Source organism: Gossypium arboreum, chromosome 9 (genome assembly GCF_025698485.1).
Source record: "Gossypium arboreum isolate Shixiya-1 chromosome 9, ASM2569848v2, whole genome shotgun sequence".
Taxonomy (NCBI): domain Eukaryota; kingdom Viridiplantae; phylum Streptophyta; class Magnoliopsida; order Malvales; family Malvaceae; genus Gossypium; species Gossypium arboreum.
Window position 1 is genome coordinate 51,728,881 of NC_069078.1, and position 60,948 is coordinate 51,789,828.

Genomic DNA, 60,948 nt, shown 5'->3' on the forward strand with positions numbered 1-60,948 from the left:
ATAAAATTAAATAAGTAAAAGGTATCATCTTCTTCAATATGTTTCTTCTTCAACTGATTCTTCATAGCTAGGGTTCAGTCAAGCCATTTTTTCTTGCACGGTATGTATTTTGATTTCGTTTTTAATGATTTTTATGTTTTCGGAATCATTTTAGCTTAATATAGCTAGCCCAAAGGCTAATTTGAAAAAATGTTAAAGGTTTAGGGTTTTTCTATGAATTTTCTTGCATGAATTTTTAAGTTTAATGGAAGAATATGAATCTTTGTTGTTAAATAAACAAATTTTGTAAAGAGATTTTTTTTTATGAAATTGTCATTTAGGGACTTACTTGTAAAAGTAGTAAAATACCATGGTAAATTTGTGAAATGCTTTGTATGATTTAGTAGAGGTCCCTAGCGTACTCGGCTAGCATGAAATGTAGATGAAATTGCTTAAATTTCAACTTACGAGCTTAAAGACTAAATTATAAATAAGTTAAAATATTAGGGTCAAATTTGTAATTTTGCAAAAATACAAATTATAGACTGAATTGAATAATAGAATTATTAAATAAATTGAACTTATCTATTTAGATCAAGATAGACCTTGAACAGATTTAGATCAAGGAAAAGCAAAAGCCTCGATTTGATCTTGTTTCTCCGTCTTTGTTATCGAGGTAAGTTTGTATGTTTAAATAATGATTTAATGTTATTTTGATCCATATGTCATTGTGCTATATATCATGTAAATAAATGGTGGAAATCCAACGAAGTTACGATAATTATCGAGCCCCATTTGAACCTTAAGAATATATAGGATACAAATGACATGTTATTAGGGTTACCATGTTTCGAGTGCTGGTTTTGAATGTCTTATCGATGGCTGAGATCCTGCATTTGTTGCGGATACTCTACAACTTGTGTGAACAATATCGTGTAGCTTACATTCCAATTGTCAGCTTGTGTGAGCAGGCCCATTTCACAGCTGGAGTGAGAAACAATGTAAAGGAAAAGGAAAAGGAAAAAGAAAGGTTACAACTATATGTTTAGCACACTTCGAATAAGCTTTGCCGCGTATCCGATGTTATTCTGAATGGTTCAATGGGCATGAAAATGAAATGAGCAATAAGTATTTAAATGACTTATGTCATGAATCTATGGAAAGGAATGAAAAAGAAATTTTCAATGAAAGCATGTTTATGTACATGAAATTGATGATTTCAAGCAATGTTGTTCATGTATAATTACCTATCTTATGTTAATTCAAGTGAATTATGAGTTGATGCACTAACATGTGTTGTTGATGATACTTAGGATTGTGCTAAGCTTATGGTTGGATTGTATCAAGTTTATGCATTGAAATGGTAAGTTATGTTCATGTTTTATGAACTTACTAAGCATTATATGCTTACGTAGTTTTCTTTCCCATGTTTTATAAATAATTGGAAGCTCGATCAATTTGGAAGCTCGTCGGAGATCTATCACACTATCCAGCGATTATAATGGTAGTTTTTGATGTTTTGGCCAAGGTTATAATGGCATGTATAGATGGGCTTATGCTTAATGTTTAGTTGAATGCTTAGATGTTGATTTTGGTATGTATATATGTTGTTGTTTGGTACCATTTCAGTAATGGTTGATTTGTGTCAATTATGTGCTTTTGATGCATGAGTGAAATGGTACAAATGGTAAGTTTATATTGTCATGAAATAGGTCAAGTTATAGTATAATTTGAGATGGTTGAAATGTAACACCCCTAACCCATATCCGTCGTCGGATTAGGGTTAAAGGCATTACCAGACAAATCAGAACATTTTACGAACAATGCATATACTTCATCCAAAATCATAATTATACATCACAAAAGAGTCTCTTATATAGGTCATTGAGACCTTAAACATGCATTAGAAAGGGGTCGGGACTAAACTAAACTTATACAAAATTTTTTGAAACTTAAATAAATTTCCTAAGTTACAGAGGTCACACGCCCGAGTGAATAGGCCGTGTGCCTAACACGACATTAGACACACCCGTGTGTCTAGACCGTGTCAAATTAGGGCATACATACTGACTTGTCCACATGGCCACAAGACACGCATGTGTGCCAGGCCGTGTAAAAATTAGGGAGGCTACTGACTTGGGTCACACGGCCAGTCACACGCCCGTGTGTCTAACCCATGCTCGAAATTGACTTGGCCACACAGCCTAGCACACGCCCGTGTGTGCGACCGTGTGGTCTACTCAAGCTCATTTCGAAATGGCCCTTGAGCAACAAAGTTGAGACACACGCCCGTATCCCTACCTGTGTGGGCAAAAATAGGCCATTTTCAAGGCCAAAATGCCACCCATTAAGGGTCCTCCCTACAAGCAACAAATAAACATCAATTGCATACCAAATGTTCAACCATTTCACAACTAATACATACACCAATTAAGCCATAACATTATCAACCAATTTCATGCTTAATAACCATACCAAATTATGCCAAAACATAAGACAAAATCATATCTAAACATTTGTTTCATAATCTCATTTTACTTCATTCAATCTCATGCCAAAACTTACCAAAAATCCAAAATAAACACTTACCAAAAACTTACCCAAAATGACCTATACTCTTGGCCATTCAAGAACATATCATAATAGCATAATTACACCACATAATTCATACCAAAACTCATTCATATTCATTACGATAACCAAGCCAAATCACATGGCTAGATATACACATTACAAAACATATCCAAATACTTTTAGCCTATACATGCCATAGTTTTATATTCACAATGTCAAAAGGTACCAAAATAAGATTCGATAGTGTGGTGACGATCCTCAATAAATTCCCGAGCTCCCAATAGCTACGATATCTATAAAACAATGCAAACACACACAAAGTAAGCTTTCAAAAGCTTAGTAAGCCATATACAAATAAACTTATCAAATAAAGCATATAAGCATCATCTAATTACATATACTCCATTGTAAAATACTATCACAAACCACATAATTCATATACATTTCTCATATACTCAATTCATTTGCACATATAGCATACTTTTTCATTCTTATATCACATATTATCACTTATACATATAATTACCTTTTATTCTCAAACATAGTATACATTTCAAATGTACCTGAATCGGATACACACCTCATATAATCATTCATTTCTCAGAATGCCTGTTGAACCGTTTAGAATCATAAGGATACACGGATAGCTCAAAAAGCTCGTACAATGCCAACGTCCCAGATGTGGTCTTACATGTAATCAAATATCGATGCCAGTGTCCCAGACAGGGTCTTACATGAAATCAAATATGATACCAACATCCCAAGCGTGGTCTTACACGTAAATCAACCAACGTCCCATACGTGGTCTTACACGAAAACACATATCGAATCCTATGTCATGACATATGTATCCTAACTATTCCTAAGGTTCGTAGGGGCTTTTCGAACGTCGAAACTTTGTCGATACTTTCTCAGATATCTCATATTCAATTCAATAAGACATTCATCATTTTTCAATAGCATTTAAACATAAGTAAACCATTACAAACACATTTATTTGTATATAGACTTACCCGTACGAATTCGGATAGACATTGACTACTCAACGACTTTCGACTTTCCCCGATCTAATTCCACTTTCATTAATTCTTGATCTATATAAATTCAAATTTAACTCTTTTATTTACCAAATCATTCAAATCAATCCAAAAACACATATTCAGGGCATTTTACAAATTAGTCATCATATTTTCATATTTTGATAATTTAGTCCCTAATCATAAAAATCACAAAATACACAAAATTTGCATATAGTTATGCTTAGCCGAATATTCATAGCACTCATACAAGTCCACATATTTCATTTATTTCAAATTTTATTCCCTCAATTTACAAATTTCACAATTTAGCCGAAATTACTCAAATTCATCAAAAACTCAAAGATAAAATTTAGTAATCTAACACATATCTTTAATTTACTAACATCAAACTTCATAAAACTCATGATTTCATCATGGAATAACTCAAAATCATCAAAAAAATAAAAAAAATTTGAGACATGGGCTTCATAGTATACTAAGCAACGATCACAAAAACGTAGAAATTATCAAAAACCGAACAAAATCCATACCTTAATCACCAAATCAAACTACCGAACCCTAGAACTCATTTTTTTTCTTTTTCTTTTGATACATTCAGCCAAAAAAGATGATAATGGCCTTAATTTTATGTTTGTTTTATTTTTATTAGCATTAATAAACATTTTACCATTCTACCCTTCATTAATAACATATAAAATTTCATTAACCATAGGCATTTATGTCTATCCATTATTCAAATGGTCTATTCACAACATAAGGACCTCTCATTTACAAAGACATAGCAAATAAGCACTTTAACAATTAGAAGGCCACTTTTACATTTTACGCGATTAGGTCCTTTTATCAAATTGGACACACAAACGATTAAATTTTCATACGAAACTTTCACACATATCAATTCGCATATTATAAGCACAGAAAATAATATTAAAATATTTTTTTGACTCGAATTTGTGGTCCCAACACCAATATTTTGACTAGGGTCTAAATCAGACTATTACAACTCTTCCCCCTTAATGATTTTTGTCCTTGAAAATCTTACCGTTAAATAGATTCGGATATTGTTGTCTCATAGCATCTTCAGCCTCCCACATGGCCTCTTCAATACCGTGTCGATGCCATATCACTTTTACTGATGAAATTTTCTTATTTCGTAGTTCTTTAACCTCATGAGCCAAAATACGGATCAGTTCTTCATCATAGGTCAAATCAGACTGAATCTCTATCTCAGATGAAGGAATCACATGCGAAGGATCAGATCTGTATCGTTGAAACATCGATACGTGCAACACATCATGAATCTTTTCTAGTTCTGGTGGCAACAACAATCTATAAGCAACCGGCTCGATACGCTCGATAATCTCATACGGCCCGATGAACCTTAGATTCAATTTACCTTTTCTGCCAAATCGAAGTACTTTCTTCCACGGGTATACTTTGAAAACACTTTGTCGCCAATCGTAAATTCAACATCTTTTCATTTCAAATCTACATATGATTTCTGAGAATCGGGAGCTGCTTTCAGACTATCTCAGACCACTTTTACTTTCTGTTCAGTCTTTTTTATCAAGTCAATCCCGTGAATCTTATTCTTGCTGAGCTCAGTCCAATACAAAGGTGTACGACATTTGCGACCATATAAGGCTTCGTATGGTGCCATTTTGATGCTCGATTGAAAACTGTTATTATAAGCGAATTAAATCAAAGTTAAATATTTTTCCCACGTACCTTCAAACTCAAGAATGCAACATCTTAACATATCCTCGAGTATCTAAATAATCCGCTCAGATTGACCATCCGTCTGTGGGTAAAAAGAAGTACTGAAGTGCAATTTCGTACCCAAAGCATCTTGCAATTTCTTCCAAAACCGTGAAGTGAATCTCAGATCTCTGTCTGATACAATAGATATTGGCACACCATGCGATCCCACAATATCAGAAATGTATGACTCAGCTAACTTATCAAGCGAGTAATCAGATTGTACCAAAATAAAATGAGCTGATTTCGTCAATCGATTAACTACAACCCAGATTTCATCTTTCTTTCTCAAAGATAGGGGCAAATCTGAAACAAAGTCCATTGTCACTCTATCCCATTTCCATTCCGGAACCATAATCGGCTGTAACAAACTAGAGGGCACTTGATATTCAGCTTTAACTTGCTGACAGATTAAACATTTAGAAACAAAGTCAGAGATATCTTTTTTCATTCCAGACCACCACTAATACTGTTTTTTATCATTATACATTTTTGTACTACCCAGATGAATAGATAAACGACTGTTGTGAACTTCATTCAAAATCATCTGAATCAATTCTGGATTTCTCGAAACACAAATTCGATCTTGGAATCTTAGACAATTATTTTTATCAACTTTGAATTCTGAATCAGAATCTAAATTACACGGAGCTCGTTTTGCTAAAATCTCATTATCAACCTTTTGAGCATCAATCTATTGTGGTCTTGCCTTCAATTCAGCTAATACCGAACCATCATCAGACAGAACCAATTGAGCATTCATCGCATGCAATGCAAATAGTGATTTTCAACTCAAAGCATCAGCAACAACATTTGCTTTTCCCGGATGATAGTTAATAACAAGCTCGTAGTCTTTTAACAGTTCTAGCAATCTTCTTCATCGTAGATTCAAATCTTTCTAAGTCACCAGATATTTCAAACTCTTATGATCAGAATATACTTGACATTTCTCACCAAACAGATAGTAGCGCCAAATCTTCTAAGCAAACACAATCGCAACTAACTCAAGGTCGTGCATCAGATAGTTCTTTTCGTGCGGCTTTAACTATCTCGAAGCATAAGCAATGACTTTGTCGTCCTGCATCAAAACACACCCCAGAACTTCAACGAAGCATCACTATAGATCACAAATTCTTTACCCAATTCGGGTTGTACTAACACTGGAGCTTCAGTCAATAGGGCTTTCAATTGATCAAAGCTTTTTTGATACTTTTCAAACCATTCAAACTTCACATCTTTCTACAGCAGTTTCGTTAATGGAGTTGCAATCATCGAAAAGCCTTTTACGAACTGTCTATAATAACCAGCAAGTCATAAAAAATTGCAAACTTCGGAGACATTTCTCGGAGGCATCCAATCCAGAATAGCTGAAATTTTGCTCGGATCGACTCGGATACTGATGTTGATACAATATGGCCCAGAAAACTAATTTCTCATAACCAGAATTCACATTTGCTAAACTTCGCATATAATTGTTTATCACACAAAGTCTGTAATACTATTCTCAAATGTTCAGCATGCTCGGATTCATCACGCGAATAAATCAATATGTCATCAATAAATACAACAACAAATCGATCTAAATAGGGTCTAAAAATTTTGTTCATCAAATCCATAAAGATAGCAGGTGCATTAGTTAATCCAAAAGGTATAACTAAGAACTCATAGTGGTCATACCTCATTCTGAATGCAGTTTGCGGAATGTCTGAGTCTTTTACTCGCAACTGGTAATAGTCTGATCTCAAATCTATCTTCGAAAACACAGCAGCTCATTTCAATTGATCAAACAAATCATCAATTCGAGGCAGATGGTATTTATTATTGATAGTCACTTTATTCAGCTGACGATAATCAATGCACATTCTCATTGTACCATTTTTCTTTTTCACAAACAGCACCGGTGCACCCCAAGGTGAGAAACTTGGTCTAGCAAACCTCCTATCGGTCAATTCTTGCAACTAAGACTTTAATTCTTTTAATTCGGTCGGACAGAGATATCAAAATCAGAATAGTTCCCTATATTAGCTCAATGCGAAATTCAACTTCTCGTATCGGAGGTAATCCTGCAAGTTCCTTACGAAACACATCAGAAAATTCACAGACAATAGGCACTGATTCAACTTTCTTTTCTGACATTTTCGAACCAATCACATAGAAAAAATAGGCTTTACAACCTTTTCTCACAATACTCAGAGCTTTCATTGACGAAATCACAGCTGGTAACCCATTTAAATCACTAGATTCAATTCGAACTATTTCATCATTCTTACATCTCAAATCAATAGTTTTCTGTTTGCAATTCACAACAGCATCATGCAACATTAACCAGTCCATAACCAGAATTATATCAAACTCATCAAAAGGTAATAACATCATATCGACAGGAAAACAAATGTCTCAAAACATTAATGGCCATTTCTTGCAAAATTTATCAACCAAAACACATCTGCCTAGGGGGTTCAATACTCTAATCACAAATTCAGTAGACTCTACAGGCAAAGTCTTACTGGATACTAAATTCATGCATATATACGAATGTGTGGATCCAGGATCTATCAAAGCAATCACAGAAGTATCATAAAGTGTGAAAGTACCAGTTATAACATCTATAGACGAAGCTTCTTCACGAGCTCGAATGGCATAAGCTCTGGCAGGTGCTCTAGCCTCGGATCGAATAGCAGTGTCTTTAGTCCCTCTTTGACTACCACTCACAATTCTCGTATTTTTGGGAGGTCTACCATGAGACGCATTGCCTCTTGACCTTGAATTTTGCACAATTTCTTGCTCAACAGATTCGGGGCAATCACAGATAAAATGGTCTAATGATCCACATTTGAAACAAGCCCAATCATACAATCTACAATTGCCGGGATGTCTTTTACCACAGTGTTTGCACTCAGAGCGATCAGATCAAACATTTCCAACACTGGCAGTAGATGTAGCTGGAACTCTGAAACTCAAATGCGATCTTGTACGATCTCTACTCGCATGTCCCACATTAGCCTTTGAACGGCTATAATCATCTCGAAACTTCTTTGATGTAGATTGAAATGACTTGCTCGATGATCTCTTTTGCACTTCTCTAGCTTCTAAATTAGCATTTCTTTTCTCTTTCCTGAGCTCTTCAACTTTACATGCTCGTTCAACAAGCACTACAAATTCTTTGATCTCAAGAATCCCAACTAACAAACGAATATCTTCATTCAGACCATCTTCAAATCTTTTGCACATTATTGCCTCAGTAGATACACATTCTCGAGCATACTGACTTAGTCTTACAAATTCTCACTCGTATTCTATAACAGAGATACGGCCTTGTTTAAGCTCAAGAAACTCTTTAAATTTCTGGTCGATAAATCTCTAACTGGTATACTTCTTTCGGAATTCAACTTAAAAAAAATCCCAGGTGACTCACTCTCTTGAAACCACCGATATCAAAGTCTTCCACCAGTGATACGCCATATCTCTCAAAAGTAAAATGGCACATTTTAAACATTTGCCCGTAGTCAATGATAATTCTTTGAACACTCGAATCGTATTCTCTAACCAGAATTTAGCTCTCTCGGTATCATCACTAGTAGTAGCACAAAATTATTCAGCCCCATATTTCTAATGTTATCAACTAGAGGCTTATTTAACTGAGTCAGATTAGCTTGTGGCATAACAAGGACTTGTGGAAGATTAGCCGGGGTTGGGGGTTGTTGAACAGCCAAATTAGTTCTGATGTACTGACTAAACTAATCATTCATCATATGATAGAAGGCTTGTCTAGCCTCTCCATCATGGCTACTTGTAGCCAGCCTAGAATCAGATGGCGCTGTCACTTGCGCGGAAGCAGGAGCATTACTTTTTACATCATTAGCTACGGCTCGTTTGGGATCCATTTGCTATATAAAAACACATTTTCATTGTCAGGATTCATCACACTATCGCATTTCATAAATATGGCATGTATAGCTAGACTCACATGCACTACGTTAGTCCTAGAATCGACTAAACCATAGCTCTGATACCAACTAAATGTAACACCCCTAACCCATATCCGTTACCAGAGTAGGGTTAAAGGCGTTACCAGACAAATCAGAACATTTTATGAACAATTCATATACTTCATCCAAAATCATAATTATACATCACAAAAGAGTCTCTTATATAGGTCATCGAGACCTTAAACATGCATTAAAAAGGGGTCGGGACTAAACTAAACTTATACAAAATTTTTTGAAACTTAAATAAATTTCCTAAGTTACAGAGGCCACACTCCCGTGTGAACAGGCTGTGTGCCTGACACGACATTAGACACACCCGTGTGTCTAGACCGTGTCAAATTAGGGCATACATACTGACTTGTCCACATGGCCACAAGACACGCATGTGTGCCAAGCCATGTAAAAATTAGGGAGGCTACTGACTTGGGTCACACGGCCAGTCACACGCCCGTATGTCTAACCCGTGCTCGAAACTGACTTGGCCACACAGCCTAGCACACGCCCGTGTGTGGGACCGTGTGGTCTACTCAGGCTCATTTTGAAATAGCCCTTGAGCAACACAGTTGAGACACACGCCCGTATCCCTACCCGTGTGGGCAAAAATAGGCCATTTTCAAGACCAAAATGCCACCCATTAAGGGTCCTCCCTACAAGCAACAAATAACCATCAATTGCATACCAAATGTTCAACCATTTCTCAACTAATGCATACACCAATTAAGCCATAACATTATCAACCAATTTCATGCTTAATAACCATACCAAATTATGCCAAAACATAAGACAAAATCATATCTAAACATTTGTTTCATAATCTCATTTTACTTCATTCAATCTCATGCCAAAACTTACCAAAAATCCAAAATAAACACTTCCCAAAAACTTACCCAAAATGACCTATTCTCTTGGCCATTCAAGAACATATCATAATTACACCACATAATTCATACCAAAACTCACTCATATTCACTACCAAAACCAAGCCAAAACACATGGCTAGATATACACATTACAAAACATATCCAAATACTTCTAGCCTATATATGCCATACTTTTATATCCACAATGTCAACATGTACCAAAATAAGATTCGATAGTATGGTGACGATCCTCGACGATTCCTGAGCTCCCGATAGCTACAATATCTATAAAGCAATGCAAACACACATAAAGTGAGCTTCCAAAAGCTTAGTAAGCCATATACAAATAAACTTATCAAATAAAGCATATAAGCATCATCTAATTACATATACTCCATTGTCAAATACTACCACAAACCACATAATTCATATACATTTCTCATATACTCAATTCATTTGCACATATTGCATACGTTCTCATTCTTATATCATATATTATCACTTATACATATACTTACCTTTTATTCTCAAACATAGTATACATTTCAAACGTACCTGAAACGGATACACATATCATATAATCATTCGTTTCTCAGAATGCCCGTTAAACCGTTCGGAATCATAAGGACACGCAGATAACTCGAAAAGCTCGTACAATGCCAACGTCCCAGACGTGGTCTTACATGTAATCAAATATCAATGCCACTGTCCCAGATGGGGTCTTACATGAAATCAAATATGATGCCAACGTCCCAAACATGGTCTTACACGTAAATCATAAGTCGATGCAAACGTCCCTAACGTGGTCTTACACGAAAACACATATCGGATCCTATGTCATGACATATGTATCCTAACTATTCCTAAGGTTTGTACGGGGCTTTTCGGACATTGGAACTTTGTCGATATTTTCTCGGATATCTCATATTCAATTCAATAAGCCATTCATCATTGTTCAATAGCAGTTAAACATAAGTAAACCATTACAAACACATTTATTTGTATACAGACTTACCCCGTACGAATTCGGATAGACGGAATCGGCTACTCAACGACTTTTGACTTTCCCCTATCTAATTTCGTTTTCTTTAATTCTTATTTACCAAATTATTCAAATCAATCCAAAAACACATATTTATGGAATTTTACAAATTAGCCCTCATGTTTTCATATTTTGACAATTTAGTCCCTAATTACAAAAATCACAAAATACAAAAAATTTGCATATACTTATGCTTAGTCGAATATTCATAGCACTCATACAAGTCCACATATTTTATTTATTTCAAATTTTAGTCCCTTAATTTACAAATTTCACAATTTAACCCAAATTACTCAAATTCATCAAAAATTCAAAGACAAAATTTAGTAATCTAACACTTATATTTAATTTACTAACATCAAACTTCATAAAGCTCATGATTTCATCAATGGCATAACTCAAAATCATCAAGAAAATCAAAATTGAGACATGGGCTTGATAGTATACTAAGAAACGATCACAAAAAACGTAGAAATTATCAAAAACAGAACAAAATCCATACCTTATGTAACAACCCGATTTTGGGCCTAGTCGGAACAGTGGTTTTGGGACCACAATTTTGACATAAGAAAATTTATTTTTATTATATTTTTATGGTTTACGATTTCACAAAATGATTTTATGAAAATTTTGTTTGAAAATTTTAACGTTTGGCAACTCAATTTAGTCAAAAGGACTAAATTGTAAAAAGTGCAAAAGTTGAGTTCTACATTCTAGAGGTGTCCAATTGTTACGAAATTTTAAATTGGAGGTCCTTAAATGGTAATTATACCATTAGATAATTTTTTGGACAAAAATGGACATGAAATAGGTGAAATAGAATATTTTTAAGATAGGGGTATTTTGGTCATTTAGTAATTAAAAGAGTTCAAAAGCCAAAATCAAAGCAAAATTGTGTCCATCTTCAAGCTATGGCCGAATTTCACAAGGGGAAACCATGGCTAGGGTTTTTCAAGCTTCTAAGCTCAATTGTAAGTCCATTCTAGCCCCGTTTTTAATGTTCTTTACATTTTTGAGATCCTCGTAACTCGGTTTAGCTATTTCCACCATTATTTTGAGCTAGGGTTTGTGTTTAAAAATTTACCCATGGATGACATGCATGTTTTTTTATTTTCAATGGTAGAATATGAATTCTCGGTGTGTAATAAACTACTTTTACTAAGTTATTTTCGGTGAAATTGTCAAAAAGGACTAGTTTGTAAAAAGTTGTAAAATGTGTTTAAGTGTGTGAATAAATTGAAATTGTGGACTTCTATAGTTATGAAAATGGTCGGCTAGGCTTAAAATACAAGGAAATTGAATAAAAATCATTTTACAAGCTTAAGGGCAAAAGTGTAAATATGACAAAGTGTAGGGGCAAAAATATAAATTTTTCCACAATGTGAATTTAGGCTAATTTGAGTAGCAGGATGAATAAATGAGTTAATTTTTTTGTTATAGATCAAGGAAAACGAGATTCAAATTTAGAACAGGAAGAAAACAAAGAATATAGCGAATAAGTCATTTTCACTGATTGTGCTACCGAGGTAAGTTTGTATGTAAATAGTATATCATTTTTACTTATGTTATAATATTTTGTTATTATATGAGAGGTGGTTGCATATTGAATGATCACTTGTTTTAAATTATGAATTGAAATTTGATTATGGATGAATTGGTAAAATGTTGAAAAGTGAGGAATTTCCCGGTTGGACCTTCAGAATAGAAAAGATATGAATGATCTGTTGTGAGAACACATGTATAGTACTATGTGCAGGATACTATGTGTTTAAAATGGCTTTAGGTCACGTGTGTAGTACTAAGTGCAGGCTACTACGTGTACCAGATGGTTAGGTCGCATGTGTAGTACTAAGTGCAAGCTATTATGCGTACCCGATAGCTTCAATCACATGTGTGGTACTAAGTGCATGCCAATATGTGTAAAAGATAGCTTTATTCACAAGTGTGGTACTATGTGAAGGTCACTTTGTGAAGAAGGTAGGTTTGACTACAAGGGTGGTACTATGTGCAGGCCACCAAGCATCCGTTATTATTCTGATGTGTTTAACGGGAAATGACTAGGTGTAATTGAATATGACTATGTGGTGAATAAGTGCAAGTTTGTGTATGTAAACTTATGAGCAACGTGCTTGATATGTGATCGAACTTTGGTAAGATTGATATGGAGTAGGTGTTACAATGAAAGTTACTATAAAGAAAACATGAAAGAGTGAAATTTAATAATTAAATAGTTTTGGACAGCAGCAGTTGTGTGACTTTGAAAAATCACAAAAAATGGTGGAAATCAAATAAGAAGTTGAATAAGATATGAAATAAAATCTTATTGAGTCTAGTTTCATATAAAGGAAACTTTGTGAGGAAAAGAATTTCATATTATGAGATATTTTAATTTTTGTGAGATAGAGCCAGAATGATTTTGAAATCCCTGTTTTGATTTTGGAAAATCATTAAAATTGTAAAAAATAATTATGGGTTATAATTTATATTCTTAAAATACTTAATGAGTCTATTTTTTAAAAAAAATAAATAGAAACATTATTGAAATTTTATACGAAGAGATAATTAATTTTTAGTGCAGAGGGGTCAGAACTATTAGATAGCCAAACATGGGTGACTTTAAAGAATAAAATGTACTTATTGGCTAAACCAAAAATTCTGGAAATTTTATGGTAAGAATATATGTGAGCCTAGTTTTAGATAAAATTAGCGGATCTTGATTTGGAGATTCGTAGATCAAGATATAAATAATTTAGTGACTGTGACTTGAGGAGATATCTTGAGATGAACATGAATTTGTATTATCTTGAGAACATATTGTGAAGATTTATAAAAGCATGTTAATAGATTACTTATCATTTACATATCTACTTACTAAGCAATGATGCTTACCCCCTTCCTTTCCTTTTTCTTATAGTGTCACAGATGCTAGCTCGAGTTGGAGGTCGTTGAAGATTCTATCACACTAACAAGTTATTGATTGGTATAGTATTCACGATCTTCAAGTATTTTTAAGTCTATGGCATGTATAGGACTTGATTAAGTGTATATGTTATTATGAGTTGGCCTAAAATGTCGGCCTATAATATTTGATAGTTCATTTTGTATAAGGCCATTGAGGATGACTAATATTAGTTAAGTTATATGTTTATGATGTTGTATTTTGTGGATGTGCAAGCTTGCATGACTTGGTTGAATGAGTGTGTGATAATTAGTTATGGAAAGTGAAGCATGTGAATGGTTGTGTGAAGAACATGGCCTTGGACATGGGTGTATACCCCTATTTTCAAGAAATTTTCTAATGTTTTCCAAAGTTCACGATTTAGTCTCGGACCACTTCCAAAGTATGTATTGGGCCTCGTAGGCCCGTATAAGGGATGATATGCATGTGTATGAATGATTTTAAATTGAATGAAATTTTATGACTCAATTTAATATGTTTACAAGCGTATGTGTTTCGGTAATGTCTCGTACCCAATTCTGGCATCGAATACGGGTAAGGGGTGTTACATCTTAATCACCAAATCAAAGTGCCGAACCCTAGAACTCTTTTTCTTTCTTTTTCTTTTGATACATTCGGCCAACAAAAATGATAATGACCTTAATTTTATGTTTGTTTTATTTTTATTAACATTAATAAACATTTTACCATTTTACCTTTCATTAATAACATATAAAATTTCATTAACCATAGGCATTTATGTCCATCCATTATTCAAATGGTCTATTCACAACATAAAAAACTCTCATTTACAGAGACATAACAAATAAGCACTTTAACAATTAGAAGGCCACTTTTACATTTTACACGATTAAGTCCTTTTATCAAATTGAGCACACAAATGATTAAATTTTCATACAAAACTTTTACACATGTCAATTCACATATTATAAGCACAGAAAATAATATTAAAATATTTTTCATACTCAAATTTGTGGTCCCGAAACCACTATTCTGACTAGGGTCTAAACTGGACTGTTACATGAAATATGGCCAAATATGCATATGTTTAGGTATGTTTGATTGTTTGTGATTGAGGTGCCTTGTATGGCATATTGGTTATATGATAATGGTTTATTGAATTGGTTGTTTTATGCATGTTTTAGTATGTTTATGATACCTTGGTCATGTGTGCAAATTGTTTTTAGGTACAAGCTTGAAATGGGTGATGGAAATGGCTTGATTTTGCCAATTTCATGTCCACATGACCTAAGACACGGGCATGTGTCTCAGCCATGTGTGGCATACAGCTATGTGTCCCCTGTAGGTTTTAAAGGCATACAACTCAGATAGTTACACAGCCTGGCACACAGGCGTGTGAGGCCATTTCAAGAGCTGCACGACCTGGCACACGGGCGTATGGCTTGGCCACATGACCCAACTTCGAAAGTTACACGGGCACGAGCATGGACTGGGACACGGCTATGTGACCCCTACTGTTCAAATTTTCCATAATGTTTCCAATTTAGTCTCGAACCGTTTCTAAAGTGTTTCTAAGGCCTCAAAGGCTCGATTAAAGGATGGTATGCATGTATATCAATGATTTACATCATGTTTATGTTGAAAATCTAAAATGTATGTTTTAAAGTTACGTTTTTACGATAACGCTCCGTAACCCTATTTCGACATCGGACACGAGTTAGGGGTGTTATATAACATGCAAAAAAAAACAAATTAAATCAAAGTAAGGAGTAGGGAAATGTAACACCCCTCACCCATATTCAATACCAGAATAGGGTTACAGAGCATTACCGAACATATTATTCAATTAAACATACATTTCACATACATTTTCTAATTTCATGTAATCATCATTCAACATCATTCACATTGTCCCTAATACGAACCTACGAGGCCCAAAACATGCGTTAGGAGTGGTTCGAGACTAAACCGATAACTCAGAAAATTTTTGGAACACTTAAAAAATTTTGCAAAATACAGGGGACACACGTCCGTGTGGCCCAACCATGTGTCTCACATGGCCAAAGGCACACCCGTGTCACAGGCCGTGTTGACATTCGAAATGGGATCACATGGCCGTGTCCCAGCCCGTGTCTGACCCCGTGTAACTTTCTGACTTAGGTCACACAACCAACCACAGGCGCATGTGACCAGCTCGTGTGCGCTTCGAAATGGCCACACATGCCCGTGTGCCAGGCCGTGTGCTAGGCTGTGCTAAACCTGTAAGGTATACTGACTTACGCCACATGGCCAAGTCACACGCCTGTGTGTTGGGCCATGTAGAGAATACTGACTTGGTTTTTAATTAAACACTAGGGGACATACGACCGTGTCACTTGACAGTGTCTCACACATGGCTGAGACACACTCTCGTGTCTCTGCCTGTGCAAACAAAAATAGGCTATTTACCAAGCCATTTTGCTCACCCAATTGTCATGCACCCACACCAAACCAATTAACACAACACAAAGCATAAATAGGAATTTAAACCAAGCATAACCAAACCTAATTCATGCTAATTCCATACCATTAAGCATAAGACACTCATGTGTCAAAATAAGTTAAACACTTTCATATCAAATTCACCTTCATAAATCACCTTAATGGTCATTTGCAATTAAGAATCATTGTACTTAAAACTACAAGCATACCAATCTCAATTTATCAAACATATGGTACACAAATTACCAATTCAAAAACTATCATTCACCATAAGCATTTATATTGCAATTACCATATGCATAATAAAGGCCATTTACACATATATAAATGTACAACCAAATCAACCAAAATAAGCCAAATCACTTACCTATATAGATATCAAACCACTCATCCATTACAAGCCAACTCAAATAGCTAAAATCATTACTAACATATACCAAAATGACCATAACTCCTATACATGTCATATAACTAAAAAGTACCAAAGTGATAGCTTGATAATGTGATGAGATCTTTGACAATTCCCAAATCTGAGCTAGCTTTGATTTACTATAAAACATAGAAAAATAAACAATGTAAGCTATAAAGCTTAGTAAGCTCGTATGAAATAATAAGCAAAGCTCACCATTCAATTACCAATCAAGATTATGAACATAACATACTACAAAAAATTTAATCACAATGTTAACATATATTCAATTACACAATTAACCATGAATTCACAACTTCCATGGATTCAATGCTTATATAGTTCTCGTACATACCTGTACTGATACATATATATTTCTCACCATTTCATATCTTCGATATACCTGTTGAACTATTCAGAATACTATTGGATACTCAGGAATCTCGCACCCTAAGTGCCAAATACATAGCCGAATTTATCTCAATCTCATATCACATATAATGCTCACTCTCAAGCTATCAACAGGTCTACACACACAAGCTGACGGTCATGACGAAGCTACACGATGCTACTCACACAAACTGACCAGAATCCGCAACACATGCTGGATAACTCAGCCACCGGTAGGACGTACAGACCAGCACCTAAATCACATAAACCCTAATGACATGTCATTCATATCCCAATCTATTCCTAAGGTTCAATCGAGATTTCACACTTGCCGAATCATCATTGAACACATCCACAAAGTCGTTTTCACAATTTATTCAAGAATAAATCATTTAAAACACAAATATATTAACGCTTATTAATATATGAACTTACCTCAAATGCAAAAACGACGAAACGAGTCGATTAGTCCAAAACCTTGTTTTTCCCTCGATCTAAATATGAATTTTGCTTTTCTTGATCTATGTAATCAAAATTAATTCGCTTTTCTTGATATATGTAATCAAAATTAAATTATTTAATTATCACTCTATTTAATTGAGTCCAAAATACATATTAAGACAACTTTACACTTTTGCCCCCAATATTTTAACATTTTTACAATTTAGTCCTTAGCTCATAAAAGAACACAAATTCATGAAATTCAACTTATACCCATGCTATCCAAATTTCAATTAAGTCCTTAGTAGCCAAAAATTTTCATTATTTCACACATTTCACCATGAATTTTACACATTTCTCATTTAAATCCCTAATTGACAATTTTATCAAAAATCTCTTAACAAATGTTGTTTATCTAACAACAACCATTTATTTTCTATCATCAAACATCAAAATACACATAGATTCATCAATGCAAAAAACCTAAACCTTTAACATTTTTGTAAATTAGTCCCTGAGCTAACTAGATTAAGCTGCAATGATCTCAAAAGCATAGAAATCATTAAAAACCGAGTCAAAATCAGTTACATGCTAGCTAGAGAAGTGACCGAAACCTTCAAGCTATAAACATGGCTTCTTCCTTGCTAAATTTGGTGGTGCTGAAGAGAAAATGATGATATTTTTATGTTATTCCTTATTTTAATTAAGTTATTTATTAATTTACTATATTAACCTTTGTTATAATTCATTAAAATTCATTTAACCATGTCCATCTTTGTCCACTCACAATAGAACTCCACTTTTACACTTTACGCGATTTAGTCCTTTTTATCGAATCGAACACTCAAACGATAAAATTTCTTAACGAAATTTTCACACAATCATATTATCGTGCTGTAATTAAAACATAAGGATCTCTAATTTAAGATTCCATAGCTATTAGATACCTTTAGCTAATAGAACTCCACTTTTACACTTTACGTGATTCAGTCCTTTTTATCGAATCCAACACTCAAACGATAAAATTTCTTAACGAAATTTTCACACAATCATATTATCATGCTGTAGACATTAAAATAATAATAAAATAATTATTTTGACCTCAGATTTGTGGTCCCAAAACCAATGTTACAGGAAAGAAATTCGTTTTTGATATCGATCGAAGCTCAAAAGAAAAAACTCATTTAACAGTTGTGAAGATATCCTTGATTGTAACTGGAATCAACAAAAAAATAATGAAAATATAATATATTAAAGCCTTGGATAAAAATTGAATCCAAGTTAAAACAATAACAAAAGTATAAAAAGGAATAAACTGAAAAGAAAAGAAAACTAAACTAAACTAAAAACCTAAAAATATTAAAATGGCTCACTTGGCCAAGCCTCCTCAAATGAGACTTAGGCCTAGTTTAGGAATGCTTTTCAAAAGTGATTTTTGGAAAAAAAAAAAAGCATATTTAGGGAGATGCTAAAATTTTCAGCTTCTGAAAAAAGTGCTTTTGGGCCAATTTTTGGCTTGGGAGAAGCACTTTTTCTCTAAAAAAGTAGTTTGTTTAGGAATGTTTTTGTCCCAAAAGTGCTTCTTAGAAGCAATACTAAACAGACCCTTAACATGCCTATTTATAGATTTTATGCTCATACCTAATTAGGGTTGCTAAACAGCCTAAAATCTTATTAAAGTTCATTATGTGGACTAATACCCCTAATTAATTTTTCCTATTCATCACTCGATGTCACAACAATAAGGGACCGATGTCATGAAACTGCCTTCAAAATTTGGGTATTTTGACTTCAAAGTTTGATGTTGCGACACAACTTCCTAGTGTCGCGACACTGTAGTCATCCTTGCCTTCTAGGCTCGAAAATAGTGTCCTACACACTAGATAGAGTCGTTCGATCATCCCTAGGCCCATAATGGCCCATTATGTCATAACTCAAAATTATGTTTGAGTAAATAGAGTTATAAGTAGAATGTTGGTTTGAATATATAAATATATGTTTGTGTTTGAAGCTGTAATTTGGCATATTGTTTTGAACCAATGCTTGTTAGGTGTATGTAAACTTAAGCTTGATGTTTTAGGTAGTTATAAGCTAAGCTAAATTGAGTGATTTTGGCATGTTTTAAACTTTGATTTGAATGATGCATTGTTGATATGTTTTAACGATATAAATATGGTATCAATGAGGGTACATTAGTTAGGCACCTAAAATGATTGTTTTGGTATGTTTGGAGTATGTTTGATCGTATTTTGGATAGGTTAAATGATTGGTTTTTGAGTTGCTTAATGCCCAAGCAAGTAGGAAATGGTAAACTTGTTGTTTATGGTACATTTTAGGTCTACACGACTGGGTGACATAGCCGTGTGTCGTCTATTGAGTGCTTAGGGAGCAATCCAGCTAGCACAGGCCTGACACACGAGCGTATGGCTTGGTTGTGTGGCCCAAGTCAGAGAGTTACACGGGCACAAGCACAGACACAGGCTGAGGCACGGCCGTGTGTCCCTATTTTGAGAGTTACACGGCCTAGGACACGGGCGTGCATCTTAACCGTGTGACTCACACGGCTGTGTGACCCCTACAGTTGAACTTTTTTCTAACTTTTTCCTCAATTTTTCAAATGTTCCCGATTTAGTCCTGAATCGTTTCTAAAGTGATTCTCAGGCCTTGAGGGCTTGAATAAGGGACAATATGCATGTTTAAAGATGGATTATATTATGATTATTGAAATGTTTTGAAATGAATGATTTAGGTTACATTTATTTGGTAATGCTTTGAAACCCTATTTCAGTGAGTGATACGAGTTAGGGGTGTTACATTGGTTGTGCATTTTGTTGCTAGGGTCGATTGCCTAAGGTTTTGGGTTTAATGCTCGGTTTGAGTAAGGGTCAGATTTTAGTTTGAATCGAATGTTTTAGTGCTGATTAGTTTGTCTGGTGTCGTTATAGGTTATGGACTCTTTTTTTTTGTCAACTTTGCAAATCGTTAGGTGTGTAGCTCAATCTCAAAAAACCAATGAACAACAAGAAGCCAAAAAACTCATTACCGACACCACACAATCGCATGCTAGGCCATGTGAGCCACACGGACTAGGCCAGGTAGGTCGTGTGGGCTACACGGACTGGGCCAAGTATGTCATATGGGCCACAAGAGTGTGTGGGCCTATTTTTAGTAAAATTTTGTTAGGGCCATAAAAAAGTGCATTTCAATATTAGCTACTTCATAGGGTCTGTTATACGATATGTAGGACTCTAATATATGAAATATATAATGCTAATATCGTATGTGTAACATTTGGAAGCATGTTTGCAATATAATTTCTACATCTGATCTATAAATGTGAGAAATTTGTTTAAGCATGATTCATCAGTGTGCATTTGAGTATGTTTTATACTCTAGCGTGTGCATTGGGGCGGGATAATTATGTGACGAAGGAAGTGTTGGCAATTTCATGATCTTTCGTATCTAGTGGTTTAACCACATAGTTGTTCTGGTGGCTTGACCACACTTATCTGATTCTAGCGAATTACCACATTAATTCTAGCAGCTTGACTGCACTATTCTAAAAAGTGACATATGCTCACTACTTTTGGTGTTGGATTGGATGGGCATTTATTACCCTATTATATGCGTAAGGGTTGAGTTACATAGGGAGCTTTGTTACATCACCCTATATTTTTATCTTCTCAAGTAATTAGCAAACTTAATATGGGACGGTGTGTAGGAGCTCAGGTTGGATCCTTAGTAATAAAATGGTTTTTAAGAGACTTATTTTTTAATATGGACTTTTTAGACTGTTGGTGCTCTTGGAAATATTTTTCTATTTTTGGCTTTTTCATTAGAATTTTTTATATAATTAGCATCGTTAAATTGTAAAATTGTACATTTTCACAAATTAGAACCACGATTTTCAAAATTAACAACTTAGAAATTTCTGCTACAAAATAACGCAACCACTCAAGAGTTTTTTTGTAAAATAAATAACTTCAACAAGAATTTTTCTAAAATTTGTAAGAGCTTTTCCAAATTAATATTGTCAAAACACACGACGTTTTTTCTTTTTTTAGTTAAAAACATAGGTTTAAAATGAGTTTAAGTAATTCCTCAATATTCGGCCATAACGTTTAGGCCAAGTGTGGGGTGTTACACATTATATGCTTATCTATCATTATTTTCTTATGTGTAGATCCCTAGCCTGTGGTATTCACAAAGTTGGATTAGTGCTAATATCACACTATCATCAAGACGGTAGAAGCATGTTTAGTTTGGTACCTAATATTGTGTCATTTATGGTGACCTTCACAGTCAACGTTTGGGTTAGAAATACTGTAACAAAAAGATATATCATAAAGTCGCGGTCCGTAAGTATACAGGTCAAATTGTAATATAGTATTGTACAACATGGTAAAAGAAGTAATCCGAGGATCATGCCCAAGAGAAGATGGGTTAAACTTAGTATTATCTTCTACAATAATAAGTCTAAACAATAATCAATGAAAATCATATTATGATCATTAATATTAAAAATTAAGGTCAAAAAATAAAATTACTAAAAAGAAATCTCAATTAACAAATAGAAGATTAACTCGCTTCAGTTATTGTAATCAATTTTAAAACTCAAGTTTTAATGAATTAGCTAACAACTAACCAATTATTACCACTCAACCTCTAACTAATTAATTAATCAATAAAAACCATTTATCTCTAGACCTCATAGTTTACACTTGGATAAATTATGAGGTGCTCAGTAAACTTATCCTTTCGGCCTATCTACCTAGTTTACTTCCTAGTGTTTAAGCATGCATAATTTCAACCAACTAATTCTAAGGTAAACCCTTGTTTTCCCATTAATTACTCCCACATCCACTCACTAATCCTCCTAAAAGAATTAGCTATTCATGAATGTAGATGTCATTTTCCTTGTAATTAATTTAATCATGCAAAACACACAAATTAATATAAAACGATAGGAAGATAGAAATTTATATGTATGATAAGTTGGATGTGCTCAGTTCCACAAATTCTTTTAACAGTTAGCGAGATATCGACATTGACAAGCGAGAACTGAAATAAAAATACTAAAATACTTAATAATGAAGACTTGGACTCAAACTGAATCCAAGTTAAAAACAAGAAATAAAGTTGTTTAGAAAATTAAATAAAATCTAATTAAAAAGCCTAATTAAAACTAAATCTACTAACTAAAACCCTAATAATGACCTTATAAACTGCCTCCCATAGCTTAGCCTAAGCTTTGCTATTTATAGGCAAAGTTAGAAATCTAATTAGGTCAATTACAAGCCTTAAATATGATAAATATTGATTGTGCAAATGAAAACACCCTTAATTAATTTTTGGCCCCCGCCAGTGCTGTGTCATGACACAGGCTATGCATGTGATAAACCATAAAAGTAACATATTGTAATCCCATGCTTGGCATGTTTTTGGATTATTTATTATTTGAATTAGTGAATTTGATGCTCTTAATCCTTTAAATTTATGTTTCTATACTTAGGTGAGCATAAGGAAGTGAAAGGAGTGAAAAAGGGGTCAAAATCAGACAAAAAGAGCTATTTTCAGGAACCACACAGCTTGGGCATTTTCACACAGGCTGGGCACAAGCCCGTGTGAGCCATACAGGCTAGCCACACGCTCATGTGCCAGCCAGTGTCGATTTCAAATCTGCTTCTCTTTTACGCAGAAAAACCTAATTTTTAGGTTTTTGAGCATTCTAAAGTTTATAAATACATATTAGAAGAGGACTAAAGGGAGCACTTAGAGTAGAACGAAGAAACTACTCGAAGAACGCCTTCAAAATCAACTCAGAAGTAGATCTCTTATAACAGCCCATTTTTAGTCAAATCAAAATAATGGTTTTGAAACAAAAAATATGAGGTAAAAATAATTATTTTATTATTATTTTAATTTTTACAACATGAATATATGATGGTGTAAAATTTTCGTTAAGAAATTTTATCATTTGGTTGGTCAATTCGATAAAAAGGACTAAATCGCGTAAAATGTAAAAGTGTTGTTCTATTAGCTAAAGGTATTAAATAGCTATAGAACCTTAAATTTAAGTTCCTTAAGTGTTAATTATACCATTTTTTTGTAAGTGTACAATATTGGACACTAAATGGATGATTTAAATGATTTATATTAAAGGTTAATTTAGTAATTTGGTTAATTAAATAAGTAAAATAACAAAACCACAAAGTGGTCATCTTTTTTCTATTCATTCATCCACTGAAAATTAAAAGAAGAAGAAGCAATCGAAGCATTATAGGGTTCAGTAACTTTAAAAGCTAAATTGGTGAGTGAATTTGACTCGATTTTTATTGATTTCTATGTTTTTATGATCGTTGCATCTAGTACTAACTAGCCCAAGGACTATTTTGCAAAAATTTTAAAGATTTTGAATGATTATATTGATGAATACATGTGTGTTTTGATATTTGATGATAAATTATGAATATTTGTTATCAATTATACAAGTTTAGTTAAGTGTTTTTTAGTGAAAATACAAAATAGGGATTAAATTGAGAAATGTTGAAATTTCGTGGTTGAAATATGAAATAAATGAAAAAAATATGGGCCGTTAGCGGTATTATAGTAATTCGGCTAGCATGAGAATATTTGGAATTTCATTAATTTGTGATTTTATGAAATAATAATAAAATTGTGAATAATGTGAAATATTAGGGGTAAAAGTGTAAATGTGTTTTAAAGTGTATTTTGGACTAAATTGAATGAATATATGATTAACTAAGTTAATTTTAAATATATTTAGATCAAAAAAAGTAGAATTCAAATCTAGATAGGGGGAAAACTAAAGTTATCGATTAATTGACTTAGTTCGTTGTTTCCACATCCGAGGTAAGTTTGTATGCGATAAATTTCAATACAAATGTATTTAATATGCTTTGATATTGCATAAATTGCGAATACGAGACTGTGGATATGAATGATAGTGATTCGACAACGATTCAACATCCAAAATCCCGGTTGAACTTTAAGAATAGTTTAGGATGCTAGTAACATGTCATAGGGGATATATTGAGTTGGCTTCAGGCCATGATATAGCACTTCCGGTGCGAGATAAACCAATTTGGCTACGGGCCATGCATATCGGCTGATTTGGCTTTGGGCCATGATATCATTATTTCAAATAAGTTACCTTGATTTGGCTACGGGCCATGGTATAGTTACTTATCGTGTGAGATCCTTGAGTATCTGGCTTCTATTTCGAATGGTTCAGCGGGTAAATGTAAGACGAGAATGTGTATGAGATTTGTACGGGATGGTACAGTTATGTGTATAAACTATTTTAGCATTGAATCGAAGAAATGAGGATGAAATAATATAGTTTGTGAATGAGTATATGAAAGGTTTGTTAGTTAGTAAGCTTTATGTTGTTTTATTCAATTTGTTGAATTATATTTGTGAGATTTCATTGAGTTTATTTCATACGAGCTTACTAAGCTTTATAGCTTACTTTTTTTATTTTTCCCGTGTTTTATAGTGTTATCGAGCTAGCTTGGATTCAGGGATCGTCAGAGATCGCATCACACTATCTAGCTATCACTTGGTACCTTTGAACTTTGGTATATTAAGTACATGGCACGTATAGGGATTTTGAGTCATTTTGGCTATGTTTTGGTAGTGATATTGGCCATTTGAATTGGCCATTTGAATTGGCTTGTAAATGCTTATGTTTTGGTTTGTAAATATAGCCATGAGAGTTGGCTTAATTTGGTGAATTTGGTTATGTGCATATCTTTGCATATATGTTGATGTTTGAGTTCATGGATGGATGTGGGAATGGTTTATATTATGAGGCTTGTGGTTATTGATATTATATATGTTAAATGGTTGATATTGGATATGAATTATATTTTTGAATTGGTGCAAAATGTGTATGTTTGGCAAAGGTTAAGTTAGTTGGTTTGTATATGTGTTTTGGTTTGTTTTAATTGAGTAAGATTTGGGGTTATAAGCATGTTGGTTGATAGAATTGGAAATGGTATGAATTAGATTTGGTTGTGGCTAAATTGGATATTCATTTATGCTATGATTTGGTGTCATTTTGGTTGTGTAGGTATAGCATATTTGGATGGCAAAATGGCTTGGTAAATAGTCTATTTTTGTCCACATGGGCAGAGAAACGTGCATGTGTGTAACATCTCGATTTTGGGCCTAGTCGAAATAGTGGTTTCGGGACCAAAAATATGAGGTTGTAAAATTATTTTAATATTATTTTTAGTGTTTATAGCATGTGAATATGTATATGTAAAAATCTCGTGAGCTAATTTTAGCGTTTAATAGCTCAATTTGAGAAAAATGACTTAATTGCGTAAACTGCGAAAGTTGTATTCTATTAGATAAAGGTGTTGAATAGCTATATAAATTAAAATTTGAGGTCCTTAATGAGTAATTAGGCCATTATATATGTGTATGGTTGTACATGAAGGGTAATAAATGAAAAAAAAATCAAAAAGTCAAAAAAATTGGGTAGGGTTTGTATTTGATGACATTAGCTAAATGATTAAAAAAAAAATCAAAGGGTCATCTTTCTTGTCCATCTCTTCCACCAAAAATTGAAGTGAAAACCCCCATGGGAGCTTGAAAATTTTCAGCACAATAAATCCCTACATGTAAGTCATTTTGATGGTTATTTTTGTTAATTTTTGTGTTTTTGGAACCCTTATAGCTTAATCTAGCTAATGAGGGGACTATTTTGCACTATGGTTGAAAGTATCGGGTTTTTCCATGAGGGCATTAATGTTTGTCAAATAAACAACTTTTGTTAAGTGATTTTCAAGAAAACACCTAAAGAGGACCTTTTTGTAACAGTTGTAAAATAGGTAATAAATGTGTAGAATAACTGAAATTGTGAGCTGTTATAAGTTCAATAAAGGTTCGGCTAGGCTTGAGTAGTGAGGAAATTTGATGAAAATCATTTTACGAGCCTAAGGGCTAAATATTAATTATGTGAAAGTTTAGGGATAAAATTATAATTTTCCAAAAATATGATTTATGGGCTGTTTTGAATAATGTGATAATTAAATAAGTGGGATTTTCTATTATAGATCAAGAAAAATAGAGCTCGGGCCTAGACTGGGGAAAGAGCAAGATCTTGGACTAAATCGAATTAGTTGTCCATATTTTGTACCGAGGTAAGTTTGTGTGTGATTGATACAACTTTTTATTATGCATTTAGCATTTAATGTTATATGAATTGTATAATTGTCTTCGTGAATATTATTGATGTTGTTCGATAAAGATTCGAGGTGATAAAAGCCGCTTGAACCTTAGGAATACTTAGGGTCCAAGTAGTATGATATTTGGGTTGATGAGATCCCCTATAAGACCATATTTGGGATATGACATCGGCATCAGTATGAGTTATCATGTAAGACCATATCCAGGATATGGCGTTGATACGAGATTTCGTGTAAGACTACGTCTGGGACATAGCGTCGAAATGAGAATTAGTATGAGACCATATCTTGGATATGGCATCGATGTGAGATCCCATGTAAGACCATGTCTGGGACATGGCATTGGCATCTTATTGTGTATGGTAATTCCGAGTATCCTTAGTATTCCAAGTGGTTCAACGAGTAACCCGAGGATGTGTCAAAGAAATGACGATGTATAATCATGTTGAAAGGGTACAGGTATGTACGCCAAGCTTGCAGTTATTGAGATTGTAAAATGATAAGGCTTCGGCAAGATGAGAATGAAGGCATTACGATCTTGATGTTCTATTGAACCTTATGTAACTTGAATGAGATAGGATATGGCTACCATGATTGTTAAAAATGAGATGATTTAAGTTATGTTATGTATGTGTATGAAAATACATATTTTTATTGTTTCTTAATTACATGCCAGCTTACTAAGCTTTATGCTTACCCCCTTGCTCTTCTATTTCCTTATAGTATCGCCAAGCTAGCTATGGGATCAAGGGATGTCGGAGACTCGTCCACACTATCAACTGGATCTTTTGGGTATAGTTAGTCTCAACATTTTGAGTATGGCATGTATAGGGACTTGGTCTTTTTTTTATGTGTCATATTGGTCTAGCCAAATGTATTGGCTTATGATGATAGTTGATTTATTTTTATATAGCCATGAGATATGGTTCATAGTGATTATTGGGTTGTAACCCTATTCATTTATGTATGTATGTGCCTATTTCCATTATGATATGGCCTATGGTTGTTATTAATTAACTATTGTGTGGGTGCATAAGTTGGTATGAAAAATGCATACATGTAAGACTAAGAAATATTGCTTATTGTGTATGAGATGGTAAGATATGGTTGTCATAATAAGGTGTCTTAAACAAGTATAATGTGACGAGAAGCTGTCATGCATGAGCTAGATTTATAAGTGTTTAAGTACCATTGAAGTCATATATGTGTTTGTAAAATTAAGGGTGCCAATTGGCTTGGAAAATAGCCTTAAATTTGTCCACATGGGTGGCCACTTAGGCGTGTGTCTAGGCCGTGTGTCACACACGGCTTGCCCCATGGGCGTGTAGTCTGGCCGTGTGTCCCCTGCACCCTAATTAATGCCAAACAGAATGCCCAGCAGTAAACACACGGGTAGAGACCAGGCCATGTGTCTCGGCCATGTGAGAGACATGGCCTTAGCACATGGGCTTGTGCCTAGGCCATGTGAAGTCTGCACCTGATTTTGGAATTTAATTTTCCACACGGCCTAAGGAAACGGGTGTGTGCCTTAGCCGTGTGACCTTATTTGGTTGATGACATCATAGTCAAAGAGTTACACGAGCTGAGGACACCAGTGTGTCCCAAGCCACACGGGCGTGTGTGACCACACGGCTTACCCATACGGGCTTGTGACTCTCCAACACATGAAAATTTTCTAAGTGTTATAAAAGTTCTGAAAGTTTTCGGTTTAGTCCTAAATCCTTTCCGATGCATGTCTTGGACCTTGTAGGCCCTTATAAGGGATGTTATGTATATGTTTGAATGACCTTAATTGGAGCAAAATTTTATGGTCCGGTTTTATGTGTTTGATTGCATTTACGTCTGGTAATGCCTTGTACCCTATTTTGACTTTGAATACGAGTAAGGGGTGTTACAGTGTGTCTCAGCTGTGTGTGACACATAGTTATGTTACATGGTCATGTGTCCCCTGGTGTGGTTTTACAAATCAAGTCCGTATGCTCCACACGGCCTCACACATGGGTGTGTGACTTGGTTGTGTGGCATAAGTATACTACAGGTTTGGCACGGCCTAGTACATGACCTGATACACGGGCGTGTATGGCCATTTTTAGGGCACACGGGTTAGCCACATAGGCGTGTGTGTTGGCCGTGCGACCCAAGTCAGAGAGTTACGAGGTCGAACACAGACTAGGACACGACCATGTACTCCCATTTCGAATATCCACACGGCCTGTGACACGGGAGTGTCTGGTGGCCGTGTGTCGTGTGTCCTCTGTTTTGAGTAAAATTTTCTAAGTTTCGTGGAAGTTTCTTGAGATATCAGTTTAGTCCTAAACTACTCACAAAGCATATTTAGGGCCTCGTAGGCTCGTATAAAGGAAAAATTGATTAAGATTGAATGATAATTGTTTGTAATGATTGAATGTATGTGAAAAGTATGATTGTAACCCTATTCTGGTGTTGAATACGGGTGAGGGGTATTACATCTCCTTCAAGATTGAAAATCTCTAGTCAAATTTCCTTCGAAGTTTTATTGGGTTTCTTATATCTTGTTGTTATTCTAATTTTGAGATGTTTTCCTCCCAGATTATGACTCAATTCCCTAGATACCTAGGAAAGATGAAACTTATGATGGATCTTATTATTTGATTTTTTGAATTATATGATAAATACTTTATTCTTGTTCTCAATTATGTATGCTTATTTATTGCTTTAATATTTTAAGGATATTAATTCAAGTGTGATATGCTTATTTCAGTGGAGCTAATGTCCCTGTTTAAGAGTAGATCTAGCATAATTGAGTGGAGTTGTATGCAATCCTAGAAATAGGACGACATAAATCTACCATATTAGAGTCAAATCTAATAGGGGAATCCATAGATCGAGTTAATGAGACAATAAGGGTTTTAATTAGAAAAAGATTTCAATTAATCAACCCAGAGTCAGTCGTTCTTACTCTCGAAAGAGATATTAACATAATTTAGGGATTCTACGGATCAAGGTACAAGTGAATAACTTGTCTAATTCAAATTCAGAATAATAAGTGAAGTCTAGGTGGATTCTTTTCTAGGTATTGTCTTTCTCCTTGGTTATATTCAAGTATTTTCTCATTCTATTCTCTGTCGCGTTCTTAATAATTAGTTTAGTTAAATTCAGATTAAAAATATCCCCTTTAATTTATAGGCTAGATAATAAAAAAGAAGTAATTACTAATACTTTTAGTCCTCGTGGATACGATATTCCCGACTCACCACACTTATACTACTATTTGATAGGTGCGCTTGCCTTTGTCGTGATTTTAGTTAGTTTAGTGACTCATCAAGTTTTTGGCGTCGTTGTCAGGGACTAAGATATTAGGAACACTACATTTTTATTAATTTATCCATTTTTAACACTACATTTTTATTAATTTATCCATTTTTACTTTTATTGCATTTTTTTAGTTTAATTTTGTTTTCTAATTTTTCTTTTGTTTGCTTCTGGTAGATTCCTTTAGTATATGACTAGAAGAAACCCATCAAGACCTTTAGTATTCGATAGTGAAATTGAAAGCATAGCTCGCCGAAACCGTAGAGAAGTAAGGAAAAATCGGCAGAATATAGTGGAAAAGCAAGAGGACATCTTTAATATTCCTGAGGAGATGGCTAAAAATCAAAATAATCAGCTACCTCCTATGGTTGCCACAATTCTTGTAAATCAAAATCCTGCTCCCTGTACTATGTACGATTATGCCAAGCCCAATTTAATTAGGACTGAATTGAGTATTGTGAGACCTGCTATTGCTGTGAATAACTTTGAACTGAACCCGAACACCATTCAGATGATCCAACAATTTGTTTAGTTTGACAGTTTGCAAGATGAAGATCTAAAACTCATTTGGCTAACTCTTTGGAATTCTGCTACACTTTTAATATAAATGACGTTTCTGACGATGCCATTCGACTATGGTTGTTTCCCTTCTCATTGAGAAATAAGGTTAAACAGTGGTTGAACTCCCTACCACGAGGTTCTATCACTACATAGGAGCAAATGACTGAAGAGTACTTATTGAAGTATTTCTAGCCAGCTAAGACAGCTAAGTTGAGGAATGATATCTCATTCTTCGTACAAATGGATTTAAAGACTCTATATGATGCATGAGAGAGGTATAAGGATTTATTGAGAAGGTGCCCTCACCATGGGTTACCTCTATGGCTATAGGTTCAAACCTTCTGTAACGGTTTGAACACCTCGACTAGGCAATTGATCGATGCAGCCACCGGTGGGACTCTGAATAATAAAACACCTAAAATGGCTTATGAGTTTATAAAGGAAATGTCACTAAATAATTATCAATGGCAAGTCATGAGGATGAAACTGATGAAAGCAGCCAGTGTTTTCAATCTAGATGTAGTCACCATGTTATCAAAGTAGGTAGAACTTTTAAATAAGAAAATTGATGGTTTATATGGTTCTACATAGGTACATCCGGTGATGCAGTGCGATACAAATGGAGGAGGGATGAACAATCCAAAATGTCTACCTACAGCATTAGCACAGAGAACGAATAAGTTAACCTCTAATTTTTCAATTTTAAAACAAGTCAGAGAGTTACACGGGCAAGGCTCATGGCCATATGGAAGGTCACACAGGCGTGGTAGAAGCGAAGGAGAATAAACACAGTCGCGCGACACGGCCATGTGGATGGCCGTGACACACGGGCGTATCCAAGGCCGTGTGAAGACTGGGTTAAAAATTTGTAAATGCACACAGGCTGAAAACACACCACACGGGCGTGTGACACGGCCATGTGGCCCAACACGGGCCTTGCATGACCGTGTCCCCCTTAAAATCCCTACCCCAATTTTTATTTTATTTCTTTGTCTTCTTCTCAAACTCACCAAACCCTAGCCACCGCGCTTATTTCTTTTCCTCATTTCAGCCACCATCACCCCATTTCATTGCCCTTTGGTCCACCATCAACCTTCCCTCTCTTCTCCCCTCTCCATCGTCAATCCATTCCTCGACCAGACCCCTTTCCCTTCCTTTCTCAAACCGCAACCCCCACTGCCCCAAGCCTTTCTCTTCCTTTTCTTTTCCCTTCCCTTCTTAGTTCCTACCCACCCGCACCCCCCTCTAACTTCTCTCCTCTCCCTCATCCTTCTCCTCAAACTGTCAGCCACCTTCGCATGTTGACTGTCGCACCTTTCCCGAACACCCACCTCCCTCAACCTCCCTGTTCTTTCCCCTGCGCACAAACCTATTCAACCCCTTTCCACGACCTCTTCCTTTCCCTCATCTGACCTGACCCCCACCTTTCCTAGTCGACCACCACGCTTCCACACTGCCCTACCACCATCAATTATCCCTTTTCCCCTTTTCCCTTTCCCTTTTTTTTATTTCTTTATTTATTTCTTATCTTTTATTATTATTATTAGATAGATTATTTTATTTCTTTATTGTTTATTATTAGTAGTAGTATTATTATTAGCCATTTTCTTTTCTAATTCTATATGTTTGCTTTAAAATTAATATGATCATATTGTTATTCCTTAGTTAAATTCATTGTTCTTTGTTGCTATTACTATTTGTTCTTAACATTAGATTCATTTATTTATGTATTTTTTTCTTATCGCTTGTCTTTCTTATATGATTAGTTTATTTAGGTTACTTGTTATTATTCTTCTTATTTCTTGTTATTCTTTTTATTTTCAGTATGTCATGATTTGTTCTTTATTATTTTCTCAAGTTGCTTCATGCTAGTGTTACTATACGAATTTTTCATGCTTGAGTATTCGTACATTTTGTTGGCTATTTGGCCTACTTGGATTCTACTATCTTAAGACTTAGTTTGCAAATTTGGTAATGCTTCAGCTATTAATAAATTCTTTTTCGTCCTCAGACATACCATGACGAACACTCGCAGCAAGTCTAAAACCGCCATCTCTGCTTAGAAAAAGCGGAAGACCCTTGGTGCGACTGCCTCCTCTAGTGCCTCCGCTGAGGTCTGCCACCCTTACCTTTGATTTTCTGCGGGCCCCCAGGAGGATCTATTTCAGTTACTTCGACAGCGACCACTCGGTCTAGGCTGTTGTATCGATTGGGCTACGTTGGAGCAAGTCCACCTAGCTGACGATGTTTGCGCTTTCATTACCACAACTCCATGAGACAATTTTTTCTCCTTCATCGAGCCCACCTACATGGAGTTTACTTTGGAGTTCTGCGCAATGTTTCTTGTATAGCAGGTCATGACGTCTCATGATGAGCCAAGCACCATCACTTTCTGACTTGGTGGTTTGGTGTGCCATATGAGCATCCCTGAGTTCGGTGCTGCTATGGGACTTTACACAAAGGAGTTTATGAGCGCCAAGGACTTCTTTAGACTTCATCGGCACATCCATCACTCGCCATCACGTTGTTGGACCGATCTTACAATGAGCCAGGCCCTTTTTGATGGGAGTCACTTGAAGGCAACTTCTCTCTCTCCAGCTCTACAGTACCTTCACAGACTTTTAGCTCACACTTTAATAGGTAGGAGAGAGAGCACTGGAGTCATTAGCACTCACGATGCTTACTTTTTATGGAGCATGGCCCATGGCCATATCATTGACTTGGTGTACTTTATCACTTTAGCCTTCCACCATCAGATTGGCAGCCATAGGAGGGGCCCCATCTGTTCAGGCTCTTATGTGACTCACTTCGCTTTACACTTCAGTCTCCTAGACACACCGGAGCAATCCTCTACACTTACACTTGTTGGCTAGATGTCCCCACGAGGAATCTCAAGCATGATACACATGAGGATGATCGAGCGGTGTCGTGGAGTGGATACCCCTCAATATCGATTATTTCATTCTGACGCTCAGAACGAACCCGAGGACTTCACTAATGATGTTCCTCCCTATCACAAGGATCCACCACAGCCTCCACCTTCGAGTCACCGCCCTACTCCTTCTAGTGCCACTTTAGCGGACCTCCCTAAACAGTTGGCTCAATTCTAGCAATATTGCATTCAGAGGTTCGACAGTCTTGCGGTAGCATTGCAACAGATATGTCAGCATCTCCATATATCCTCTTCAGCGCCAACGACTCATGACACTGATGCGTTTGATGATGAGGACCATTGAGTCCATTTATTTTATTTTATTTTTAGATTTATTTCTATTTTTATGTTTTTTTTGTTTTTTTTAGACTTCTTTTACTTTTATATTTTGAACTATATTTTTATTTATTATGGTTGTTTCTAATCGAGTATAATTCATTAATCTTCTTCACTACTAGTATCTATTTTCTTAATAGCTTACTCAGAATCATACACTACATTTAAGATTTGTCTACAATTTCGCTTTTCACCATTCTGGGGATTTCATCCAATATTCAGGGTAGTTTCAATTATCTCCCTCTCTTATGATATTTTGTTTCTTCTGTGTTTATTTTTGTTTGAACATTGAGGACAATTTAAATCTTAAGTGTGGGGAGGTTATTTATATGATTATTAGAAAATCCTTAAATTATGTCTCGTGTTCAAGTAATTTTCTCATATTACTTTTAAAATGAATTCTTATCGATTTATGATTATCATTGATATGTTTTTAATTAAATTCATAGATATTTGTGCATTGGTTGTTTAAACTTTAAGGCATGAGAGAACCAAGCATGATAAGTCTAATTTCAGAATTAAAAATCTTTAAGTTGTTTCCCTGAATTGAGGTATTATCTTGAAGTTTGAGATTTACAAGATTCATATCAAAAACCATAATTTTTGTGAGATTTTGATCCTTTAGAGCATACACTTTTCTTTCTCATTTTATTGTTGGTTATCTGTGTGTCAATATTAAATTGTTATTCTAGAACTTGCTTCAATTATGCAAGTCAAGACCACACCTTTGATTTGATATACTAAGATGATAAAGGCACTTAAGTTTTAACCCACTTATCCCATAAAAAGCCTACCTTCATAATTAACCCTTAGTGAACCCCTTTCAGCTCTTGCTTTACCTATTAATGATAACTCATAACTCATTTTTTGTTCATTGAGAATTTTCCCCGTTTTATTGACTCTATTTTTATCGAGATTTGATTTGGTTAATTGCCTGATTAAGCCTTTTGATTAAGTTGCTGAATTATTTCTTCTTATTTACATATTATTCAAAAAAACATCAAAAAAAGATTAAAAAAAATAAATACAGATATATATTGATTATTATTTAGCTCTATAATTGTTGAGCTTGAACAGTTAAATTTATATTTTGAGAAGAAGCTCGTTTTATTCTTGAATAGTTTCAATTGATGTAATTATTTTGTAATTCAACATTTGTTATTTTTCTAGTTTGGTAATTTATCAATTCAATCTCAATTCTAATCATCTTTTTCAGTCTTTCCCACACCTTTAACCTAAACCCCATTACAACATTTTAAAGACCTTTTAATTTGTGTATCATCTCATTTTACAGTGGTGGAGATTTGATTTTCATGCAAGCCTATGGTAATGACTTTTCATATTTGACTTTTAAGTGTTTAATTTTTTAACCTTAAACACTTTGAGTGATTTGAGTAAATCTCTAGTGAGGATATTGATTCTTGTCAATTTTGAATTAAAGTTAATCATTTAGATGAGGGGAAATACTTATGTTTTCATGCTTTAAAATGTTTGATTTGAATTGTTTGAATCTTTAATGCTCTTTTTAGTTGAAGTATCAATGTATAATTATTCGTGAATTATGAAAAAACATTATTGATGAGAATCATGAGCTGAGAAAGTTTAATTTTAATTATAAGCTGAGGATTTTGCTTGAAGAAAAGAAAACATTTAAGTGTGGGGATATTTGATAAACCATAAAAGTAACACATTTTAATCCCACGCTTGGTATGTTTTTGGATGATTTATTATGTGAATTAGTGAATTTGATGCTCTTAATCCTTTAAATTTATGTTTCTATACTTAGGTGAGCATAGGGAAGTGAAAGGAGCAAAAAGGGGGCCAAAATCAGACAAAAAGAGTTGTTTTTAGGAACCACACAGGCTAGGCACACACCTGTGTGAGCCACAGGGGCTGTCCACACGTGTCGATTTTGAACCCTGCTTCTCTTTTACACATAAAAACCTAATTTTTAGGGTTTATAAGCATTCTAAAGTTTATAAATACATATTAGAAGAGGACTAAAAGGAGCACGCAAAGTAAAACGAAGAAATTACTCGAAGAATGCTGTCGGAATCAACTCAGAAGCAAATCTCCTTCAAGATTGAATATCTCTAGTCAAATTTCTTTTGAAGTTTTATTGGGTTTCTTATGTCTTGTTGTTATTCTAATTATGAGATGTTTTCTTCCCAGATTATGTACTAAATTCCCTAGATACCTAAGGAAGATTTAACCTATGATGAATCTTATTATTTGATTTTCTGAATTATATGATAAATACTTGATTCTTATTCTCAATTATGTATGATTATTTCTTGCTTTAATATTTTAAGGATATTAATTCAAGTGTGATATGCTTATTTCAGTGGAGCAAAAGTCTTTGTTTAAGAGTAGATCTGGCATAATTGAGTGGAGTTGCATGCAATCCTAGAAATAGGATGACATAAATCTTCCGGATTAGAGTCAAATCTAATAGGGGAATCCATAAATCGAGTTAATGAGACAATAGGGGTTTTAATTAGAAAGAGATTTCAATTAATCAACCTAGAGTCAGTTGTTCTTACTCTCGAAAGAGATATTAACATAATTTAGGGATTCTATGGATCAAGGTACAAGTGAATAAATCGTCTAATTCAAATTCAGAATAATAAGTGAAGTTTAGGTGGATTCTTTCCTGGGTATAGTCTCTCTCTTTAGTTATATTTAAGTATTTTCTCATTCTATTCTCTGTCGCATTCTTAATAATTAGTTTAGTTAAATTTAGATTAAAAACATCCCCTTTAATTTATAGGCTAGATAATAAAAAGATAGTAATTACTAGTACTTTTAGTCCTTGTGGATACGATATTCCCAACTCACCATACCTATACTACTATTCGATAAGTGCGCTTGCCTTTGTCGTGATTTTAGTTAGTTTAGTGACTCATCAGCATGTCACGACACACAACTTAGAACTTCAAGTCTGGAGCTCATTCAACTATGTTGAGACCTCGGAAGCTTGTGCTGCGACCCAATTTTCATTCTTGATGCTTTTAGGCCAAAAAATAAGTATCCTACACGCACTCAATTTAGTTCGTTAAAACTAACTATGGCCTGTATTGGTCAATAGGTCAACTAACATAAAATTATTGCGTAAAAAGCTTATTTTGTAAGAAATTAAATCTAAGATAATAAAACTAAAAATGTTTAAAAATAAGCTTATTAAGTGCTGGAAAGTACCTAATTTGCCACTACAAATTGTGGTAGGTCAAATTCCCCCACACTAAATTTGTTACTTATCCTCAAGCAAACAAGACAAAAGTAAATGAAATAGAAAAAGAAAACACACGAAACAACAATGTACTTGAGCATGCGTCACATACGAGATTGGTTTCAAAACATCTGAGAAAGCGAAATATGCTAAACAAATAAATCTAGCTAGATGTCTAAACGATTCGATTCATGATTTTCACTTCAAACATGCTAGTTCAATAAGTTACAAAGTAAATAGGTTAAAGAAAGCTAAACATATAATACCATCAAAATACATACACAAGTATAACATCTATAGTTGAAGAATATAGGCGATTCGTTTTCTATTCACTCAGTTTTTTTTATCCATGCTTTAAACTATAATATAGTATTTACAAGTATAAGCAATTCACGAGTGTTGGTGTCACAACCCAAAAATTGAGTTAGTGGAATGGATATCTAATCCGAATAGCAGAATTAGGTTAGAAGTGTTTAATAATAAAATAGGACAAAATAAAATATTATAATAATAATCAAGATTAAAATCTTAAGTTAAGAAATTAAAATTAGGTGTTTGGGAATTTATTTTCATTTTAAAAACAAAACCAGATTTGAAAGTAATTGAGGAATTGTGTTTTAATTAAACAAAATGACTAATTTGGAAAAGGGAAGAAACTCAAGGTGGCCAAAAGGGAAAATTCCCAATTTTAAAATTTTGGTTAGCTATTTAAACCTCCCATCGTCCCTTCCCTCTCTTTTCATAACCCATTCAAATTTCTTCCAAAATCCAAATTAGATATTTTCTCTCCAATTGATTACCCAAATCTGATTTTCTAACCTTCCAAACACCAATTCTTCCATCAATTTCAAAGAAAATTCAAGCTTTCTTCATCAATCCTTCATTGTTCCTCACATTTCTCGAATTTGATCTGCAACTTGTCAATTTATTTAAATTAAGGTAAAATTCTGATTCCTATTGATAATTCTAAGCTCATTGCGTTTATAATTTGGGATTTGATCAACTAATATGGGATTTTAATATATCTAAAGTTTTAACACCGAAATTTGGTTCAAAAATGGTGAAATCTGAATTATTGAGTTAACTTGCTATTTTAAATTGATTTTCAATTCATTTTAAACTAATTAGAAGGTTTTTTAACTAAATTTAACAAATCATTAGAAGGTTTTTTAACTCAATTGAACTAATTAGAAGGTTTTTTTAAGCTCATTAATGATTTCTCGAAAAAGTTAGATTTGATTAATTAGATGAAATTGATGGCTTAGATTTGTAATAATATGATATTTAGGATTTTTAGAAACATCTTTAGGGGTTATGAACGATAATTGAGCAAGGAAATCTTTTATTTCAGAAAAACTAGTTAGATTTCAATGTTGAGGAAGAAAAGCTTAGATATGCAATTTTACTGTGAATCGGTTGTGTTTTTAGTTGTTCATAATGTGCTTGTAATGTGTTTATCATGTATAGAAAGTGTCAGATCAATCGGGATCCTCTAATTTGCAAGAAAAAAGGCAAACAAAAACTTGTTTGAGCTTTTGGCATTGAAGCAAAAGCCAAAACAGTGAGTGGTTTGGTGTGCTACATTTATGCACCATTCAGTGTGTTAAAGGCAAGCTTAGGTAGCCTAATCACCTATCTTGAGTTCCAAATGTAAGTGATTCTACTCAAACTATGATATTTTGTAATAAGTGCTTAATATTGTTCTTGATGAATGTGATAAGAGATCATGATATATGTGATGTGCATATGATAGAAAGTGACAAGTGATTTTCTAGATTTATGCACACACAAGTGATAAAATTGAATGTGGCTCTCTGAGAAATTGTTATTGTTACAGCTCATTTTCAGTGAAATCAGAATAGTGGTTTTTGACCACAAATCCGATGTGAAAATATTTATTTTCTTAATATTTTAATGTCTAATTATGTTAGCAAAGTCGTATAAAAATTGCATTAAGAAATTTTGAAGTTTTCATGCTTAATTTAGTAAAAAGGACTAAATCGCGTAAAGTGCAAAAGTTGTGTTCCAATAGCTAAAGGTGTCTAAAAGCTATAGAAATTTAAATTGAATGTATTTATATGGTAATTAGCCCATAAATGAGTTAGTGGAAGAATTTGGCTTGGTATAAGTGAAATTTTTAATGTATTAAAAGGTTATAAAGGTAAATTAGTAAATAATGTTAAAAATTAACTAAAACAAAGGTATCATCTTCTTCATTTCATCTAAGTTCAACCGAAAATCACCATTGGAGGAGATTTTAGGTTCGGTCAAGTTATTCCCTTGCTTGTAAGTGCAATTCTGCTCGGTTTTTAATGATTTCTATATTTTTGGAGTCGTTGTAACTTAATCTAACATGCCTAGGGACTAATTTTCAATACAGTTAAAATTCTAAAGTTTTGCTATGAATGTGTGTTGGTTGTTTTTGATATTTTATAGATGAAAATGAAAGTTTAATGATAGTTAAAAAAAAAATTTGTAAAGTGATTTTGGTTGAAAATGTCAAATAGGGATTAAATTGATAAAAGTGAAAATTATGTGGTAAAATCTATGAATAAATGAAATATAGGGTTTTCTAGGGACTATATGATATTCGACTATAATGGGCTAAAATTGAATTGCATGAATTTGCATTGTTATGAGAGTAGGACTAAATTGTAAAGAAGTTAAAAGTATAGGGGCAAAATAGTAATTTTTCCATAACATGAAATTTGGATTGAATTGAGTAAAATATGAATTAAAATAGTTAAATTTGATTATATAGATCAATAAAAACAACGTACGGAATTAGATTGTAGAAAAGATAAAGTTTTGTACTAAACATTGATTTTCCTTCATATGAGTTCGAGGTAAGTTCGTATGTTAATAAGCATTAAATAATTTTGCATTAAATGCTTTAATATTGCATTCTTGATGAATACGATTTCATGGAAATAGTCGACAAAGATTTGGAAACGTATGAGATCCCAATTGAACCTTAGGAATAGATAGGATACGAATGACATTTCATTAAGGGTTACTGTATTTCGGGTGCTGGTCCCGTACGTTCTACCGGTGGCTGAGTTTTTTAGCATGTGTTCTGGTTACTTGTCAGCTTGTTTGAGTAGCACCGTGTAGCTACGTCTTGACCGTCAGCTTGTGTGAGTAGACCCAGTGATGGCTCGAGAGTGAGCATCTATACGAGATATGAGATAGAGATGGTTTCGACCATGTATTGACACTTAGTGTGCAAGATACCCGAGTATCCAATATTATTCCAAATGGTTCAATGTGGTTATGTTACGAGAGTGTATGAGTTCAATATGAACTAGTACAGGTATGTACTGAATCATGTGAGAATTGAATCTATGAGATTTTTTATTTCATGTCTAACTTTGTTAATGAATATGTGTTAAACTTATGGATTAAATTGAGTTGCATTAAGCTATGTTTATTTACTTAAAATGTGATTAAATGGTAAGCTAAGTTTTAGGTTATATGAACTTACTAAGCTTAATTGCTTACTCTATTTATTTTTCTGTGTTTTATAGTAATTCAGAAGCTCGCTCGGATTGGAAGTTGTCAGAGATCTCATCACACTATTCAGCAGCTATTTTAGTACTTTTGGACCTAATGTATTTTCGTTATATGGCATGTATAGGTCATTTGGCTAATGAAAGCCTATATGTTCTGGTTATGTATTTAGTCATTTAATATGGCTTGATTTTGCATATATTGGTATGTATATATATGTGTTTGTCTCATTATGTATGTGTTTGGGTTGCCATGGAAATGCCTTGATTGTGATTTGGAAATTTTGATTATCATATAGTTGAGATTAAGAAATGGCATATTGGGTGTGTGTTAGGCACAAATGTGTATATATGCATTTGGCCATTTAGGTAACTTTTGGAAGTGATATTGGTGAGATTTTGAATGGCTAGTTGTGATACTTAAGAGCTTATGGTTGTTGGTAATGAAATTGCATGGCTTAGACTTGATTTTTGGGCTGGTTTAAATGCCTATTGATAATATGGTCATATGTTTTTTGGTATGTGTATGTTGTTGAAAAATATTGGGTGAGGAATGCGGCTTGGAATATAGCCTATTTTGTCCACTCAGGCAGAGACACGGGCGTGTGTCTCAGCCGTGTGTGACACACGGTTATATGACACGGCCGTGTGTCTTCTATAATTTTTATTGAAATCAAGTCAGTGAGTTACACGAGTAAGTCACACAGGTGTGTGGTTGGCCGTGTGACCCAACTCAGTGAGTTACACGGGGTCAGACACAGGCTGGGACACGGCCATGTGATCCCATTTCAAATTTCTACACGGTTTAAGACACGGGTGTGTCTCTTGACCATGTGAGACACACGGCCTGGCCACACGGCCATGTGTCTCATGAACTTTGAAAATTTTCAATTTTTTCTCAAAATTTTCTTAAGTTCATGTTTGAGTCCCGAATTGTTTTTAATACATGTTCTGGGTCTCGAGGGTTTGTGTTAGTGACTATATGATTGAATTTGAATGATTTTTGTTTGGTATTGAATAATAAACATGAAATATATGATTGTTTAAGCATTAAGTCCGATAATGCTCTGTAACCCTATTCCGGCGATGAATACGGGTTACAAGTGTTACATTTATAGCACTTGATAGTGCATTATAAGTGTTTTTGAAAGTGAAATGTGTAAGTGTTTTCAATAAGTGAAAGTGTGCATAAAACAGTAAGTAAATGTGTGTTTAGGTGAATATGTTGGCATTGTGACCTTTTGGAACCATTGGATATCATTAGCATGGCATAGGATTGTGAGTACTCACCACTATTTTCTTATGTATTTAGGCATTGGTGCCTTGAGACTGGTTTGGAGAGATAAGGGAATGTTAAGCTTAGCTCCATTCAATGATACTGGTTGGTGTATTTAGAATGTGTTAGCTTCATGCTACACTTTTATGGGATTAGCATAGACTCTATGAATCATTTTTTGTGTTTGGAGATCCCCTTACCCAATGCATATATTTTCATACATGTTTCATAGTCACATTATGCCAATATATTAACATGAATTCCAATGATATATGCTTGATGTAATGCCATGAGTAAACAATATAGTATGTTTTCTATTAACCTTGGTATTGTGTATTTCATGTGGCATTCTTTGAACACTCACTGAGCTTGAATAAGCTCACACTCTATATGTCTATTTTGTAGAGAAATAGCACGAGTGAGGAGGAGAACTGAGCTCACAAAGTGATCCAAAGCAAGGCAAAGTGATTTGAGTAGGTGATGTGTTCTCAATAGCAAAAAGAAAGGAAATGTGAGACTAATCATGAGGGTTTAGGCTTTATTTTGCTACTAGGTTGTAAAAGTACTTTAATGGACTGTTTAAGGACTTTTATAATTGGTTTGAATGTTTTGTTTGATGCTTGAGAATAATGAATGTATAATGCATGATTCTAGTTTGAATGCATGATGAATAATATGCTTGACTCGTGGTGAAATAATGTTGTGAATGCTTAAAATTTCATGTTGAATGCTTGGACAAGTTTGAAATGACCTTTTGGTATGAGTTGAACCTATTTCATCCTTAGAAATGCATGTAATGCAAAATTGACTTGTTGAGTAATTTGAATAGACTTTAGGACTGAATGCTAGATAGTAAATTACCTAAGATGTCAAAGTATGTTATTGTATGTTTTAGTGTAATTGAGCATGTTTTGAATGATCTATGTATGCTATATGACATGTTAGAATAGGAACAATGGCATGAAATCACGAAATGATATGTCTAGCTTTAGTGTCAAAAGTGTCATATGCAAGTGTTGGGATTTTCAGCAAAAATTGCAAACGACAACGCGTCAACCCATAGTCGACGTTGTGATGAGGGATTGTCATCGGGACACCGTTTATTGCATTTTTGCGATGAATGCCCTCTTTTAAACAACGACATGACGTAAGTAATCACATCGTCACAACATGACAGGCTATGTGTTCTGGACATGTTCTGTTTTCTTTGCAAATTAGTCTTGATTTTTAAACAATCAAATTGAAGTCCATAAAAACTATAAAATGACATGAAAACTTGCATGACTGGGATTTAAAAATCTAATTTCATCTTCCTATTCTCAATTTTACAAAAAGGTTTCTCCGAACATTTAGCCAACTTTACGGTTTAGTCCAAAAACCTTTGTTCTAAAATTAAATGAGTTTTACTTAACGTTTTGAATCGTTTCTTCCAATTTAGGCCTGGAATAAGAAGTTGCAGGTTAATTGCATGTTTAATTAAATGATTTATGAATATTTTGTATTTTTATGCAAAATGACAATTTTACCCTTGTTTAGTTATTTGATGTTTTTGCTAGAAAAGCATGATCTTAGGTTTGTTTGCTTATGTTACTTGTTGATTGACGGCTTAACGGTGTAAAAAGCCCTTACAATTTTTCAAAAAAAGCAATTAAGTCCCCGCATTTGTTTAACCTCACTTGGGAACTTGGACTTTCACAATGCATCAAAAAGACCCTTAAACTTTTTCAAAAAATGCAATTAAGTCCTTGCTTTTTTTTTTTTTTGCACTCAATTGGGCACTTGAACTTTCAAAATGCATAAAAAAGGCCTTCAAAATTTTTCAAAAAAAAAAGCAATTAAGCCTCTGCCTTTTTTGCACTCAATTGGGTACTTGAACCGCCCTTAATTTTTTTCAATTAAAGTCACCACGTGTCACAACCACAACATGACATGTGGTAAAAATGGTAATAAAAATTAATAAAATTTATAAAATATTAAATTTTAATAAAAATATAAAAATATTTAAATTTTATTTAAAATTAGTACAAAATTACAAAAATCATAAAAAATTTATAAAAATTATAAAGTTTTATAAAAATCATAAAATTTTATAAAGTCGTAAGAAAATTATAAAAAATGTAAAGAAATATAAAATTCATAAAAATATATATAAATATCGTACTAAAAGAAGCATTTTAAAATTTTTCTATAAATTTTATTGATTTTTATTTTTTATCATTTTTTGTCACATGCCACGCTGTGTTGCGACACATGATAACTTTGACTAAAAAAATTGGGGGTCATTAACTTTAACAGTCAACAATTAAAGTTAATGGTTAAAGGGTCTTTTTAATGCATATTATGATTTTTATAAATTTTTACAATTTTTATAATTTTTATTATTTTTATAACTTATTTTTAATAAAATTTAATATTTTTATAGTTTTATATTTTTATTATAATTTAATAATTTTAATAATTTTTATTGATTTTTATTTTTTTATATTTATTTGCCACATGCCACAACATGGTTGTGACACAAGGTGACTTGAACTAAAAAAATTAGAGTTAGTTAACTTTAATGGTCAACAATTAACATTAATGGTTAGTTAACTTTTATAATTTTTATTGATTTTTTTTTTTTTTGCATTTGATAGTTCAAGTAACCAATTGAGTGCAAAAAAAAAATCAGAGACTTGATTACTTTTTTTGAAAAGTTTGAGGGTCTTTTTAATGCATTTTGAAAGCTCAAGTACCCAATTGAGTGCAAAAAAAAAAAAGCAAGGGGCTTAATTGTTTTTTTTTTAAGTTTGAGGGTCTTTTTTATATATTTTGAAAGTTTCAAGTACCCAATTGAGTGCAAAAAAAAAGTAAGGGCTTAATTACTTTTTTTGAAAAAGTTACAAGACTTTTTACACCCTTAAGCCCTGATTAAATATTGTGCGTGAATATTGTGTGGTGCGAGTAGTGGTTTTGTGGTGTGATTGGTGGTTGGTAAAGAGGTCATATAGGTGATGTAACGCCCCAAACCCGGCCTAGACGCTATGGCCAAATCTGGTGATGTCACAAGAAATAGGTTTTAAAATCAAAGTTGTCTCGTAAAAAACGTGCACTTTTCAAAATTTGCATACATTCACAACTTATTGAAAACATCATTAGTTCATTTGCCAAACATATATTACAGTGGAAGTCTTAAGAAAACATATCTATTTTAAAAATCGAATTCGTATTTTAGAAAAACATCGTTGGCATAAAAATCGTCGGTCTCATAAAATAGTTCATCATAGCATGCAAATTATATATAAATCTAAACCCGCAGTTAAAAGTCTTATAGTCCAGACAATCTCAGAAATTACAAACTCTCAAAAAATAACCCAAAGTAGTAAATAAAACCATAAACCAATAACTTTAATCAGTTTTACAGAAGAGTGGTCACCGCGGAGTCCCTACTGCAATGATCCGCCTAAGACTGACGATTACCTGACAGACAGACAAAAAGATGTGAGTTTACGTAAACTCAGTGTGTAACCCAACAGAGTTAAGCATGCAGGCATACAACATCATATACATAATCAGGAACAGATACAGATACAGATACAGATACAGAATCATGTCCATTTCAGATATAGATATACAGATCAGAAAAATTAGAATCCTACCCCCATCCTCTACACACCATCTTCAACCATCCTATCACACCATATGGGGTTTATAACACCTATGCATCCCTACAAACCACGTTGTGCCAATATGACACATATCAGATATAATGCAGCCAAGCTGCTAAAAATTAGGTGATGATCACCGTGCAGAACACTTCCTCCATCAATACAAATCCCACCCCACAATCATATATAGAACATATACAGAGTTAACAGATTAAAGCATGCATTACATGCTTATATATAAACAGATATCAGAATTGCAATTAGCATAATAATAAGACATGCATAATCATACTCAAAACGGTGTTAGAGACTAACAGATCACATATTTTTAAGGTTTAGTTAGCCGTTACCAACCCTACGGTAGGCCCACAGTTGATTGTGACGACCCATTCGACCCTAGGAGAAATTTAAAAAATTTGAGCCCACATGCCCGTGTGGGCCCACATGCCCAGATTGCCCTTGCCTGTTTGGCTCACATGGCTTGGCCCAAAAACTACACGCCTGTGTGGGCCCACACGCTCAACTTGGCCCAACCCGTGTGACCCACATGGCCATACTCGAGCCGCCACACGACCGTGTACTGCATACGGTCATGCCTTTGTCAACCACACGCCCGTTTGGTGTCGACAGAACATTTTTTTGGCTTTTACCGAATCTCGTTGTTCTGCATTTTGGGTATACACCTGTTTCATTTTTGACGCAACAGCAAACACGAACCCTCCATAACCTAAAAAACAATAATTTGATTACGAATCTGAACGAGGAGAGTCCCTATCTTCCTAATTTGCTACTACCAAAACAGACAATAAGGTTCCAAACGAAAGATTTCAGAAATACAATAATGGATATAAAAAACCCCTACCCGAGCAAATCATCCTATGCTCACATACCTTAACCGAGCGAGGAAAACCCAAAAATACCAAAGATAACAGTGGAAACTAAAAGTAATGAGCAAAATTGAAGAAACAAGAAAGGCCGAAATTTGCCAAGAAAGGAGAAAAATAAATGTCAAAAGAAAAAAATAGATGAAAAGATTTTTGGGAATAAAAAAATAAAAATAACACGGATATGAAAACATATCCCTAGATTTTTTCCCACTAACCCAACTTCCTCAGACTTCCAACTTGATCGAAACTCTATCAGACAACCGAGCAAAATAAATACCCATGTCGACACAGGGACTCGAACATAGGACCTCCAACACACCAACACCCTTACCACTCGAACCAGCAGGCTCATTTTGATAAGAATTTACACGCAAATAAATATAAGCCCACTCGAAAAGGGATAAGGCTTAGATCCAAAAATAACCAAAATTTGCTAAAGGTAAGGCTTGAACTTAAGACCTCTCCCACACATCCAGAACACTTAGCCATTGAAGCAAATACAGATTTGTATCAGATATTTATAGAAAAAAGGATATACATATCAAGGCGTTACAACTCTACCCCCTAAAATTTTGACCTCGAAATTTATCTAATCAGAACAGATGAGGATCTGATGCATCGAGTCCTCAAGTTCCCATGTGGCCTCCTCAGTACCATGATTCCACCACAGAACCTTCACTAACGGAATGAACTTCTTCTTTAGAACCTTAACGTCTCGATCCAGAATCTAAACCGGTCCCATACGCTTCAAAATTTGATACGGCCCAATAAACCTAGGGCTCAGCTTGCCCTTACGGCCAAATCTCAGAACTTTCTTCCACGGTGAAACCTTAAGAAAGACAAAGTCCCCCACAAAATACTCAATATCACGCCTCTTCAGATTTACGTACAATTTCTATCTATCAAAAGTTGTCTTTAGACGATCTCGAATCAATCTAACCTTATCCTCGGTCTCAGAAACCAACTCAAGACCCAAAACCCGTCATTCACCCAATTCAGTCCAACATAGTGGAGTACGACACTTATGACCATATAAAGTCTCGTACGGTGCCATCTGGATGCTAGCCTGAAAACTGTTATTGTAGGCGAACTCAGCTATCGGCAGGTAATCCTCCCAACTACCTCGAAATCGATCACACAACTCCAAAGCATATCCTCCAGTATCTAAATCACCCGCTTAGATTGACCATTTGTCTGAGGATGGAACGTAGTACTGAAGTCCAATCTTGAACCTAGAGCCTCGTGTAATTTTTTCCAGAATCGAGAAGTGAAACAAGGATCTCTATCAAAAATGATCGAACCAGGAACCCCATGCAGTCTCATAATCTCATAGATATAGAGCTTCACTAACTTCTGCAGAGAATAGTCCGTTCGAACTGGAATAAAGTTAGTGAACTTGGTCAATCGATCCACGATTACCCAAACAGAATCTTTCTTACTGGATGTCAAGGGCAACCCACTAACGAAGTTCATCGTCACTCGTTCTCATTTCTACAAGAGAATCTTAACAAGTTGTAGCAAACCTGAAGGCAACTGATGCTCAGTATTAACTTGCTGACACGTCAGACATCGAGCAACAAAATTAGTAACTTCACGCTTCAAACCCGGCCACCAATATAGTTCACAGAGATTTTGATACATCTTATTACCACCAGGATGTATAGCATAAGGGCTAATATGAACCCCTCAGACTCAACTGCCTAAAATCAGTATCATTCGATACACAAATTCGCCCTCGAAAACAAAGAACACCATCATTATTTAGCCCAAAATCCGAAGTGCTACCACTCTCAATCTGACAAAATCATGAACCCAGAGACTCATCCCTCAACTACTTGACACAAATTTGATCAATCCAATTTGGCTTAACTTGCAGCTCAGCCAACAGACTTCCATCATCAAACAAACTAAGCTGAGTGAACATCACTCTCAAATCAGACATCGCCCTACGACTTAAAGCATCAGCTACCATATTGGTTTTACCAAGATGGTACTCTATTGTGAAATCATAATCTTTAAGCAACTCAATCCATCGATAATACCTAAGATTCAACTCTTTCTAAGTAATGAGGTATTTGAGACTCTTATGATCGGTATAGATGATACACCTCTCACCATACAGATAATGCCTCCAGATTTTTAACGCAAAGACCACTACAGCCAACTCGAGGTCATGTGTTAGATAGTTCCCTTCATGTGTCTTAAGCTGACAGGACACATAAGCCACAACCTTACCCTCTTGCATCAATACACATCCCAAACCAATGTGCAATACATCACTATAGACCACAAACTCTTTACCGAATTCAGGATGTATTAGAATAGGAGCCTGAGTCAAAACATACTCAAGCTTCTCAAAGTTCACTTGTTGTTCATCAGTCCAGACAAAAGGGACACCCTTGCGTAGAAGTTTAGTCAACGTAGCTGCTATCAGAGAGAACCCCTCGACAAACCATAGCTAATAACCTGCCAGACCCAGAAAGCTACGAATTTTAAACAAGTTTTTAGGCTGTTTCCAATCAAGCATAGCCTCGATCTTTTAAGGATCAACTCGAATCCCCTCAGCAGAAACCACATGCCCTAGAAAAGTTACTTCACACAACTAGAATTCACATTTTCTTAACTTCGTAAAGCTCTTTTTCTTGGAGTGTCTGAAGCAGAACCTCTAAAATGCTCATCATGCTCAACCTCAGTCTTAGAGTAAACCAGAATGTCATCGATGAAGACCACGATGAACTGATCCAAATAAGGTTAAAACACTTTGTTCATCAGATCCATAAATGCAGTCAGAGCATTCGTCAAACCAAAAGGCATAACTAGGAACTCGTAATGTCCATATCGAGTCCTAAACGCAGTCTTATGAACATCAGCCTCCTTAACCCTTAATTGATGATACCCAGATCGAAGATCAATCTTAGAGAACACTGAAGCCCCTCGAAACTGATCAAACAGGTCATCGATCCTTGGAAGCAGATACTTATTCCTCACAGTCAACTTATTCAGCTGCTGATAATCGATGCACATCCTTATGGTCTCATCCTTATTCTTAACAAACAGAACTAGTGCCCCCCACAGAGACATACTAGAATGGATGAAACCATGATCCAGAAGTTCTTGAAGTTGAGCCTTAAGCTCAGTAAGCTCCTTCGGTGCCATTCGGTATTGAGCGATAGACACAGGAGCTGTACTCGAAAGAAGCTCAATACCGAACTCAACTTCCCTATTCAGAGGTAAACCCGGTAACTCCTTAAGAAAGACATCTGAAAAGTCCCTCATAGTTCTGATGTCCCCAATAGAAGAATCCCTAGAAGCAGAAACACTAACGTAAGCTAAATACGCCCCAAACCCTTTCTGAACCAGTTTCTCGGCCACAAGAGCGGAGATCACATTGGATAGGTAATCTCAATGCTCACCAATCATAACTACCTCAATATCATCCTTGGTCCTTAGAACGACCCTCTTAAATGTACAGTCTAAACTGACTCGGTGCTCAACCAACCAGTCCATGCCCAGAATTAAGTCAAACTCCCCAAACAGAAGCTCAATCAAATTTGCCAGAAAAACAGTCCCTTGTACCTCTAATGGAACCTCCCTATAGAGTTTACTAACCCAAACAGACTGCCCCAACAAACTTAGTACAGTAACCTCACTAGTAATTTCCTCAACAGAAATCCCCAAGGTTTCAGATACAATACTAGCTACGTATGAGTGTGTAGAACCTATGTCGATCAGAGCAGTATAAGTACATCAAATATAAGGAACGTACCAGTGATAACATCTTGAGCATCTCTATCCTCTCGGCGTTGTGTAGTATATACCAGTGCAGGCTGTCTCACCTCAGTCTGACCAACAGCTCTGCCCGGTGCTCTCTGCCCACGACCTATACCATTACCACCCCTAGCCTGTCCACGGCCCCTAGATCAATGCTGCACTACCTTTTGAGGCTACACAGAACCCGGAGCTAAAGCTTGCATCTAATCTTCCTACTGTGGACACTCCCTAATACGGTGCTCAAGAGACCCACACCTTAGAAAAGCCCTAATCCTCCTCCAAGACTCACCCGGATGGCACCTACCACAGTCACTACACGGCTAGATCCCAGCAGGAGAAATAGGAGCCCCCTCTCTAACTGGTCCATCAGATCTGACCTTTTTTTTAAGCCTCGAAATAGAACTAGAGGACTCCGAATCCCTCTTATTCTTACCCCTCTCTTGGTTCCTATTCTAGCGTTCCACGCGCTTAACATCCTCGACGATCTTCACCTTCTCAACTAAAACAGCAAACTTTCACTCCCTTTGTGGAGCAATCAGTCCCCTCAAACTATCTCTTAATCCATCCTCAAACCAAACGCACCTCTTATACTCAGATGCCACCATGCCTTGAGTATAGCGGCTCAATCTCAAAAACTCGGCCTCATACTCGACCACAGATTTATCCCCTTGCAAAGATTCATTAACTCATGCCTACGAGCATCCACAAATCTTGCTCCAACATACTTGCTTTGAAAAGTGGTCTTAAAGAAGTCCCAGGTCAGACGATCAGACTGAGTACCCTCCCCAATCATTAACCACCACTGGTATGCCTCGTCACGAAGCAGGGAAACTACACCTCTGGAGTGCAGTCTAAGTTATTCATAATCCTCTCTGTGGCCTTTAACCAGTACTCGGCCATACTAGGGGCGACTCTAGTGACACCCGTAAACAGTTCAGCACCATTAGACTGGAGTCATCAATTACTAACCCACGACCTCCAGTTCCAGCATGGGCTCCAGTGACCCTCTCCAAAATCCTCAGCATGGCTTAGGACAATACGTCGTCCCCAACCGAACGGCTTTGAGACCCAGTCTTAGTAGTAGGCGAAATTAGTGTCTCACTCGTATACAAATGTGGCATACTACCAAGTGAGGAAGACTCAGTTCGAGCCCCCCTACGGCCCCCACCACGCCTGCAAACTCCACGAGCGCTCATAGTGTAATTCGAATTATCTACATTATACAGTTTTACGCATCAGTTCCAATATTTATTAACAGATATTTTATGCATAAATTATCAGTAGTTTAAAGATATTTTTAGAAGTTTCAGTTTCTAATTATTTTAGTACGGTTTCCAGTAAATGTTTTCCAAAGTATTTTCGAAACAGTCCTAACTAAGTTTCAGAAAATACTAACTATAGTATTTTCAAAGTTTTCTATCAAAAATTCAGAAATACTTACAGGATCAGTGTAGGAGACTTGGTGTACCACGTACTTCCTTAATTATTCAAATCATTTTAAATCCAATACTTTTTAAAAAAAAGTTTTTGGAACCCACAATTCACAGCTAAGTTTTGCAACTTAACTCTGATACCACTAAATATAACACCCCAAACCCGGCCTAGACGTTATGGCAGAATCTGGTGATGTTACAAAGAATGGGTTTTAAAATCAAAGTTGTTTCGTCAAAAACGTGCACATTTCATAATTCGCACACATTTACAACTTACTGAAAACATCATTAGTTCATTTGCCAAACATACAGTGAAAGTCTTAAGAAGACATATATTTTAAAAATCAAATTCGTATTTTAAAAAAACACCGTTGGCGTAAAAATCATCAATCTCATAAAATAGTTTATCATGGCATGCAAATTATTAATAAATCTAAACCTGCAGTTAAAAGTCTTATAGTCCAGAGAGTCCCAGAAATTACAAACTCTCATAACATAACCCAAAGTAGTAAATAAAACCATAAACCAATAGCTTTAATCAGTTTTACAGAAGAGTGGTCACCGGGGAGTCCCTACTGCTCCGATCCGACTAAGACTGAGGATTACCTGATAGACAGACAAACAGATGTGAAGTTACGTAAACTCAGTGTATAACCCAACAGAATTAAGCATGCAAGCATACAACACCATATACATAATCAGGAACATATACAGATATAGATACGGATTCATGTCCATTTCAGATATAGATATACAGATCAGAAAAATCAAAATCTTACCCCCATTCTTTATACACCACCTCCAACCATCCTATCACACCATGTGGGGTTTATAACACCCACCAATCCCTACACACCACGTTGTGCCAATATGACACATATCAAATATAATACAGCCAAGCTGCCAGAAATTAGGTGATGATAGCTATGTAGAACACTTCCTCTATCAATACAAATCCCACCCCACAATCATATACAGAACAGATACAGAGTACATATACAGATTTAACAGATTAAAACATGTTTAACATGATTATATATAAACAAATATCAGAATTGCAATTAGCATAATAATCAGACATGCATAATCATATTCAGAACAGTGTTACAAACTAACAGATCACATAGTTTTAGGGTTTATTTAGCCCTTACCGACCCTGCGGTAGGGCCACAGTCGATTGGGATAACTCGTATGACCTTAGAAGAAATTTCAGAAATTTGGGCCCACATGCTCATGTGGCTTGCCCATATGGGCTCACACGCTAAGATTGGCCTTGCTCATTTGGCTCACATGGCCTGGCCCCAAAACCACACGCCCGTGTGTCATGCTCGTGTGGGCCCACACGCCCAACTTGGCCTAGCTCATGTGGCCTAAACGGCCACACTCGAGCTGCCACACGACCGTGTGCTGCGTACAGTCATGCCTTCATTGACCACATGCCCATGTCCTTACACACGGCCTACCACATGAGTGACCACACGCCCATGTGGCATTGATAGTTTTTTGGCTTTTTTCAAATCTTTTTTTTCTATGTTTTAGGGGCACACCTGTTTTAGTTTTGACGCAACAACAAACACGAACCCTCTAAGACCTAAAAAATGACATGCCAACGCTCACAGTCAGACTTAATTCACAATTACATCGTAACTACAAAACCAGTATCAAATCCAACACTCACTCAAAACACCCCCAACGATTTGATTACGACTCTGAACGAGGAGAGCCCCTATCTTCCTGATTTGTTGCTGCCAAAACAGACAATAAGGTTCCAAACGAAAGATTTCAGAAATACAATAACGGATTTAAAAAACCCCTACCCGAGCAAATCATTCTATGCTCACATACCTTAATCAAGCAAGGAAACCCCAAAAATACCAAAGATAATGGTGGAAACTAAAAGTGGTGAGCAAAATTGAAGAAACAAGAAAAGCCAAAATTTGCCAAGATATGAGAACCATAAACGTCAAAAGAAAAAAATAGATGAAAAGATTTTTGGGAATAAAAAAATAAAAATAACACGGATTTGACAACATATCCCTAGATTTTCTCCCACTAACTCAAGTTCCTCAGACTTCCAACTTGATCGAAACTCTATCAGACAACCGGGCAAAATAAATACCCCTGCTGACATAGGGACTTGAACACAAGACCTCCAACACACCAACACCCTTACCACTCGAACCAACAGGCTCATTCTGATAAGAATTTACACGCAAATTAATATAAGCCCACTCGAAAAGGGAAGGCTTAGATCCAAAAATAACCAAAATTTGCCAAAGGTAAAGCTTGAACTTAGCACTTCTCCCATACACCCAGAAAACTTAACCACTGAAGAAGATACAGATTTGTGTTAAATATTTATAAAAATAGGGATATACATATCAGGGCATTACAGGTGACTAATGCAATGTTCTGGATTAGGGTCAGGTCGTCCTAGTTGGGATTGAGGTGCCACATTTGGTGCCAATATGAGTAAGATTTTCTCAATTTCTCATATTTTTCATTTATTTCAATTTATTTACTCTTCACTCCATTGGCTTTTAACCGTTTTATGCTTTATCACATTCACTTTGCTTTTAACCCTCACAATGCTTTTGTTCGCTCATTAATTTTCATTTTTAAGCACATACTTGTAAGGTTTTTATACTTATTATACTATATCGTTTCAATAACCTTGGCTTCAATTATCTGAGTTATAAAATTCAAACAACCTATAATTCAAATAAACATCTATGCCTACTCGTGTTTACATTTATCATTCGGTATATTTAACTCCTTTTTCCTATTTATGGTATAACAAATTGAACTAACTAGTCCAAATGCAAATAAGCTAAAATCATTTATTCTTAAGCTAGATTTATAGTTTAAACAAACAACCTATTCACATGCTCCTAACCAATCATTTGTATTTCTATAAGCTTTAGCACAAACAAACACACAAGAAAAAAAAAAGAAAAATTCAACTAAAAATTAAAAATAATTAACAAACACTAATAACAAAAATTAAAAAATTTCTATGTCACCTCCCCCCACACATTATTTGGCACATTGTCCCTAATGTGCACCAGAAATAATTAAGAGAAGAGACTACCTGTTTCGGCATGACAGCTCCACAATGTTTGTTGGGTTACCTCCACCTTGCTTGTTCAACTCCATAATGTAGTTTCATCCAAAGCGTTGAGTTCCTACACAAAAATAAGCAATTTTTTTTTAATTAGCAATGATAAAAAAAAATCTAACTAAAGCAAAAATAAGAAAAAAATCATCCAAGTTTTAAAATAACAATCCCAAAAATAAAAATAAAGAGTTCAAATTCAGTACGAGTCTTGTTTTGACATCTCGTTCTCTTCTTTTTTGGGATCTTCCTCCTCTTATAGGTCCTCCTCATCAATTTTTATGTTGACTAGTCTCGAGCTGTATTTGAAAGATAGGAATTGTGGCATCCGCAGGCTGTGTCTCTGTGCATAATCCTTGTAAATCATTTATGTCTCTTGCATCCATCGAATTATCCATTATGAGTCAGGAATGTTACCTTCATCTAGACTTTGTTGGGCTTCGAAATCCTTTTTTTTTTCTGAAACTCTACAAATTATCTTGCATTGATTTCTCTTATAGGATTCTTTGATGACTGCAAAAATAATCCTAGTCTGCCCATAGGAACCTTCACCTATTTGCATAAGGTTGTCAGAAGATGTAGGAAGAGTAACCTTACTTTCTTGTTACGAACGCAATGGATCACGCTTCAATATATCCATGTTCCAGTACAAATCATTTCCTTTTGTAAGATGGCATAAAGCATAGTGGCTACGAAAGTATTGATGTTAGATACGTTTATCACATGATGTATTTGAGTGAAAATAAATTGTAACCACATCTTATCCGTATGGGATAGTCTAATATGTAAATATCCAATCAGTGTCTAACTAATGTTTCCATTCACCTTTCCCTCCAATAAAGTAGCTTATGATGATGTCCATGTTTATGTTTTGGAAAAATTTTAAATCAAATCTTGTAGAAAATCATACATATAGAATGGAACATCATAATATCTACAAATTTCTAAAGGTGATATCGATATTTCTATGCCCCTAATAGTGGCGTGCGACCATTGCTTGCCCAAGGGTCGCTTGGCTTCTGTTTCTTTTAGTGATGCATAAAATTCTTGTAAAATGGGAGAGTAAGCCAGTTCTGTCGAGATCTAACAGAAACTATCCCACCTATGGTACTGAACTAAGTCCCTTGTCTTGCTAACTAACGTCATTAAGGACTCGAATCCCCTTTCTAGAAAAGGTGTTTTTCTTTGAATTTCGGTAAGGTAGGTATCAACTTCCTTCTCTCTAAGTATTTTGAAATTATCCACCCCCTGATGACTCACTATCCGGGATTTTACTATTATGCACATATGTCATTGATTGTACTTACTATAGTCTCAACACACTATAAGTTGAAAATTCAAATGTCTAATCAAAATTGTAACACCCCTCACCTGGTCCACCACCAGACTCGGGCAATAAGATTCTACAACTAAATACCAAAAAATTACAAACAAATTAAATTTAAAAATATCAATTAAATATAAAAAAATCATAACTAATTAAATTAACATGTGTTTCAGTCAACTACAGGTTAATATCGAGCTTATGAAAGGTTAAAACTAAGCAGGCAATCATTTTGGATCAATTTGAAACAAATTTAAAAAGATAGGAAATTTTTTAAAACAAGGGTCACACAGTCGTATGGCCAGGCCATGTGAAGGAGATCAGCCCGTATGGCCTCAAGCATAGTCGTGTGGCTACTCCACACACTCGTGTTCTCAAACCGTGTACAATTCGAATACAAGGTCACATGGCCGTGTCACCAGGCCGTGTAACTCCCTGTGATTGTGTTGACAAACCTGCACCAAAATTAAATATTCACATGGCCGTGTGGTAGACTGTGTGCACCTAAAACAACTTAAAATTCAAGCCATTTCACCTACCATTGCTTAAGTATCAAGCCAAGCCATTTGAATCTATAAATACTCATTTCAAAACACACCAAATCATGACAAAATATACCATATACCAGTCAACCTAGATGCCTAACCAATATGCCTACAATGGAACCTTAATTTATCAATTCAAACCTAGTTAAACATATATAAGAAAAACCATTCAAACATTTTACAAGTGATCTTCTTATTAGCTTAATGACCTAGATGCAAAAATAATCAAAACATCCCGGTAAAGCATAGACATAGATATCAAACATACCAAAACATTTCTAAGGCCTAGCCTAAACATACAATTCCCAAGCATCAACCAAAAGCATATTGCATAACATGCCATTTTTCTCAACTATAAGGACACTAAGCATACAATTTAGGGTCAGTTTGTTTCACTGAAAATGGCTTCTGCAAAATGATTTCTGGAAAAGTAAATATTTTCTAGTGTTTGAATGAATATGTGTAAAATATTTTCTATTGTTTAACAGATTTCTTAACAATATTTCATAAAAACTGTTTTTAATGAAACAAACATACATTTGATATTTTCTTATCTTTTCATTGTTTAATTGAGTTTATTTTATATCTATAAATTTATATTTTACATTGTTTTTGCATATATTAAAATATTTAGTTAAATTCGGGTTCATTACAATGTCAATTTTAGTTACATGACTACCAAGTGAGTATTATTTATTTAAAATGTGACATCAACAAAATTGATGAAAAAATTAATAATGTCAACAATTGGACTTGATTTTTAAATCGAAAAGTAGAGGACTAAATTCTTGAAAATAAAAGTATAGAGACTAAATTGCAAATTTGTGAAGAGTACATAGACTTTTGACATATTTTAACCTTTATAATACAAACTATTTATTATTAATATATTTATAATTGTAATAAATATTTATTATTAAAATATTAATATTGAATATTTTCAATAATATGTGAAAAATATTATTTAAAATTATTTTTAAAATTTTATTATTAAAATAAATTAAAATATTAAATAACTTATTATATAACTAAATATAAATAAATAATTAAATATTAATATTTATGTTTAACCTCCCAACAAAACACTTTTACAAAAACTTGTGAAGCTTTAATCTCCCAGCAAAACAAAAAATTACAACTTGAAAAGACTCTTGGAACTTTCTGCCTACCCTATTTAATCTACATTATAGACGACTTAGGTCGAGTACAATCTGCCCAAGGTGTGGTGTGGGTGTGGAAATTACTACGCATGTATTTCGAGAATGCCCTATTTCAACAGAAGTATGGACACATTTAAATCTAGCATGGGTGATATCCAAACCCAATTTGGGGAATTGGGAGTGGCTCACCTGGGTCTTTGAATATGGGTCAAGTAGCCAGTATCGAATGTTCTGTTACGCACTTTGGGTTATCTAGAACGAGAGAAACAAAAAAAATACATTAAGGCCAAAACAGTTTTGGGAATGAAGTGGCAAACAAAATCATCAGATATGTGCAGGAGAATGATGCTTTAATCAACAAGAGCCTTACCAAACACCTTTCTGCTCTTGAATGGAGACCCCAAAGAACCAAATCATTCGCATAATTTTTTATTCAGCTTTTAGCCAACGACATTTCAGATCTACTTCAAGGTTGGTGGCTAAAAATGACAGTGGGAAATTTTAGTCTCCAAATTAGTTTTGGAGAATGGGATAGCCTCTCCGTTTTCCGCGGAGGCTTGTGCATGTTCTCAAGTAGTTAGGTTGGGGATTGGCATGGGTGTGGATGAAGTTGAAATTGAAAGAGATGCGTTAAGGATTATTAAAAAATTCCAGTCCAATGTTGAAGACAAGTAAGAAATAGGAGCTTATATTAGAGATATACACCATAACAAGAATTGACTTCCCAAGATCTGATTTAGGGATATTTAAAATGAGCAAACCAAACGACCCGCATAATTGCCACAGAAAGCTTAAAGAGGGAAGAGAAGAATTACCTGGAATGGGTTGTACAACCTTACGTTGTTGTTTCATTGGGATCGGGAAGGCAACAGGAGCAAGAACCCTACTGAGAGATTTAGAGGTATTTCAAGTAACTAGAGAAGATGCTAGATGGTGTTTCTACGTAGCATCAATGGTCTCAGGAAAACTGCAACTGATAGGAAAATAGTGTGTTTTTGGGAAGTGGTGGGGGGCAGTTTATTAATTTGACTGGACAAGGGGACTTTTAGTTTCTATTAGCTTGGAAGAATCGACTCGAGAACGCCAATAGGGAGGTTGAATTGGCCTTTAAGAAATTGTGGTGGAATCAATCAAAAATTTGCAACAAAGAACATAAGGATTTATAATGGTTTAACCCCAATTGCCTACTCCACTATCTTAGCTTATCATAACCAATAATTTTCTCAAATTCACTAATTTAGCAACCTTTCAAGACAAGGCTTAACCTTACAATCTCTCTTAAGATTTATGCTCCAAAATTTTAAGATACAGCTCCCTTAAGGTTTCTACCAAAACCTTAAGAATTAACCCTCTCTCAAAAAGAAACAAATAAGCAAATAAAGAAAAAATCCTTACAAGATTAGGATGTTTTCCAATTAAGCACAAATACAAAGAATAACACTTGAGCTAAATAAATACAATGAAAGCTCACAAATGTTTACAAGAAAAGGTATAAAATAATTAATCTCTAGGTTGTTTTGATTGATCTTTAAGCTTTGCACACGTTTCTTGTTATCGCTAAACCTTTGAAAGATGATATTTATACCCTCTAATTGATTTTCAACCGTTTCGGTTGTTGTAGAAGCGAATGTAGCCATTGGGGATGAAATATCAGGTCATTAACTTCACCTGCAAAAACGAGTATTGATACCACTAAAAAGGTATCAATATTTTTTGTAATTAATGTTGATTTCAATGACCGTTGTAGCGAGAATATCGATACCTTAGGAAATATATCGATACCTTAAGAAAAGTATTGATACTGGATCGATACCTACTAGGGTTTGAAAATGGCAGAATGTCAATTTGGTATCGATTATCAGAGGGGTATCGATATCTTGCAAAATATCGATGCTTAGCCAAAAAGTATCGATACTTTTTGCCCTAGAGAAATTCTAACTTGTTTGAAAATGGTTAAAACATATTTGAAATTGTTTGACTCAATTGAAACCATTTCAACTTGATTTTTATGAAATTGTTCAACTTTATTTTTATTCAAAAACACTTTAATTTGTTATATTTAAACATATTATCCAATAAGGCTTAGTTTAACAATTTCCTTTTTTCTTTTCTTTTTTTTATGTTGTTTCAATTCTACTTGGTAGGCCAAGTTGCTGGGCTTTCAGGTTTTGAACTTGCCTTAGTTCTGTTTTGGGGCTATATTGTCTTGTGTTTTGATTTATTTTTTAAATAAAGTTTAGTCTTATTACTTCAAAAAGATATATATATGTTTAATAATATTGAAAAATATCATATTATATATTAAGATTTTTAAATATTTTAAAAATAAAAATATAATTTATTATCAATATAATAATATTAAGTTTGATTTAAGTTAATTTCTATATAAAAATAAAATTACCTATAGAGGAGCTCTTTTTTGAAAAATGACTTAAGTTTTTCAAAAAGGTAAGTCATTTTATAGGAAAAATGACTTATTTTACGTTGACCTGTAAGTCATTTTCCATTAACCAAGTTATTTTTCATTAAACAAACACAGAAAAATGTAGAAAATATTTTCCATAAAACCTTTTACATGTAAACCAACGGACTCTTAATCAACCTAACAAGCCATCAACAAAATATCATTACCATCTCATATATATATATATATAGAGATATATATATATATACACACTTAATAAACATAATAACCAAGGCCATCAAAATACAAAATGACCATTATAACCAAAAGACTTCCTAGGTACCTACCAAAATCAAAATGATCATATCACCAACGTTTGAGTTCAGGATTATCGCTGGATGTTGAGTTGATGATCGAACTGATAGGT

General features: G+C 34.6%; 1 long non-coding RNA gene and 1 other non-coding gene across 5 annotated transcripts; both read right to left on the bottom strand.

The window, feature by feature from the left end:
- Positions 1–31,160: 31,160 nt before the first annotated feature.
- LOC128281051 (small nucleolar RNA R71) lies at positions 31,161–31,267 on the bottom strand. The gene has a single exon (XR_008271267.1). It is a non-coding gene; the product is annotated as a small nucleolar RNA R71 (small nucleolar RNA).
- Positions 31,268–45,488: 14,221 nt separating this feature from the next.
- LOC108454847 (uncharacterized) lies at positions 45,489–59,268 on the bottom strand. Of its 4 annotated transcripts, XR_008270982.1 has the most exons (8): positions 58,933–59,268; positions 55,506–55,640; positions 55,295–55,431; positions 55,065–55,158; positions 53,652–53,718; positions 50,536–52,579; positions 46,237–46,609; positions 45,489–45,694 (listed from the first exon to the last, which is right to left on the bottom strand). It is a non-coding gene; the product is annotated as an uncharacterized LOC108454847 (long non-coding RNA). The 4 variants fall into 4 exon arrangements; XR_008270984.1 differs by lacking the exons at positions 50,536–52,579; positions 53,652–53,718 and having other exon boundaries at positions 58,933–59,262; XR_001866780.2 differs by lacking the exons at positions 46,237–46,609; positions 50,536–52,579; positions 53,652–53,718 and having other exon boundaries at positions 58,933–59,257.
- Positions 59,269–60,948: the final 1,680 nt, after the last annotated feature.